This window comes from Punica granatum, chromosome 5 (assembly GCF_007655135.1).
Source record: "Punica granatum isolate Tunisia-2019 chromosome 5, ASM765513v2, whole genome shotgun sequence".
In the NCBI taxonomy this organism is placed as follows: Eukaryota; Viridiplantae; Streptophyta; class Magnoliopsida; order Myrtales; family Lythraceae; genus Punica; species Punica granatum.
In genome coordinates this window covers 18,844,407-18,916,495 of record NC_045131.1, presented here as the reverse complement: position 1 = coordinate 18,916,495, position 72,089 = coordinate 18,844,407, and positions in this window count along the sequence as shown.

Below are 72,089 nucleotides of genomic sequence, written 5' to 3'. Positions count from 1 at the left end.
TCCAAACGCGTATTCTAGAAGGCTCAAGAACAAAAATTTGGCTTAATTAGATATTAAGTTTACTATATTGCTATAATACAGTTTCTCTTAATCAGATATTATTTCCTTTATTAGCTTGAGTCAGCAATCTTAAGTTTCCTATTTCAGATTATTGCATTACTCTATTTTAGGAAAGTAATCTAGAGGATATCAGATATCAGTTTCCTATATTATTAGGTGTCAGTTTTCTATTCTAGAGTCAATGGAGGTGTATTCTCTCTATATAAATATGCACCTTATTTTAAGAGAAGAACACAGACTTTGATGAATTTTTGAATGAAATTGCTTAGAGCGTTTCTTATCTTTTCTGATCTAAACAGGTTCATTGTTTAGTGGCGAAAACCCCGATTCTTATCGTTCATCCTTGAGCGTGGCGAATCAACCCGACTTTTCTTACTCGTGGCGAGTCATCTTATCAAGTGAGTTTTGTTGGTTCTACCCTCCACCTTTCTTTCTTATCAATTTCTGGTTCGTGAGCCTATCATTTGGTATCAGAGCGAAGGTTCTATCCTTGTTGGCCGAGTGAAACACGTGTGATTGAGTGGATTTGCTAAATATGCGGAGATAATGGCTAAAGACCACCCAGAACGAGTTCCAAGAGGGTTTACCTTCGACCAAGACCTGCTCCCCATATTCCAACGAATAGAAGAGAGTGTAGCACGGCTTGAGCGAGCTATCCAAGCCCTCGAGAGTTTCGGTAGAATAAGAAGACACCAATGGGTACATAAGGATTATCCCCCAAAGAGAATTTCGACTTTCAACGGAAGCATGAGCGCTGAGGAATACTTGGCGTGGATTTCAGATGTGGACCGATTCTTCGACTACTACGGCATCCCCGATGATGGAAGTCGAGTTGTTAGAGTTGTTTATCGGTTAAGGGGCAAAGCGTCTACTTGGTGGGAGAAATTGGAAAATAATCGTCTTCAAGATGGAAGGAATTTGGTATGTACGTGGAGGCACATGAAACAACTCTTAAAGGTCAGATTCTTTCCTTTAAGATACAAAGAACGCCTCTATGAATTTGAAGACGGTTGCATGAAGTCTACCTATCCTCTTAAGCATGGAAAAACAAATGTTTTTCCTATGACGATTGTTGATGTTGAGGAAAAAGTACAACTTGAAGAAGCTTCTATGAAGGGTGACAAATTTAAAGAAGAAGAAGTGGAGTCCAAGAATGAAGCAGCTCAAGCGTCACAAGATAATAATGTTCCGGTCGAGAAGGATTTAGTGATTAACAAAATTCTTCGGGATGAACTAATTTCAAATTCTGAAGAGAAAGTTCAAGCAGAACTATTTTTAGACCCAGGCCAAGTGGAACTTCGAGAAGTAATTGCTATCAAAGATTCGTCGATGGTGTTTCATCCAATCGAGGCAAAATTCGCCAAAGCATATACGACTCCACCAGGAAAACAGCACCAGTTCAAGCAACGAGTTGGTTGGCGAGGAAGCAAAAAGAAGTCGATCTATGCAGAATTACTGGAGAGAGTTCGGATAGAAAAGTTGGTCATTAAATGGCAAGTTAAGAAGCGGCGAAATGCACAAATCAAGACCAGCAGAACATCGACGAAGACTCGAGGTCGAGTCTTTTTCCAACCGAGAGGGAATGATGTGCTTCAGATTGCAGCCCAACATGTATTAGAATTTTCGAGTCCAAACGCGTATTCTAGAAGGCTCAAGAACAAGAATTTGGCTTAATTAGATATTAAGTTTACTATATTGCTATAATATAGTTTCTCTTAATTAGATATTATTTCATTTATTAGCTTGAGTCAGCAATCTTAAGTTTCCTATTTCAGATTATTGCATTACTCTATTTTAGGAAAGTAATCTAGAGGATATCAGATATCAGTTTCCTATATTATTAGGTGTCAGTTTCCTATTCTAGAGTCAATGGAGGTGTATTCTTTCTATATAAATATGCACCTTATTGTAAGAGAAGAACACAGACTTTGATGAATTTTTGAATGAAATTGCTTAGAGCGTTTCTTATCTTTTCTTATCTAAACAAGTTCATTGTTTAGTGGCGAAAACCCCGATTCTCATCGTTCATCTTTGAGCGTGGCGAATCAACCCGACTTTTCTTACTCGTGGCGAGTCATCTTATCGAGTGAGTTTTGTTGGTTCTACCCTCCACCCTTCTTTCTTATCAATTTCTGGTTCGTGAGCCTATCAACGTGTTTACACTCAGCAAGATGCCACTCAAAACACTCGTGTTTTCACTCAAAATAGGCTTTTATCCTCTGATGTTCTCACACACTCTTGCCTTTTTCCTCCCTTAATTTCCTCTTCAAAGTTCTAGGGCAACTAATCAATCCGATCGCAAGGCGGAAAACGAGTTCAACCCGAGCAACTTATAATATTTGATCCAAAGAAAATGATATGACACAATCTGACCCAACGACGTAGTTTATGGATTGATAGAAGACATTGAGTACGGAAGAGCTACTATGACAGGTCAACTTAACGCCAAGACGATTAGAACACAAAGACAACAAATTGTGCAATAAATTCTTCGCCCACGAAGACAGCAAATGGTGCTACGAACAACACCCAATGATACCTCTTTTTTTCACTTTTTCTTTTTTTTTTTCTTTTTTTTTTCTTTTTTTTCTTCTTTTTTTTGACGATTTAAACAATTAAAATCAGATCAGACAAGATTAATGGAAAGGATAGAAATGAAAGCAATATCTAAAGATTCTAGAATGAAGAAAAAGAAAAGAAAGAGGATAGATGAAATCACGATTTGGAACTTAGGCTCTGATACCAAATGATGCGAACCCCACGAGACCTGCCGCAAGACCCGACAACAAAGACTGGAAATCGAACCCGAATCACCAATAGAGATTAAGAGGGATGGAATACTGACCCGATGGTTATAGAAAACCAAGAACCAATATTATAAAGGAATGGAATATTGACCCGATGGTTATAGAAAACCAAGAACCAATATTATAAATAGCCCAGAATTACAAGCATCCATGCTTACAATCACGGAAGGTTGTCGAAGAACAACATAGAGGAAAATTCTCACCAGTGTAGTCTGAAAGTACCTCTAATCAGCTATTCAGCCTCCTTTATATAAGCCTAGGAGAATCTGGAAACTAATAAACTTGGCAACTGGAATATCTTTAGTTTCCTAAAACCGGAATTAATAGAGGAAACTAAATAAAGGCCCCCCTATAATATTTGGCAGTCTTTTTATTCCTTATTCAGCATCTCTTGGCTTTCCTTATGCGTCTACTCTAATCTTAGATGGGAACATCTCAATGAACTCAATCCAACGTGCATGTCTGCTATTCAACTTACCTTGGCCTTTCAAGTGCTTCAGTGATTCATGGTCTGTGTGAATGATGAACTCCTTAGACCACAAGTAGTGTTGCCACGTTTCCAGTGCTCTCACCAACGCATATAACTCCTTGTCGTAGGTAGAGTAGTCCAAAGCGGCCCCTTTAAGCTTCTCACTGAAATAGGCAATGGGCCTCCGGTCTTGCATAAGTACAGCACCTACACCAATTCCAGAAGCATCACATTCGATTTCAAAAGGTTTAGAGAAATATGGTAAAAGTGGCAATTGAGCTGAACTTAGCTTTTCCTTTAATGTATTGAAAGCCTTCTCTTGCTCTTCTCCCCACTTGAACCCAACATCCTTCTTGATGATTTCTGTCAAAGAAGCAGCAATGGTACTGAAGTTCGGCACGAACCTTCGATAGAATCCCGCTAGGCCGTGGAAACTCCTCACTTCAGCGATAGTGGTATGTGTAAGCCAATCCTAGATTGCCCTTACCTTCTCTTCATCGACCTCCACACCCCTGGAACTAACAACGAAACTGTGAGGCTAGTGTCTACCAAACATGCATATATGCACATATACATATACATAGGCAAATGCATGGTTACATAACATACATGTATATAATATATATCATGATTTGTGGCTGGATTTTTAAATGTTTATAATATGCAACCACTTGTGGCTGGATCTTCATCTATAAAAAAAAAAACGAAAAGTGACATTTTTAGATAGAGATGAGTGTGGAATGGGCCAAGTGGCCTCCTTTTCAGCAGCCAATTTATTTCCACCGCCTTTGACCATCTTTGACCACTTTCTTTTTCTGCTTTTCTTCCTTATTTAAACCACACTTCTCCTTGCTCTATCCCTAGCTCAAGAAAAACGAAAATGAACCAGAAGAGAGAGAGAGAGAGAGAGAGAGAGGAGTTAGCTGAGTTAAGAAAAATCCTTGGAGAAGAAGACTAAGTTTGGAGTTTTGATTAGTAAGTTGATTATCTATGATTTAAACATCCACATTCACTATGTTGGATATAGGTGTGGCTCTTCTTGCATCCATTTCAGTTAGGATAGATTGAGAATTTTAGTTGTTGAGATTGGTAGCTTCTCCTAAATGATATAAGTTGAGTTGGATATATGTTTGGAGTTAGTCTTATGTTGTTTTGGGATGAGTTTTGTCACTTACATGGGTTGAAAAATTCGGTTGTGGGGCAGGGGGCAAAACCCTTGGTTAAATTGGTGGGTTTCTAAGGCACATAGCTATGCCCTTCTGAAAGTATATATACACATATATAGATGTAGACAAGTGTGTGTGCATAGGTATATATATGCATACATTTTATTCTGTGAGCTGACCATGGATTAGAGAAGGGAACTGAATTGAAAATTTATCATGCATTATAATGATATCATGTGATGGATTGATTGAATAAGCTCTTATTTAGTTGTATTTCGGAACCAAAGAAGTACTTAGAATTCCTTGCACTCTTCTTGAATTTGGCTGATCGAATTGGCCCTCCATATAATATAATTGCTACTTTAAGCAAATATGATTTGAGTTATGCATAGCATATCATTGAAATCGTTATGTCATTGCTTATATTTTAGTTATATCAATCAAATAATATGGGAGTTAAACTGATACATATGTGTACCCTTATTCAGCATGTTATCTAACCTTTGTACTTGAACTGAATAGGGGCTGGGGAGACGGAGACTATACCTCCGGAAGGCTCGACTCATTAAGTAGTCATTTCAGGGGTGTTAGTGAGTACTTTCTTCCATCGTAAAATGATAATAAATATATATATATATATATGTGTGTGTATGGTTATAGAAGTGATGGTGGTTGAATGATTGCGGAACATAGTTGATGTGTATGCTTAGTATGCTTGTGATGGTTGGACTATAGCCATGGGATCGCTGGACCCGACGGATTATAAAAGGGGCCTGATCGGCCGCCGAACTCGGCGAAATATAAATAGGGACTTGATCGGCCGCTGAGCCCGGCGGAATACAAATAGGGGCCTGATCGGCTGCTGGACCCGGCGGAATACAAATAAGGAACTGATCGGCCGCTGGACCCGGCGGAATATAAGTAGGGGCATGATCGGCCGCTGGACCGGCGGAATATAAATGAAGGTCAACTCTTACCGCCAGAGGTTAATGGGCGGCCCCCACTCATGAGACATGGATATTGGGAGTTGAGGATGATATGAATGAGGTGTGCGGGGTCACAGTACCGTCATAACTCTGTTGCGAGGAAATGCAACCCTATGGCTATATTATTATTGTTTGGATTTGGTTGCCATATAAGTTGTGTGAAAGGATGATCTTGGTATTGGATTCTATATCTGGTGGAATGCGGACATAAGTAGATACATGATTGATTGTGATGAATTGTGATGTTAACATATTAGTTTATTTTACGTTAGAATATCGTACTCACTGAGTTGCAGCTCACTCCTTGCATACATTTTTCCAGATGAGCTAGGAGCTAGATTAGCCGCACTGGAGGGCTTTGGATAACGGGGATCAGCGCAAAGGATTTTGGCAAGTAGGCCCACCCATAGTATAGTTAGTAAGTGTTCGTAAATGTTACAATCCTGTTACGACCTGAAACTTTTGTTAGTTGGTTTAGAGGTATGGTTGTAGCTGAACACACTATGGAGAGCATATATGTACATTAGAATCCGTTAGACTCATTATATATTCATGTAGAGCATGCCGAGTTAGTTTAAAGGTTGGATGTGTTGTAGAAGTATGCTATATATATATATGAAAGCTTTTCGTTCAGCCTGTGTTACAAGATGGTTGCAACTGAGTAATCTCTGAGAGTTTTATGCATATATCTGAATTAGTTAGGTGGTTATATGTTTATATAGAGCTTGCTGGGTTGGTTCAATGTGTTGGGAGTTAGGAAAACGGATTATACATATATGAGTTGCGTATATGATAATGGATGTTGAGGAAAAGAGGGGAAACTCTGCTATAAGTTTCGGATCGTGACATTTTTGGTATCAGAGCCTAGATTATAGGATTCTGTAGACTTAGTGTGCCTGATCCCTGTTCTTTTGATTAGTTGCGGCCCCAAGAAGGGATATATCTTATCGTTGTGTTTGTTAAATGCTTGGTTAACTTGTGTTCTATATAGGAAAATTTGCAATGGGACCCAAACGTGCAAGGCGGGGTCGACCTAGATACCGTACAGCCGAGAATTTAGCTGATCTGAGTACACCTGAGCCGATGACAGAGGAGCAAGTGTCTCAAGCTCCTCAAGAAGCTGCTGCAGCTCCTAGGGATCAAGATCCACCAATCCACCAAACATTAGCAGCCATGACTCGTCTAGTTGAGCAGCAAGCACAGCTAATTGAGCGACAAACGGCCTTCTTCCAGAGGCAAGCAGCACAGCCGAGTGCATCTACATCTCACATGGAGCAACAATTGACGCCGTATGAAAGGTTCAGGAAATATGGTCCACCTAGTTTTTCGGGAAGTGCTGATCCTATAGAAGCGGGGAATTGGATAGTTGGAATGGAAAGAATTTTTTCAATCATGGAGGTTTCAGACACCCAACGTGTGGCACTTGCAACATTTATGCTAGAAGGGGATGCTCAGTACTGGTGGGAGGCTACTCAGAGACGACTGGACCCGAACTCTTCACATGTTATCACTTGGGGTGAGTTTACGCAAGCATTTTATAACAAGTACTTTCCAGCCTCATTTCGGCGCACCAAGGAGCGGGAATTTCTTAATTTGAAGCAAGGAGAGCTCAGCGTAGCTGAATATGAAGTAAAATTTACCAAGTTGTCACGTTTTGCCCCTACATTGGTAAGTGATGAAACTTCCAAATGCAGTAGGCTCTTGGATGGATTGAACCTCAATATTAGGTCGCGCGTTTCCGTTCTGGAGATCCCATTATTTGCAGACTTGTATAATAAAGCCATTATCGCTGAGGAGGACTTACGAGAGGAAGTTCATCAGAGGGAGCAAAGTAGAACTCGGCCTAGTAGCTCACTTGTAGAGGATTCCTTCCGACCCCCAAAAAGTGGCGGGTTCATTCAAGGCTTCAATAGAAGGAAATCAACTTATCAGCAGCTTCCGCAATGGTCTCATGAAGGTAAGGGCATGAGGAGTTAGAGTGGTGGAAGTTATGGTGGAACTAATCTCCCGAGGCATCAAAATTGTCAGAATTGTGGTCGATTTCATTCCGGAGTTTGTCAAGTGCAGTCCGGGAGTTGCTTTCATTGTGGACGTCGTGATCACTTAAGAAACAATTGCCCACAATTAAGGAGTGAGGGGGTTACATGTTTTAGATGTGGCATGAAGGGACATGTACAGAGGAATTGTAGGCAGCCTATAGTAGCAGCGTCTAGTAGTGCTAGTGTGGGCAATAGGCCATCGGCGATAAGAGGCCGTGGGCAGATGAGTAGCAATAAGAGTGTTCAAGGGCCGAGGGGGTGGATCGATGGTGAGCTCAGCAGGCCAGGCCAATAGACCAATGACGCAGGGTAGAGTATTCACCTTAACGAAGCGGGATGCTGATGCCACTCCGACTGTAGTGACGGGTACGTTAAATCTCTTAAATAAACCTGCTCATGTACTTATAGACTCAGGGTCCACTCATTCATATATCTCATTGTCATATGCCATGCATTCTAATAGACCACGAGAGTTATTAGATAGTCGTATGTCCATAGCTACACCGACCGGGGAAAGTGTGGTAGTTGGGGAGGTGTATCGCAGTTGTAGGCTACAGTTAGGGGATAATGAAATGTTAGTTGATTTAATACCCTTAAGCATTTGGGATTTTGACGTTATCCTCGGGATGGATTGGCTTGCTTCTCATCATGCTTCGGTGGAGTGTTACAAGAAGGAGGTTATCTTTAGAATACCGAATGAGCCTGAATTTAAGCTTCATGGAGATCAGTTGGATGCTTCATTCAATGTTATATCATTTCTCGAGGTGACGAAACTTTTGAAAAGGGGGTGTGAAGGATATTTGGCACATGTGGTTGCTACTGAGGTCAACTCACCAAAACTTAGTGAAATTTCAGTAGTCTGCGAGTTTCCAGAGGTTTTTCCTGATGATTTACCTGGTCTTCCCCCTGATAGAGAGATTGAGTTTACTATTGAGCTAGAGCCTGATACTGCGCCAATTTCCCGTACACCGTATCGTATGGCCCCGTCAGAACTCAAGGAATTGAAAATTCAACTGCAAGAATTATTAGAAAAGGGATTTATCAGGCCTAGTGTATCTCCTTGGGGTGCTCCCGTTTTGTTTGTGAAGAAAAAGGATGGCTCACTCAGGTTGTGTATAGATTACCGACAGCTGAATCGGGTAACCGTGCGCAATAAATATCCTTTACCTAGGGTAGATGACTTGTTTGATCAGCTCCGAGGTGCTACCGTCTTCTCAAAGATCGATCTTAGATCGAGATACCACCAGCTGAAGATCAAGGACTCTGATGTGCCCAAGACTGCTTTTCGCACTCGGTATGGACATTATGAATTCCTTGTGATGCCTTTCGGGTTAACAAATGCTCCAGCAGCTTTTATGGATTTAATGAATAGAGTCTTCCAGCCATATCTTGATCAGTTTGTGGTGGTTTTCATCGATGATATATTGGTATACTCGAGGAACCGGAATGAGCATGAAGAACATTTTCGTGCAGTGTTGCGGATTTTGAGAGAGAAAACTTTATGCCAAGTTTAGCAAATGTGAGTTTTGGTTAGACCGAGTGGGATTCCTCGGGCATGTGATTTCAGGTGATGGTGTATCAGTGGATCCCACTAAGATTGAAGCTATTTTGAGTTGGAATCGCCCTACAAGTGTAACAGAGGTGAGGAGTTTCCTAGGATTAGCTGGTTATTATCGAAGATTTGTGGAAGGATTCTCCCTTATTGCTGCTCCCTTGACTCGGTTAACGCGGAAGAGTGTGAAGTTTGAATGGACAGATGAGTGTGAGCAAAGTTTCCATGAGTTGAAGAAGAGGTTGACTACTGCTCCAGTGCTCATTATTCCGTCCACGGATGAGGGATTTGTGATCTACAGTGATGCATCCCATCAAGGATTAGGCTGCGTATTAATGCAATGTGGCAGAGTGGTGGCTTATGCATCTAGGCAACTAAGGAACCATGAGAAGAATTATCCGAAGCATGATCTTGAATTGGCAGCTGTGGTATTCGCTCTCAAACTTTGGAGACATTACCTGTATGGAGCAAGATGTGAGATTTATACAGATCACAAGAGTTTAAAATATTTGTTTACTAAAAAAGAACTCAACTTGAGACAGAGGAGATGGATGGAACTAATCAATGATTATGATTGCACGATCAACTATCATCCAGGAAAGGCAAATGTGGTGGCAGATGCACTGAGTCGAAAATCATCAACAAGATTAGCAGGTATGTGGAGTGTTTACGACACACTTATTAATGAGTTGAGGTCATTAGAAGTTAAATTAGAGGCGACCAGTTTTGGAACATTGATGGCTATTTATGATGTGAAGCCAGTGCTAATTGATCGAATTCGAGAAGCGCAACAAGTAGATCCATTTTTGGTAGAGATGAAAAATAAGATAAAGGAAGGCAAAGTAAAGGAAGGTAAGAAGTTTGAATTTCTTTTGAAAGAGGATGACACACTTATGTTTGGGAGTCGAATTTGTGTACCTGACGAGGTTGAGTTGAAGAGAGAGATTCTTGCACAGGCTCATAGCTCACCATATGCAATGCACCCCGGAAGCACTAAGATGTATTATAATTTGAAGAGAAGTTATTGGTGGTATAACATGAAAAAGAAGATAGCTGAATATGTTGCTAAGTGTCTAGTATGTGAGCAGGTTAAGGCAGAACATCAGCACCCATCCGGGTTACTACAATCTCTTCCGGTACCTGAATGGAAATGGGAGAAGATCACCCTGGATTTTGTCTCGGGACTTTCACGAACACGAAGAGGGCATGATTCTATATGGGTGATAGTTGATAGGCTGACTAAATCCGCTCACTTCCTACCAGCTAAAACGACATTTGGTGCATATCAATTGGCACAATTGTTCATTAAGGAGATTGTGAGGTTGCACGGTGTGCCGGCATCCATAGTATCAGATAGAGGTTCCTATTTTACTTCCAAGTACTGGAATAGTTTTGTTACGGCTCTAGGCACGAAGTTGAATTTGACCACTGCTTTTCATTCCGAATCAGACAGGCAAAGCGAAAGGACCATTCAAACATTGGAGGATATGTTAAGAGCGTGTGTTATAGAATTTCAAGGCAGCTGGGATGACTATCTTCCTTTGATGGAATTTGCGTATAATAACAGCTATCAATCAAGTATTGGAATGGCACCATATGAGTCGCTTTATGGTCGGGCTTGTCGAACACCATTGTGTTGGAACGAAGTTGGAGAGAGGCAATTAACTGGACCGGAAATAGTCGACCTAACAGCTGAAAAGGTCAAGATTATCAGAGAGAGATTAAAGACCGCTCAAGGGTGACAAAATAATTATGCTGATAAACGAAGAAAGGACCTCGAGTTTCAGCAAGGGGATCGAGTTTTCTTAAAGGTATCATCGTGGAAGCTTAGTCCCAGATATATCGGGCCATACGAGGTTCTCGAGCGCATTGGGAAGGTGGCATACCGGTTGGCTCTACCTCCTGAACTATCCCGTATTCATAACGTGTTTCATGTGTCAATGTTGCGTAAGTATATACCGGACCCAACTCATGTTTGAGTTATCAACCGGTGGAGTTAAATGAGGAATTGACATATGAGGAAGAGCCAGTGGAAATCTTAGATAGGAAATAGCAGGTCCTTCGAACCAAGAGAATTCCATTAGTAAAGGTGTTGTGGAAGAGTCATTCGATTTAAGAAGCCACTTGGGAACCCGAGGATTTTATGAGAGTCAACTATCCATACCTTTTCCCGATATCAGGTAAATAATTTCGGGGACAAAATTTTTATTAGTGGGGGAGATTGTGAGGCTAGTGTATACCAAACATGCATATATGCACATAAACATATACATAGGCAAATGCATGGTTAAATAACATACATGTATATAATATATATCATGATTTGTGGCTGGATTTTTAAATGTTTATAATATGCCACCACTTGTGGCTGGATCTTCATCTATAAAAATAAAAAAACGAAAAGTGACATTTTTAGATAGAGATGAGTGTGGAATGGGCCAAGTGGCCTCCTTTTCAGCAGCCAATTTATTTCCACCGCCTTTGACCATCTTTGACCACTTTCTTTTTCTGCTTTTCTTCCTTATTTAAACCACACTTCTCCTTGCTCTATCCCTAGCTCAAGAAAAACGAAAATGAACCGAGAGAGAGAGAGAGAGAGAGAGAGAGAGAGAGAGAGAGAGAGAGGAGTTAGCTGAGTTAAGAAAAATCCTTGGAGAAGAAGACTAAGTTTGGAGTATTGATTAGTAAGTTGATTATCTATGATTTAAACATCCATATTCACTATGTTGTGTATAGTTGTGGCTCTTCTTGCATCCATTTCAATTAGGATAGATTGAGAATTTTAGTTGTTGAGATTGGTAGCTTCTCCTAAATGATATAAGTTGAGTTGGATATATGTTTGGAGTTAGTCTTATGTTGTTTTGGGATGAGTTTGGTCACTTACATGGGTTAAAAAATTCGGTTGTGGGGCAGGGGGCAAAACCCTTGGTTAAATTGGTGGGTTTCTAAGGCACATAGCTATGCCCTTCTGAAAGTATATATACACATATATAGATGTAGACAAGTGTGTGTGCATAGGTATATATATGCATACATTTTATTCTGTGAGCTGACCATGGATTAGAGAAGGGAACTGAATTGAAAATTTATCATGCATTATAATGATATCATGTGATGGATTGATTGAATAAGCTCTTATTTAGTTGTATTTCGGAACCAAAGAAGTACTTAGAATTCCTTGCACTCTTCTTGAATTTGGCTGATCGAATTGGCCCTCCATATATTATAATTGCTATTTTAAGCTGATATGATTTGAATTATGCATAGCATATCATTGAAATCGTTATGTCATTGTTTATATTTTAGTTATATCAATCAAATAATATGGGAGTTAAACTGATACATATGTGTACCCTTATTGAACATGTTATCTAACCTTTGTGCTTGAACTGAATAGGGGCTGGGGAGACGGAGACGATACCTCCGGAAGGCTCGACTCATTAAGTAGTCATTTCAGGGGTGTTAGTGAGTACTTTCTTCAATCGTAAAATGATAATAAAATATATATATATATATATATATGTATGGTTATAGAAGTGATGGTGGTTGAATGATTGCGGAACATAGCAGATGTGTATGCTTAGTATGCTTGTGATGGTTGGACTATAGCCATGGGATCGCTGGACCCGGCGGATTATAAAAGGGGCCTGATCGGCCGCCGAACCCGGCGGAATATAAATAGGGACTTTGATGCGATTCCCGCCAAGAATGACGAGACCCGACAACTAAAGGAACCCAAGATCGTTCGACGATCAGATTTGAGTGATAAACCCTCGACCCGTTGTTTACGACAAAAACAAGAACCTTGGTATAACTGACCTCAACCCGTTGTTTAATGCGAAACAAGAACCTCGGTATATAGGAAGACGCCACAAACGGTAATGGAAAGCCGTTTGATAAGTCGATGATGAACGCCACGGAAACTTCCGATAAGTTTGATTAGTTCTTCAAGAACCAAAGAGAATACTCTCACAATTTTCTGAATGTTCCTCCCATTAAAAATGGACTAAGATGAATATATATAGACATAAAGTAATCCTAATCTGGTCATATCTCCTCCTATAGATAAGGAAATTAAAACCAAGAATATCGATAGAGATATGACATAATCTATAAAGATATAAAATCTAAATACTCCTAGAATATCTCTATGAGATTTAAACTTCAAACAAATCTGATGTTATCTTCTGTTGATCATCAACTATTCTAGAAGCTTCCTCAAACACTTGCTGAATTTAGCCTTGTCCGGAATCTTCTATAACTTGAATCAAATTGATGGATTTTTGGTGATCACGTGATTCATGTCCAATGGGCCTCCACGAATTTGCTTGAGCCCGAACCTCTTGAATTAGGCCGTTGAGTTCATCTTTAAACTTCTTTGCTCGTGCTCGCGTAATCAGTCCAATTGGAACTTGAACTGGATCCCTTGAAGTCGTGCTACGATTTGCATCATTCCCCTCCTCTTGAAAAGGATTTGTCCTCAAATCATCACCTACATCAAAAGGAAGTAAATCAGAAACATTAAAAGTAGCACTTACATTGTACTCACCAGGTAAGTCTAGTTTATAAGCATTGTCATTGATGCGCTCCAGGACTTGAAAAGGTCCATCTCCTCTTGGAAGCAGTTTGGAACGTCTTTGCGCCGGAAATCTCTCTTTCCTCATATGCAACCAAACCCAATCTCCGGGTTCAAAAATCAGCTTATGACGGCCCTTGTTGGCGTGTTTTGTATACTGCTCCATTTTTCGCTCAATGTTGAGTCTTGTTTTCTCATGAATCTGCTTGACAAATTCAGCTTTCTTTTTGCCATCTAAATTAACATGCTCAGTCAAAGGTAAAGGAGATAAATCCAATGGAGTTAAAGGATTAAATCCATAAACAACTTCAAATTGTGAAAATTTAGTAGCGGAATGAACATATCTGTTATAAGCAAACTCAACATGTGGTAAACACTCTTCCCATGTTTTAATGTTTTTTTTTTATGATTGCCCTCAACAAAGTAGACAAAGTTCTATTTACTACTTCCGTTTGACCATCAGTTTGTGGGTGACAAGTAGTAGAAAATAACAGCTTAGTACCTAACTTACACCACAAAGTCTTCCAAAAATAGCTCAAGAACTTAGCATTTCTATCCGAAACAATTGTTCTAGGCATGCCATGTAACCTCACAATCTCCCTAAAGAACAAATCAGAAACATGCGAGGCATCATCCGTTTTGTGACATGGAATAAAGTGTGCCATCTTAGAAAATCTATCCACAACCACAAAAATTGAATCTCTCCCACGTTTAGTCCTAGGTAATCCTAACACAAAGTCCATTGAAATATCAATCCAAGGCTCACTAGGAATTGGTAAAGGAGTATACAAACCGTTAGGCTGCACTCTGGATTTAGCTTGCCTACACGTAATGCATCTACCACAAATTCTCTCAACATCTCTTTTCATATGTGGCCAATAGAAGTGTTCTTGCAAAATAGCTAAAGTCTTTGTAACTCCAAAATGTCCCATTAATCCCCCACCATGTGATTCCTGCACTAATAACTCTCTCAGGGAACAATTTGGCACGCATAACTTATTCTCTCGAAACAGAAACCCATCATGCCTAAAGAACTTACCACAAGGAATTTTCTCAAAAGCTCGATATTCCTCACAAAATTCATGGTCATTAGCATATAAATTTTTAATGTGCTCAAAACCAAGCAATTTTGCATCAAGTGTAGAGAGAAATGCATACCAGCGAGAAAGTGCATCGACGACTACATTCTCCTTACCTTGCTTATACCGAATGACGTATGGAAACGTCTCAATGAACTCCACCCATCGGGCATGTCTTTTGTTTAGTTTGTGTTGGCCCTTCAAGTGTTTCAAGGACTCATGATCGGTGTGTATCACGAACTCCTTAGGCCATAGGTAGTGCTGCCACGTCTCTAAAGCTCGAACCAATGCATACAACTCTTTATCATAAGTTGGATAGTTTAAGGCTGCCCCGCTTAGTTTTTTGCTGAAGTAAGCAATTGGTCGTCCTTCCTGCATGAGAACTGCACCTATACCAACACCTGAAGCATCACATTCAATCTCAAAAGTTTTAGAAAAGTTAGGTAAAGATAATAAAGGAGCGTTGGTCAGTTTCTCTTTGAATAGTTGAAACGCCTTCTCTTGTTCTTCTCCCCATCTAAATCCAACGTTTTTCTTGATCACTTCAGTAAGTGGTGCTGCTATGCTACTAAAGTCCTTCACGAACCGCCGGTAGAAACTAGCAAATCCTTGAAAACTACGAACATTACTTACACTTGTAGGGTTAGGCCACTCTTGGATTGCATGTACCTTCTCCTCATCAACCCGTATACCTTGTGCACTAACAACAAATCCTAAAAATACAAGCTTATCGGTGCAAAAAGTACACTTCTTCATATTAGCAAATAACTTTTCCTTCCTAAGCACATCTAAAACGGATTTCAAATATACCTTATGATCATCTAAGTTTTTGCTGTAAATGAGTATATCATCAAAGTAGACAACCACAAATCCACCTATAAATGCACGCAAAACATGATTCATAAGTCGCATAAAAGTGCTTGGAGCATTAGTCAAACCAAAAGGCATAACTAGCCATTCATACAAACCGTATTTTGTTTTAAAGGCAGTTTTCCATTCATCTCCTTCTTTCATTCTAATCTGATGATAACCACTTTTTAAATCAATTTTAGAAAATACACAAGAACCATGTAGCTCATCCAACATATCATCTAAGCGAGGAATAGGATGACGATACTTTACCGTTATGTTGTTGATTGCTCGGCAATCAACGCACATTCTCCACGTCCCATCCTTCTTAGGTACAAGTATAACCGGAACGGCGCATGGACTCATGCCTTCCCTCACGTACCCTTTCTCCAACAACTCACTTACCTGCCGTTGAAACTCCTTTGTCTCCTCAGGATTGCTCCTATAAGCTAGTCGGTTTGGAATTGTCGCACCGGGAACAAAATCAATTTGATATTCAATCCCTCGGATTGGAGGTAACCCATGTGGTGTTTCCTCGGGAAAGACATCCTCATACTCCTGCAAAAGAGAAACAACAGATCTAGGCAGAGCGATATCAAGTTCGTTAGTATTGAAAAATGCCTCTTTGTACAAAAGTACAATCATCGGCTGATTTAAAAACATTACTTGCCTAATTTCTCCCATTGTTGCATAAAAATTCTTTTGTTTTCTCTCTGATTTTCTCTCAATTGCCGAATTTTGATTTTCTTTTTCTCTCTCATTTTTCTCGGCCTCTCTCTGATTTTCACTCTTTTTCTTCTGTTCACTCTCTTTCTTTTGATCACTCTCTTTTTGCAATCTCACTTGATCCTCATATACTTGCTGCGGAGTCAATGGTACAAGAGTGATTGATCGTTGATTAAGTACAAAAGGAGTATTTGTTCGTAAAGCCATCATGCTTCACTCGTCTATCAAATTGCCATGGACGCCCTAGCAACAAGTGTCCTGCTTGCATCGGTACTACATCACACAACACTTCATCTTCGTATTTACCGATTCGAAATGCAACTAACACCTGCTTGTTCACCCTTATCTCACCACTATCATTCAACCATTGCAGCTTGTACGGCCTAGGGTGCTTCACCATGGGCAGTCTTAATTTTTCCACCATTGTTGCGCTTGCGACATTAGTACAACTACCACCATCAATAATCACACTACATACCTTGTCTTTGATGTAGCACCTAGTGTGAAAGATGTTCTCCCACTGCACTTCTTCAACTCCTTTTGTTTGCAAGCTTAATGCTCTCCTTGCCACCAATGTCAATGCATCTGGAGCTAAATATTCCTCTTCGGGAACGTCCTCCAATGGGGGCATGTCATCGGTGTCGGAATCTTCAGTGTCGGTCACAATGTCACCATTGTCTCGCATCACCATGACCCGCTTGTTTGGGCATTGACTTGCTATGTGTCCCCTGCCTTGGCATTTAAAACACTTAATGTCACGATTCCTAGAGGTAGAAATGTCGGTTTTACCTTGAGGAACATGGCTGGTTGCTTCTTGCTTTTGCTTGGTTTTCAACATCGACGTGGATTGCTTCTCATCTTTCTTCCACTGATTCGGTTTCCAAGTGGATGTGCTTGGACTTTGGCTTGCACGTGTATTGCCTCTCCTCTTGAACTGGTTCTCAATCTTGATGGCCATGTGCACCATATCCTCCAACTCCACATAATGTTGTAATTCAACGGCATTTTGAATTTCTCGGTTCAATCCAGCCAAAAATCTTGCCATAGTAGCCTCCCGATCCTCCTCTACGTTAGCTCTAATCATGGCCACTTCCATCTCCTTAAAATATTCCTCTACACTCCGGTTACCTTCCATCATGACTTTGTAACGTATTATACAGCTCCCGGTAGTAATAACTAGGAACAAATCGCTTCCTCATCACCCTTTTCATTTCCTCCCACGTATCTATAGGTGGCTCTCTATTTCTTCGCCTATTTATCATCAATTGATCCCACCAAACAATTGCATAATCCGAGAATTCAATTGCTGCCAATTTGACTTTCTTCAGCTCGGAATAACTATAACAATCAAATACAAACTCCACCTTTTTCTCCCACTCAAGGTATGCTTCGGGATCACTCTTTCCCTGGAACGATGGGATTTTCATCTTAATACTATCCAAGTTATTATCTTCCCGATTCCTATCTTCTCTAAACCGCCCTCCATGTCTCCTATTACTAACAACCGAATCTCGATCATCTTCATCAAAACCAGCCCCATAAATCTCTTCATCTTCAACCCTCACTTCCCTCGGTTGAACTCTTTCCCTCCTACGTGCATTAGGAGCGTTTCGTGGCTGCTCCACACGTTTATTCTCTATCAGATCTATCCGTTCATGAACCTGCTCAAACTCCAACCGCATCACACGCCTCATCTCACTCATCGTGGCCTCTATAAGTATTTTCGAATCAGCCAATTCCGTTGCACCTTCGGGAATACTCTTAGCACTGTTGTGAGACATGATTGCTGCAAAATAAAGTTAGAAAGAATGGACCTCACAATTCTCTCCCTTACGTGTTTACACTCAAGAATGTGAATCACTCTACACTCGTGTTTTCACTCAACAAAATATGTGGCTTTTAACCCTCTAATATTCTCACCGCTCTTGCCTTTTTCCACTCGACAATTCTCTTTCAGTTCCTTTGGAACTAAACAAACAACTCCAAATTTTCCAGCAACAAATCACCAAGAACTCATCAAAGAAAATTAATGATCAAAGGAAATTTTAGGAAGAAAAGAAGCAAGAGAAAAGGCAACTATTATGAAGGATTAAATAAACCAGAATGTTATATGAAATTATGGGATCAGAATCAATGCAGATTACAAAGAACGAGAAATAACAACTTTAGAATGGTCTGATGTAAAAAATTTGGATAAAATTGACAATGATGTCTTATTTCTTTTCTTTCGATCCTTCTTTTTTTTTCAGCTCTGTATTTTTTTGGCCGATTTTTTCTCTCTCTTTTTTTTTCAGCTCTATTTTTTTTTCAGCTGTGTGTTTTTTTTTTGGCCGAAATTTTTTTTTTTCAACTCTTTTTTTTTTCTGCTAACAATCCACAAAGAACAAACTCGACGAAGCGGAACTCAGCAAATTGAAACAAAAAAAGGGATAGGATAAACCCGATTTGGAGCCTGATGCTCTGATACCAAATGATGCGATTCCCGCCAAGAATGACGAGACCCGACAACTAAAGGAACCCAAGATCGTTCGACGATAAGATTTGAGTGATAAACCCTCGACCCGTTGTTTACGACAAAAACAAGAACCTTGGTATAACTGACCTCAACCCGTTGTTTAATGCGAAACAAGAACCTCGGTATATAGGAAGACGCCACAAACGGTAATGGAAAGCCGTTTGATAAGTCGATCATGAACGCCACAGAAACTTCCGATAAGTTCCAAACTACTTCCAAGAGGAGATGGACCTTTTCAAGTCCTGGAGCGCATCAATGACAATGCTTATAAACTAGATTTACCTGGTGAGTACAATGTAAGTGCTACTTTTAATGTTTCTGATTTGCTTCCTTTTGATGTAGGTGATGATTTGAGGACAAATCCTTTTCAAGAGGAGGGGAATGATGCAAATCGTAGCACGACTTCAAGGGATCCAGTTCAAGTTCCAATTGGACCGATTACGCGAGCACGAGCAAAGAAGTTTAATGATGAACTCAACGGCCTAATTCAAGAGGTTCGGGCTCAAGCAAATTCGTGGAGGCCCATTGGACATGAATCACGTGATCAACAAAAATCCATCAATTTGATTCAAGTTATAGAAGATTCCGGACAAGGCTAAATTCAGCAAGTGTTTGAGGAAGCTTCTAGAATAGTTGATGATCAACAGAAGATAACATCAGATTTGTTTGAAGTTTAAATCTCATAGAGATATTCTAGGTGTATTTAGATTTTATATCTTTATAGATTATGTCATATCTCTATCGATATTCTTGGTTTTAATTTCCTTATCTATAGACGGAGATATTTCCAGATTAGGATTACTTTATGTCTATATATATTCATCTTAGTCAATTTTTAATAAAAAGGAACATTCAGAAAATTGTGAGAGTATTCTCTTTGGTTCTTGAAGAACTAATCGAACTTATCGGAAGTTTCCGTGGCGTTCATCATCGACTTATCAAACGGCTTTCCACCACCGTTTGTGGCGTCTTCATCGACTTATCAAACGGCTTTCCATCACCGTTTGTGGCGTCTTCCTATAAACCGAGGTTCTTGTTTCGCATTAAACAACGGGTTGAGGTCAGTTATAACAAGGTTCTTGTTTTTGTCGTAAACAACGGGTCAAGGGTTCGTCAATCAAATCTGATCGTGGAACGATCTTGGGTTCCTTTAGTTGTCGGGTCTCGTCATTCTTGGGGAGAATCGCATCAGACTTGATCGGCCGCTGAACCCGGCGGAATATAAATAGGGACTTGATCGGCCGCTGAACCCGGCGGAATATAAATAGGGACTTGATCGGCCGCTAGACCCGGCGGAATACATATAGAGGCCAGATCGGCCGCTGGACCTGGCGGAATATAAGTAGGGGTATGATCGGCCGCTGGACCGGCGGAATATAAATGAAGGTCAACTCTTACCGCCAGAGGTTAGTGGGCGGCCCCCGCTCATGAGACATGGATATTGGGAGTTGAGGATGATATGAATGAGGTGTGCGGGGTCACGGTACCGTCATAACTCTGTTGCGAGGAAATGCAACCCTATGGCTATATTATTATTGTTTGGATTTGGTTGCCATATGAGTTGTGTGAAAGGATGATCTTGGTATTGGATTCTATATCTGGTGGAATACGGACATAAGTAGATACATGATTGATTGTGATGAATTGTGATGTTAACATATTAGTTCATTTTACGTTAGAATATCATACTCACTGAGTTGAGCTCACCCCTTGCATACATTTTTCTAGATGAGCTAGGAGCTAGACTAGCCGCACAGGAGGACTTTGGATAACGGGGATCAGTGCAAAGAATTTTGGCAAGTAGGCCCACCCATAGTATAGGTAGTAAGTGTTCGTAAATGTTACAATCCTGTTACGACCTGAAACTTTTGTTAGTTGGTTTAGTGGTATGGTTGTAGCTGAACACACTATGGAGAGCATATATGTACATTAGAATCCGTTAAACTCATTATATATTCATGTAGAGCATGCCGAGTTAGTTTAAAGGTTGGATGTGTTGTAGAAGTATGCTATATATATATATATATGAAAGCTTTTCGTTCAGCCTGTGTTACATGATGGTTGCAACTGAGTAATCTCTGAGAGTTTTATGCATATATCTGAATTAGTTAGGTGGTTATATGTTTATATAGAGCTTGCTGGGTTGGTTCAATGTGTTGGGAGTTAGGAAAACAGATTATACATATATGAGTTGCGTATATGATAATGGATGTTAAGGAAAAGAGGGGAAACTCTGCTATAAGTTTCGGGTCGTGACAGAAACCAAGAAAAGCAACTCTATCAAAGCAAAAGCTACACTTCTTGAGATTAGCATACAGCTTCTCACGTCTTAATGACTCAAGGACACTTCTCAAATGTTCAACATGGTCATCCAAACTCCTGCTATATATCAGAATGTCATCAAAATAGACAACCACAAATCTCTCAATGTAAGCACGCAAAACATGATTCATAAGACGCATAAAAGTGCTGGGTGCATTAGTTAAACCAAATGGCATTACCGTCCACTCATACAATCCATGCTTGGTTTTAAAAGCTGTTTTCCATTCATCACCTTCTTTCATTCGAATCTGGTGGTACCCACTCTTCAAATCAATCTTAGAAAATATAACGGAACTGTGCAATTCATCCAACATGTCATCTAATCGAGGAATGGGATGTTGATATTTTACCGTGATCTTGTTCACAGCTCTACAATCGACACACATTCTCCAAGTCCCGTCTTTCTTTGGAACGAGCAGAACAGGGACAGCACATGGGCTCATACTTTCTCGAACATGTCCTTTGGCCAATAGCTCCTCAACTTGCCTCTGAAGTTCTTTAGCCTCTTCCGGACTACTTCGATAGGCCGATCGGTTTGGAATAGGAGCTCCTGGAATAAGATCAATCTGATGCTCAATCCCTCTTATTGGTGGTAGTCCCTGCGGCATTTCTTCGGGAAAGACATCTTCGAATTCCTGCAAGAGAGAAATAGCAACACTAGGCAAAGTAGAGTCAAGGTCAGAAATAGAAAGATAGACCTCCTTGTACAAGAACAAGATCATCGGTCTATTAGCCTTATAAGCACCCTTAAGCTCTCTTTCTTTTGCATAAAAACTCAATTTCCTCACCTTTTTTCTGAACTCTCCATCTTTTCACTCTTGTTTTTCACATTCTCTCCACTTTCTTTTCTCTCAAGATCACTCTCTTTCTCTTTTTGCTTTTCAGCCACTTTTTCACTCTTCTCACTAAGAGACCTTTTAATTCGAATCTGATCCTCAAACACTTGAGTCGGTGTCAAGGGTGCAAGTGTTACTTTCTTCCCGTCCTTTACAAATGAATATCGGTTCCTATACCCATCATGTATCACTCTCCTGTCGAACTGCCATGGTCTCCCGAGCAACATATGGCTAGCACGAATGTTGAGTGACGATAATTTGAGGGCAAACACGTGAGCGAGTGGTTGTGAGGTCCTAACACCAATTTTCTTTTCATAGTGCAAACATGAGCTTCGCAGGAAAAGGCAATGAATCTACAACCGGGGATGGAAGTAATGCCTGCCAGCAAGATGTTGCTTTTACTTTGAAAGCCATGCAACAACAATTCGAGAGATTGGAAGTTTTTTTCGGAGATATTCGTGATAGAATGGACCGGCAAGATCAACGAATTGATCAAATGCAGAGGGAGCAGCCCAGGCAGCATGTGCGAGTTCCCAATGCAAGGAGACTAATCCGCCAGCTGGCGAATTCTCATGATGAAGAAGATGAAGATTATGAGGAAGATGATGAAATTGCATCCGTGGGAAGTGTGAGGAGAGCCAGAGGAGTTAGGAATGAGGGGCGAAGACATGGTAGGCGAGATCATGCAATTAGAGATGGAGTAGATAGGAATATTGGGAGTATTAAAATGACGATACCACCTTTTCAAGGGAGGAATGACCCTGACGCTTTTATCGAGTGGGAGAGGAAGGTGGAGCTTGTATTTGATTGCCATAATTACTCGGAAGAGAAAAAAGTGAAGCTTGCAGCGGTGGAATTCACTGATTATGCCATCGTTTGGTGGGACAAATTGGTTAAGGAAAGAAAAAGGAACCATGAAAGGCCTATTGAGACCTGGGAGGAGATGAAGACTGTCATGCGAAGGCGATTTGTTCCCTCGTATTACTATCGCGATTTGCATTTAAAATTACAAAGTCTAAGGCAAGGGACGAGGAGCGTGGAAGACTACCACAAGGAGATGGAAATAGCTTTGATTCGGGCAAACATTGAAGAAGATGAAGAGGCAACTATTGTCAGGTTTTTATGTGGTTTGAATCGAGAAATTGCTAATGTGGTGGAGTTGCAACATTATGTGGAGATAGAAGAGATGGTTAGCATGGCCATGAAAGTAGAATGGCAACTCAAGAGAGGGAGACCAGCCAAGCATGAGGGCGGTTCTTATTCAGGATCTTCAAATTGGAAGTCGAAATGGGGTGCCAGCTCAAGACCAGTAGAGAAACCCAAATGGAATGCTGAAAAGAGCATGAGCAAGAGTCAAGGGGACAACAAGGAGAGAGGTAACTCTACATCCCAACCTCAAAAGAATAGAGATATCAAATGTTTTCGGTGTTTGGGGTCTGGGCATATTGCTTCTCAATGTCCAAATAAAAGGGCAATGATCATGCTGGATAGTGGGGAAATTGAAACTGAAGAGGAGGAAAGTGATTTAATGCCAACAAAAGATGATTCTAGTACTGATTATGAATATGCTGCTGAGGGGAATGCCTTAGTAATCATGTGAGCACTGAATGTACAAATTAAGGAAGAAGAGAGAGATGACGTGCAAAGGGAAAATATATTCCACACTAGATGCCAAGTGAAGGATCGGGTATGTAGTTTGATCATTGACGGGGGTAGCTGTGTGAATGTGGCTAGTAAATTACTTGTTGACAAGTTGGGATTGCGTACATTGAAGCATCCTAGGCCATATAAGCTGCAATGGTTGAATGAAAGTGGAGAAGTGAAGGTGAACAAGCAAGTTCTGGTTTCCTTTACAATTGGGAGATACAAGGATAAAGTTCTTTGTGATGTAATGCCCATGCATGCTAGTCATATATTGCTTGGGAGGCCATGGCAGTTCGATAGACAGGCAATACATGATGGGTATAAGAATCGATACTCTTTTATCAATGATGGTAGAAAGGTGACACTTGTTCCATTGACATCTTATCAGGTGTATGAGGATCAGCTTCGAATCAAGAGATCAATTCGTGAGAAAAGTGATGTAGAAGCTGAGATTGAGAGAAAAAAGGAGAGTGAGCAAGTGAGAGAGGAAACTGGTAAGACTAGAGAGGAAGAAATTCGAGATAGTAAAAAGAAAGAGAGTTCAGTTATAGATGAGAGGAAAGAGTTAGTTGAGAGAAAAGAGAAAAAAATGAGTTTCTATGCAAAAGAAAGAGAGATCAAGAGTGCATTCAAAGCTAATCGCCCAATGATCTTGTTTGTTTACAAGGAGGCTTATTTTTCTGACCTTAATTATTCTTTGCCAAGTTGTGTTACCTCTCTTTTGCAGGAGTTTGGAGATGTCTTTCCCACGGAGTTACCCAATCGTTTGCCACCAATAAGGGGAATTGAGCATCAAATCGACTTTGTGCCAGGAGCCGCAATTCCGAACCGGCCAGCATATCGAACTAATCCGGAGGAGACAAAGGAACTTCAAAGGCAAGTGGACGAGCTTTTAGCTAAAGGGCATGTGCGTGAGAGCATGAGTCCTTGTGCGGTCCCGGTGTTGCTGGTGCCAAAGAAAGATGGTACTTGGCGAATGTGTGTTGATTGCCGCGCTGTAAACAAAATCACGGTAAAGTATTGACATCCCATTCCTCGATTAGATGACATGATGGATGAATTGCATGGTTCCACGTTATTTACAAAAATAGATTTGAAAAGTGGATATCATCAGATTAGGATGAAAGAGGGTGATGAGTGGAAAACGGCTTTCAAAACAAAACATGGCTTGTATGAGTGGTTAGTTATGCCATTCGGATTAACTAATGCGCCTAGTACTTTCATGAGGCTCATGAATCATGTTTTGCGTGCTTTCATTGGAAAATTCGTGGTTGTATATTTTGATGATATCTTGGTGTATAGTAAGAGCTTGAAGGATCATATTCATCATTTGCGATGCGTGCTTCAGGCATTGAGACATGAAAAATTATATGCTAACTTGAAGAAATGTACATTTTGCATGGATCAAGTTGTGTTTTTGGGATTTGTTGTTAGTTCCAAGGGTATTCAGGTTGATGAGGAAAAGGTGAAAGCAATTAAGGATTGGCCGATGCCGAAATCCGTAACCGAGGTAAGAAGTTTTCACGGTCTAGCCAGTTTTTATAGGCGATTTGTGCGGGATTTTAGTACTTTGGCTGCTCCATTGACGGAAGTGGTCAAGAAAGATATAGGTTTCAAATGGGGAGTAGAGCAAGAGCAAGCATTTAATTTGATTAAGGAAAGGCTTTGTTCTGCACCCTTATTGGTTTTACCTGATTTTTCGAAAACTTTCGAGATTGAATGTGATGCTTCCGGGATTGGTATAGGTGTCGTTTTGATGCAGGAAAAACGACCGATTGCCTACTTTAGTGAGAAGCTAAATGGAGCTGCTTTGAATTATTCTACATATGACAAGGAACTCTATGCTTTGGTCCGCACTTTAGAGATATGGCAGCACTACTTGTGGTCGAAGGAATTTGTCATACACACGGACCACGAATCATTGAAGCATTTGAAAGGGCAAAACAAGCTGAATCGGAGACATGCCAAATGGGTCGAATTCATAGAGATGTTTCCCTACGTGATTCAGTACAAACAAGGAAAGGAAAACGTGGTAGCTGATGCATTATCACGGAGGTATGTACTAATCTCTACTCTAAATGCTAAATTTCTTGGGTTTGAACATCTTAAGGAGTTGTACATGTAAGATTCTGACTTTGGTGCTATATATAGTGCATGTGAAAAGGCTGCATTTGGTAAGTTCTATAAGCATGACGAATTCTTATTTAGGGAGAATAAGCTCTGCATTCCTAATTCTTCTATGCGTGAATTACTTGTGCTTGAGTCGCATGGGGGAGGTCTTATGGGTTATTTCGGGGTGGTTAAGACTTTGGATATTTTGAGAGAACATTTCTTTTGGCCGCATATGAAGAGAGATGTGGAGAGAAGTTGCTCTAAATGTATTACTTGTAAGAAGGCGAAATCAACAGTCAAACCCCATGGAATGTAGATGCCTTTACCTGTTCCTAATGAGCCTTGGACTGATATATCCATGGATTTCATCCTAGGATTGCCTAGGTCTAATAAAGGACGAGATTCCATTTTCGTAGTTGTTGGTCGATTTTCTAAGATGGCTCATTTTATTCCATGTTGCAAAACTGATGATGCCACACATATTGATGATTTATTCTTTAGGGAGGTAGTGCGATTGCATGGGATACCTAAGACCATAGTTAGTGATCGGGATGCTAAGTTCTTGAGTCATTTTTGGTGCGTCATGTGGGGAAAGTTAGGAACTAAATTGTTATTTTCAACTACTTGTCATCCCCAAACGGATGGGCAAACCGAGGTGGTTAATAGGACATTGTCCACTCTTCTTCGTACAGTCATAAAAAGGAATTTGAAATCTTGGGAAGATTGCATACCGTTTATTGAGTTTGCTTATAATCGTACAGTACACTCTTCTACTAACTTCTCACCATTTCAAATTGTGTATGGTTTTAATCCATTAACACCTTTGAATCTAATCCCTTTGCCTATAAGTGAGATTTCTAGTCTTGACGGGAAGAGAAAAGGCAGATATGGTGAAAAAGATTCATGAAGACGCGAGGCAACATATCTTGAAGAAAAATAAACAATATGCTGAACGTGCCAACAAGGGACGGAAGAAAGTGATTTTTGAACTAGGAGATTGGGTGTGAGTTCATATGAGGAAGGAAAGATTTCCAAACCAACGGAAATCCAAATTGAGTCCACGAGGAATTGGACCATTCCAAGTCGTAGCCAAGATAAATGATAATGCCTACAAAATAGATTTACCAGGTGAGTATAATGTTAGCCCAACTTTTAATGTTTCTGATCTTTCTCCGATTGATGTAGGTTTCTATTCGAGGACGAATCCTTTTGAAGAGCGGGAGAATGATGAGGTTCATGGGCATGACAATGAGGCTGATGCACATGAGCTTGGAAGTCGGACTCCTGAAGAGGGAGCTGAAGCACAAGATCTTGGAGGCTTGCATGTTCCGAGTGGGCCAATCACACGGGCGAAGGCCAAACAAATCCAACAAGCTATGGAGAGCTTGCTGATGGGCTTTTTGGGCCAAGAGGAGTCCAATTCAATTGGGTCTCCAAAGGCCTTTATTCACTTGACTTGCCATGAGATGCTGAAGATGGAATAAAAGACTGCCAACTATTCTAGATAACCTTTATTTAGTTTCCTCTGTTATTTCTGGCTTTAGGAAACTAAGGATATTCCAGTTGCCTAGTTTGTTAGTTTCCAGTTTCTCCTAAGCTTATATAAAGGAGGCTGAGTAGCTGATCAGGGCAGATTATTCTGGTATTTTAGTGAGATTTTCTCCTTTGTTCTTCATTGAACTCCTTCGAACGAGCAAGTGTGACAGCTTGTGATTGTTCGGTACACTTTGATATTATTGGTTCTTGTTTCTTCATAAACAACGGGTCGATAATCCTTGTCTTGATATTGTTGGTTCTTGTTTTTCTATAAACAACGGGTCAATAATCCTCTTTATCTAAATCTGTGTTTGGCGATCTGGGAATCGATTCAAGTTGGTCGTCGGGTTTCACAATCCTTCGTGAGGTCCGCATCATGATCAAACAAGATTAATGGAAAGGATAGAAATGAAAGCTATATCTAAAGATTCTAGAATGAAGAAAAAGAAAAGAACAAGGATAGATGAAACCTCGATTTGGATCTTAGGCTCTGATACCAAATGATGCGAACCCCACGAGACCTGCCGCAAGACCCGACAACAAAGACTGGAAATCGAACCCGAATCGCCAATAGAGATTAAGAGGGATGGAATACTGACCCGATGGTTATAGAAAACCAAGAACCAATATTATAAAGGAATGAAATATTGACCCGATGGTTATAGAAAACCAACAATCAATATTATAAATAGCCGAGAATTACAAGTATCCATGCTTACAATCACGGAAGGTTGCCGAAGAACAACATACAGGAAAATTCTCACCAGTGTTGATGCGAACCCCGTCGAACCCGTCGCGGAACCCAGCAACAATAATGTGAAATCAAATCCCAGATAGTCCAAGATAGAGATTTTGAAAGGTGGAATATCGACCCCGTAGCTATATAGAGCTAGAAACCAATATTATAAGAAGCTTAAGAACTACAAGTAATCGACTTGCAACCCTTGAAGCATAAGTTCAACAAGAACAATTTGGAGAATATCTCTCACACAAGATAGAAAATGGCAGAAAAGTTCTCTAAAAAATAACCTAGGGAGGAGCTTATAATGCTCTTGTAATCTGAAGACAACTAAGGAAAGCAAGCATATTCTAGAAGGCATATTCCAACCAGATTTGGTTTCCATCTTCTAGAAGGCATATTCCAACCTAATAGAAGACATATTCCAACCAGATTTTGTGGCCATCTTCTAGAAGGCATATCCAACCAGATTTGAGGTAGTTGTGGTTATCCTTTAATGCCCCGATGTGTACTGATGAGGTCCAGCACTCTTGATGACCAAAATCAGCCCCGAGTCGACTTGTTCGTCTCTCGAACTGCGTGCCTCTTCCCGAATATTCGTCCATAAGTTCTGCAAGGCTTGCTCCAATTTCTTGGCACGTGCTCTGGTGACCGGTTCGGTAGAAATATGCAACTTGTCCTCATGCTCGGAGTCCGGCTCAACCCTATCATTCCCCCTTCTTCCAAAGGATTCGTCCTCGAATCTGCGCCCACATCAAAGGGAGAAAGATCAGAAACATTAAATGTAGAACTCACTTGATACTCTCCCGGCAAATCGAGCTTGTATGCATTGTCATTAATCTTTTCTAAGACTTGGAATGGTCCATCTCCTCGCAGATTTAGCTTTGATTTCCTTTGGCTTGGAAACCTCTCCTTCCTGAAATGAACCCAAACCCAATCTCCCGGTTCGAAAGTGACATGCTTTCTTCCCTTGTTGGCTCGAGTGGCAGCTTGCTCGTTCTTGTGCAAGATGTGGTTCCTTGCCTCTTCATGGATCTTCTTTAAAAATTTTGCCTTACGCTTTCCATCAAGGCTAACAATCTCACCAATAGGCAATGGAGTTAAATCCAATGGGGTTAGTGGATTAAAGCCATAAACAACCTCAAAAGGAGAAAACTTAGTAGAAGAATGCATGGCCCGATTATATGCAAACTCAATGAATGGAATGCAATCTTCCCAACTTTTCAAGTTCCTTTTAATAGCAGCTCGCAGCAAAGTACCTAAGGTTTGATTTACAACCTCTGTTTGCCCATTAGTTTGTGGGTGGCAAGTGGTAGAAAACAATACTTTGTTCCCAATTTTCCCCACAAAACTCGCCAAAAGTGACTTAGGAACTTAACATCACGATCACTTACAATGGTTCTGGGAATGCCATACAAACGCACTACTTCCCTAAAGAAAAGGTTCGCCACATGAGTAGCGTCATCCGTCTTCTTACAAGGAATAAAATGAGCCATCTTTGAAAAACGATCCACTACTACAAAGATAGAATCCTTACCATTCTTAGTCCTAGGCAAACCCAAAACAAAATCCATAGATACATCAGTCCATGGATGACTAGGAACGGGCAAGGGCATGTAAAGTCCATGAGGTTGAATCTTAGACTTAGCTTTCTTACATGTGGCACACCTAAGACAAATCCTTCAACGTCTCACTTCATATGTGGCCAAAAGAAATGCTCTCTCAAAACATCTAAGGTCTTAGCCACACCAAAATGCCCCATTAAACCTCCCCCATGGGCTTGCCTAACAAGCAACTCTCGCATGGAATTTTGTGGAATACATAACTTGTTCTCACGAAACAAATACCCCTCATGCTTATAAAACTTGTCAAATGCCCCTTTGTCACATTCAGAAAAGACATCCTTAAAGACATGATCATGCAAGTATAACTCTTTGATATATTCAAATCCCAAAAGCTTGACATCAGGAGTTGAGATAAGGGTATACCTGCGAGATAAGGCATCAGTCACTACATTTTCCTTACCTTTCTTGTATTGGATCACATAGGGAAACATCTCGATGAACTCGATCCAACGTGTGTGCCTTCGGTTCAGCTTGCTTTGACCCTTTAAATGCTTCAAGGACTCATGGTCGGTGTGAATGATGAACTCCTTGGACCACAAGTAATGCTGCCATGTCTCCAAAGCCCTCACCAAAGCATAGAGCTCCTTGTCGTATGTGGAGTAGTTCAACGCAGCCCCGTTGAGCTTCTCACTGAAGTAAGCAATAGGCCTCTTCTCTTGCATAAGGACGACACCTATACCAATACCGGAAGCATCACATTCGATTTCAAAAGGTTTAGAAAAGTCCGGTAAAATCAGTAAAGGAGCAGAACTTAGCTTTTCTTTCAAGGTATTGAATGCCTTCTCTTGCTCCTTGCCCCATCTAAAGCCAACTTCCTTCTTGATGATCTCGGTCAAAGGAGCAGCTATGGTGCTAAAATTGCGCACAAATCTTCGATAGAACCCAGCAAGGCCATGGAAGCTTCGGACCTCAGCAATGGTAGTGGGTGTAGGCCATTCCCGGATTGCTTTCACCTTCTCTTCATCCACTTCCACACCCTTGGAACTTACGACAAAACCAAGAAAAACAACACTTTCCAAGAAAAATTCACACTTCTTAAGGTTAGCATACAACTTCTCATGCCTCAGTACTTCAAGAACACACCTCAAATGATCCATATGATCATGCTCAGTTTTGCTATAAATCAGAATATCATCAAAGTAAACAACAACAAATTTTCCAATGTAAGCACGCAAGACATGATTCATAAGGCGCATAAATGTGCTGGGTGCATTAGTCAATCCAAATGGCATCACTAGCCACTCATACAATCCACTCTTGGTTTTAAATACTGTTTTCCACTCATCTCCTTCTTTCATGCGAATTTGATGGTATCCACTCTTCAAATCAATCTTAGAAAATATAGTGGAACCATGCAATTCATCAAGCATATCATCTAATCGAGGAATAGGATAGCGATACTTTACCGTTATCTTATTCACAGCTCGACAATCCACACACATTCTCCATGTGCCATCTTTCTTGGGAACAAGCAACACGGGCACAGAGCATGGACTCATGCTCTCTCGAACATAGCCCTTGGTCAGCAGCTCATCAACTTGCTTTTGGAGTTCTTTTGCTTCTTCGGGACTACACCGATATGCTAGCCGGTTTGGAATGGGTGCTCCCGGGATGAAATCAATTTGATGTTCGATCCCACGGATTGGTGGCAATCCCGGTGGCATCTCCTTAGGAAACACATCATCATACTCCTGCAAAAGAGAAATCACAGCACTAGGCAAAGATGAGTTAAAATTAGTAGATAAGTAGGCCTCTTTGTACAAGAACAATATCATTGGCCTTTCATCCTTACTAACACTCTCTAACTCTCTTTCTTTTGTGAAGAAACTCATTTTCTTCCCCTCTTTTCTTTTCATGGCTGAACTCTCACATTTTTCTTTCTTTTCACTCTCTTTCTCACTTTTCTCTGGAATTTCTTTCCTCTCACTTTTACTCTCGTTTTCTTTTGGTTCAGCCACTCTCTTACTTTCTTTTGAACTCTCAGCACTGGACTTCTTGATTTGGAGTTGCTCTTCGAACACTTGATGTGGTGGCAACGGGGCAAGTGTCATGTTTCGACCATCCTTGATGAAGCTATACCGATTCTTGTACCCGTCATGTGTAGTCCTTCGATCAAATTGCCATGGCCTTCCGAGTAACAAATGGCTGGCTATCATAGGAACTACATCACACAAAACTTCATCATGGTACTTCCCAATAGAAAATGAGATCAACACTTGTTTTGTCACCTTCAATTCACCACTCTCATTCAGCCACTGAAGCCTATATGGCCTCGAATGCTTTTGAGTGCTAAAACCAAGCTTCTCCACCATCAGCTTGCTTGCCACATTCACAGTGCTTCCTCCATCAATAATCAGTCCACATACTCGATCCTTCACGTGGCATCGAGTGTAGAAAATGTTCTCTCTTTGTAGCTCATCACCATCTTTTTTGGCTTGCACATGTAGATCTCTCAAAACAACAAGAGTTTGACCCGATACAGCATGCTCCACATCATCGGCATCTTCAAGTGATGGTATAGAGTCAGTGTCACTCTCATGCTCATCCGCACTTTCAATCTCCCCGTTATCTAACATAATCATGGCTCTCTTGTTCGGGCATTGAGAAGCATAATGACCAGAACTCTAACAACGAAAGCACTTTACATGTGAAATCCCACATTTTTATAGGCATTCACATGCATATGGTGCACACATGTGTGTGTGTGTACACTTATGTATGAAAGAAGTCCATGGGCTAGCGTTAGTGGATTAAGGTCATTAAGCCCACAAGGCCTCCAATATTCTCCCTCAGCCAATACTTTATTTTAAATTAATTTTTAATTATTTCCTTCTTGAAACTTCTTCCGCCACCTTTAACTCCTTTTTGCTTCATCTTGGGTTTTAATTTTCGGGGGCTGTGTTCTTCGACTGAAGAAGAAACAGAGCAAAAACAGAGAGAGAGAGCGAACTGAAGAGGAAGAAGAAGAGGACGAAGAGGAAGAGAAGAATATCTTCGAGAATCTTCTGCTTTGATTTCCTTTTTACTATAACTCGATTTCAATGGAGGTTTGTGAATTTTTTTGCCTTGCTTTCTTCCTGGAGTTCTGATTTGGGGATCTCGTATGTGTACAGATAACTAAAAGAGGTCTCATACATTAGAAGGTGAGTGAAGCTGGAGATTTTGTCAGTTTTGTGTTCTAATCTTGGCTGTAAAATCTGATCTTGTTCTTATTCTTCAATTTTTAAGCTTTCCCGGACCTAGATTGATCGTGCTAGTTCCAATTTTAATTTTGTCCATGCTTTTGCATCAGATACGGACTGATTACCATAAAAATAAAAATAAAAATAAAAATAAAGATTGGACTGATACCGGGAAGTACGAGCAAGCCTTTCGAGGATGGCCGGAGTCTAGGATTTCTAAGAAGCTTATGTTTGCATTACATTTTTTTTTGTAACTGGACTGGACCAATTAAATTTCGATGAATTATTGGGATTTTTCTGTTTATTTATCTGTCCTTGGGGATCTGATTCGTTGGTCACATATTTGTTCATATTTCTTTTCATGGCTTATGCCTAAGATTGAAGTTTCATGAAGCTGGAGATGTGATAGGTTTTATTCCACTAGGCTTGTCTAATTGCTATGGGGTGTATTGTTTGATTGATTGAGTTATATGTTTTGATGTGTTATTATAGCCATAGGGTTGCATTTCCTCGCAACAGAGTTATGACGGTACCGTGACCCCGCACACCTCATTCATATCATCCTCAACTCCCAATATCCATGTCTCATGAGCGGGGGCCGCCCATTAACCTCTGGCGGTAAGAGTTGATCTTCATTTATATTCCGTCGGGTCCAGCGGCCGATCAGGCCCCTATTTGTATTCCGTCGGGTCCAGCGACCGATCAGGCCCCTATTTGTATTCAGCCGGGTCCAGCGGCCGATCAAGTCCCTATTTCTATTCCGCCGGGTTCGGCGGCCGATCAGGCCCCTTTTATAATCCGCCGGGTCCAGCGATTCCATGGCTATAGTCCAACCATCACAAGCATACTAAGCATACACATCAACTATGTTCCGCAATCATTCAGCCACCATCACTTTTATAACCATACATATATATATATATATTTATTATCATTTTACGATGGAAGAAAGTACTCACAAACACCCCTGAAATGACCACTTAATGAATTGAGCCTTCCGGAAGTATAGTCTCAGTCTCCCCAACCCCTATCCAGTTCAAGCACAAAGGTTAGATAATATACTAGATAAGGGTGAAAATATGCATCAATTCACCTCTCGTGCTATTTCCTGAATGTAGCTATAATATAAGATGTTTATAATTTACAAATGCTTCTTCCCTATCTCTTTTGATTTCTACCTAACTCTTTAAATAGAGAACAATGCAAAATGCTATACACATGTATCTCTCAAATTATATCAACTTAGGATTCATCACAATATATATCAAATGGATGACCAATTTGATCAGCCAAATTCAAGAAGAGTGCAAGGAATTCTAAGTACTTCTTTGGTTCCGAAATACAAATAAATAAGAGCTTATTCAATCAATCCATCACATGATATCATTATAATGCATGATAAATTTTCAATTCAGTTCCCTTCTCTAGTCCATGGTTAGCTCACAGAGTAAAATGTATGCATATATATACCTATGCACACACACTTGTCTACATCTATATATGTGTATATATACTTTCAGAAGGGCATAGTTATGTGCCTTAGAAACCCACCAATTTAACCAAGGGTTTTGCCCCCTGCCCCACAACCGAATTTTTCAACCCATATAAGTGACCAAACTCATCCCAAAACAACATAAGACTAACTTCAAACATATATCCAACTCAACTCATATCATTTAGGAGAAGCTACCAATCTCAACAACTAAAATTCTCAATCTAACCTAACTGAAATGGATGCAAGAAGAGCCACAACTATATACAACATAGTGAATATGGATGTTTAAATCATAGATAATCAACTTACTAATCAATACTCCAAACTTAGTCTTCTTCTCCAAGGATTTTTCTCAACTCAGCTAACTCCTCTCTCTCTCTCTCTCTCTCTCTCTCTTCTGGTTCATTTTCGTTTTTCTTAGGCTAGGGATAGAGCAAGGAGAAGTGTGGTCTAAATAAGGAAGAAAAGCAGAAAAAGAAAGTGGTCAAAGATGGTCAAAGGCGGTGGAAATAAATTGGCTGCTGAAAAGGAGGCCACTTGGCCCATTCCACACTCATCTCTATCTGATTTCTCACCCTTTTCGTTTTTATTATTATTATTATTATTTATTTCATATAGATAATGATCCAACCACAAGTTGTGGTATATTAAATACATTTAAAGATCCAGCAAAAAAAAATCAGGGTATATTATATACATGTATGTTATGTAACCATACATGTGCATATGATATGTATATGAGCATATATGCATGTTTGGTGGGCACTAGCCTCACAATCTCCCCCACTAATGAAAATTTCGTCCCCGAAATTATTTACCTGATATTGGGAAAAGGTATGGATAGTTGACTCTCATAGAATCCTCGGGTTCCCAAGTGGCTTCTTCTATCGAATGACTCTTCCACAACACCTTTACTAATGGAATTCTCTTGGTTCGAAGGACCTGCTCTTTCCTATCTAAAATCTCCACTGGCTCTCCCTCATATGTCAAGTCCTCATTTAACTCCACCGGTTGATAACTCAAAACATGAGATGGGTCCGGTATATACTTACGCAACATTGACACATGAAACACGTTATGAATACGGGATAGTTCAGGAGGTAGAGCCAACCGGTATGCCACCTTCCCAATGCGCTCGAGAACCTCGTATGGCCCGATATATCTGGGACTAAGCTTCCCTTTCTTGCCAAATCTCATAATACCCTTCCACGATGATACCTTTAAGAAAACTCGATCCCCTTGCTGAAACTCGAGGTCCTTTCTTCGTTTATCAGCATAATTCTTTTGTCGCCCTTGAGCGGTCTTTAATCTCTCTCTGATAATCTTGACCTTTTCAGCTGCTAGGTCGACTAGTTCCGGTCCAATTAATTGCCTCTCTCCAATTTCGTTCCAACACAATGGTGTTCGACAAGCCCGACCATAAAGCGACTCATATGGTGCCATTCCAATACTAGATTGATAGTTGTTATTATACGCGAATTCCATCAAAGGAAGGTAGTCATCCCAGCTGCCTTGAAATTCTATAACACACGCTCTTAACATATCCTCCAATGTTTGAATGGTCCTTTCGCTTTGCCCGTCTAATTCAGGATGAAAAGCAGTGGTCAAATTAAACTTCGTGCCTAGAGCCGTAACAAAACTATTCCAGTACTTGGAAGTAAAATAGGAACCTCTGTCTGATACTATGGATGCCGGCACACCGTGCAACCTCACAATCTCCTTAATGAACAATTGTGCCAACTGATCTGCACCAAATGTCGTTTTAGCTGGTAGGAAGTGAGCGGATTTAGTCAGTCTATCAACTATCACCCATATAGAATCATGCCCCCTTCGGGTTCGTGGAAGTCCAGAGACAAAATCCATGGTGATCTTTTCCCATTTCCATTCAGGTACCGGAAGAGGTTGTAATAACCCTGATGGGTGTTGATGCTCTGCTTTAACCTGTTGACATACTAGACACTTGGCAACAAATTTAGCTATCTCCTTTTTCATGTTATACCACCAATAGCTTCTCTTCAAATTATAATACATCTTAGTGCTTCCGGGGTGCATTGCATAAGGTGAGCTATGAGCCTGTGCAAGAATCTCTCTCTTCAACTCAGCATCATTAGGTACACAAATTCGACTCCTAAACATAAGTGTGTCATCCTCTTTCAAAAGAAATTCAAACTTCTTGCCTTCCTTTACTCTGCCTTCCTTAATCTTGTTTTTCATCTCTACTAAAAATGGATCTATTTGTTGCGCTTCTCGAATTCGATCAACTAGCACTGGTTTCATATCATAAATAGCCATCAATGCTCCTAAACCGGTCATCTCTAGTTTAACTTCCAGTGATCTAAACTCATTGATAAGGGTGTCATGAATACTCCACATACCTGCTAATCTTGCTGAGGATTTCCTACTCAGTGCATCCGCCACGACATTTGCCTTCCCTGGATGATAGTTGATCGTGCAATCATAATCTTTAATTAATTCCATCCATCTCCTTTTTCTTAAGTTGAGTTCTTTCTGAGTGAACAAATATTTCAAACTCTTGTGGTCTGTATAAATCTCACATCTTGCTCCATACAGGTAATGTCTCCAAAGTTTGAGAGCGAATACCACAGCTGCCAATTCAAGATCATGTGTCGGGTAATTCTTCTCATGATTCCTTAGTTGTCGAGATGCATAAGCCACCACTCTGCCATTTTGCATTAATACGCAGCCTAAGCCTTGATGGGATGCATCACTATATATCACAAACCCCTCATCAGTGGACGGAATAACAAGCACTGGGGCAGTGGTCAATCTCTTCTTCAACTCCTGGAAACTTTGCTCACACTCATCTGTCCATTCAAACTTCACACTTTTCCGCGTTAACCGAGTCAGGGGAGTAGCAATAAGGGAGAATCCTTCCATAAATCTTCGATAATAACCAGCTAATCCTAGGAAACTCCTCACCTCTGTTACACTTGTAGGACGATTCCAATTCAAGATAGCTTCAATCTTCGTCGGATCCACTGATACGCCATCACCTGAAATCACATGCCCGAGGAATCCCACTCGGTCTAACCAAAACTCACATTTGCTAAACTTGGCATAAAGTTTTCTTTCTCTCAAAATCTGCAACACTACACGAAGATGTTCTTCATGCTCATTCCGGTTCCTCGAGTATACCAATATATCATCAATGAAAACCACCACAAACTGATCAAGATATAGCTGGAAGACTCTATTCATTAAATCCATAAAAGCTGCTGGGGCATTTGTTAACCCGAAAGGCATCACAAGGAATTCATAATGTCCATACCGAGTGCGAAAAGCAGTCTTGGGCACATCAGAGTCCTTGATCTTCAGCTGGTGGTATCCCGATCTAAGATCGATCTTCGAGAAGACGGTAGCACCTCGGAGCTGATCAAACAAGTCGTCTATCCTAGGTAAAGGATATTTATTGCGCACCGTTACCCGATTCAGCTGTCGGTAATCTATACACAATCTAAGTGAGCCATCCTTCTTCTTCACAAACAAAACGGGAGCACCCCAAGGAGATACACTAGGCCTGATAAATCCCTTTTCTAATTATTCTTGCAGCTGAATTTTCAATTCCTTGAGTTCTGACGGGGCCATACGATACGGTGCACGGGAAATCGGCGCAGTACCGGGCTCTAGCTCGATAGTAAACTCAATCTCTCTATCAGGGGGAAGACCAGGTAAATCATCAGGAAAAACCTCTGGAAACTCGCAGACTACTGAAATTTCACTAAGTTTTGGTGAGTTGACCTCGGTAGCAACCACATGTGCCAAATATCCTTCACACCCCCTTTTCAAAAGTTTCGTCGCCTCGAGAAATGATATAACATTGAATGGAGTACCCAACTGATCTCCATGAAGCTTAAATTCAGGCTCATTTGGTATTCTAAAGATAACCTCCTTCTTGTAACACTCCACCGAAGCATGATGAGAAGCAAGCCAATCCATCCCGAGGATAACATCAAAATCCCAAATGTTTAAGGGTATTAAATCTACTAGCATCTCCTTATCCCCTAAGTGTAGCCTACAACTGCGATACACCTCCCCAACTACCACACTTTCCCCGGTCGGTGTAGCTATGGACATACGACTATCTAATAACTCTCGTGGTCTATTAGAATGCATGGCATATGACAATGAGATATATGAATGAGTGGACCCGTACCCGTCACTACAGTCGGAGTGGCATCAGCATCGCACTTCGTTAAGGTGAATACTCTACCCTTCGTCATTGGTCTATTGGCCTGGCCTGCTGAGCTCACCATCGATCCACCCCCTCGGCCTTGAACACTCTTATTGCTACTCATCTGCCCACGGCCTCTTATCGCCGTTGGCCTATTGCCCACACTAGCACTACTAGACGCTGCTACTATAGGCTGCCTACAATTCCTCTGTACATGGGATACGATTCCCGCCAAGAATGACGAGACCCGACAACTAAAAGAAACCAAGATCGTTCCACGATCAAATTTGATTGACGAAACCTCGACCCGTTGTTTACTACAAAAACAAGAACCTTGGTATAACTGACCTCAATCCGTTGTTTAATGCGAAACAAGAACCTCGGTATATAGGAAGACGCCACAAACGGTAATGGAAAGCCACTTGATAAGTCGATGAAGACGCCACAAACGGTGGTGGAAAGCCGTTTGATAAGTCGATGATGAACGCCACAGAAACTTCCGATAAGTTCGATTAGTTCTTCAAGAACCAAAGAGAATACTCTCACAATTTTCTGAATGTTCCTTTCATTAAAAATTGACTAAGATGAATATATATAGACATAAAGTAATCATAATCTGGTCATATCTCCTCCTGATGAGGATCATGGGCATGAGAATGAGGTTGATACACACGAGCTTGGAAGTCGGGCTCGTGAAGAGGGAGCCGAAGCACAAGATCTTGGAGGCTTGCATGTTCCGAGTGGGCCAATCACACGGGCGAAGGCCAAACAAATCCAACAAGCTATGGAGAGCTTGCTGATGGGCTTTTTGGGCCAAGAGGAGTCTAATTCAATTGGGTCTCCAAAGGCCTTTATTCACTTGACTTGCCATGAGATGCTGAAGATGAAATGAAAGACTGCCAACTATTCTAGATAGCTTTTATTTAGTTTCCTCTGTTATTTCTGGTTTTAGGAAACTAAGGATATTTTAGTTGCCTAGTTTGTCAGTTTCCAATTTCTCCTAAGCTTATATAAAGGAGGCTGAGTAGCTGATCAGAGGTAGATTATTCTGGTATTTTGGTGAGATTTTCTCCTTTGTTCTTCATTGAACTCCGTCGAACGAGCAAGTGTGACAGCTTGTGATTGTTCGGTACACTTTGATATTATTGGTTCTTGTTTCTTCATAAACAACGGGTCGATAATCCTTGTCTTGATATTGTTGGTTCTTGTTTTCTATAAACAACGGGTCAATAATTCTCTTTATCTAAATCTGTGTTTGGCGATCTGGGAATCGATTCAAGTTGGTCGTCGGGTTTCACAATCCTTCGTGAGGTCCGCATCACCTCCTATAGATAAGGAAATTAAAACCAAGAATATCGATAGAGATATGACATAATCTATAAAGATATAAAATCTAAATACCCCTAGAATATATCTATGAGATTTAAACTTTAAACAAATCTGATGTTATCTTCTGTTGATCATCATCTATTCTAGAAGCTTCCTCTAACACTTGCTGAATTTAGCCTTATCCGGAATCTTCTATAACTTGAATCAAATTGATGGATTTTTGTTGATCACGTGATTCATGTCCAATGGGCCTCCACGAATTTGCTTGAGCCCGAACCTCTTGAATTAGGCCGTTGAGTTCATCTTTAAACTTCTTTGCTCGTGCTCGCGTAATCGGTCCAATTGGAACTTGAACTGGATCCCTTGAAGTCGTGCTACGATTTGCATCATTCCCCTCCTCTTGAAAAGGATTTGTCCTCAAATCATCACCTACATCAAAAGGAAGCAAATCAGAAACATTAAAAGTAGCACTTACATTATACTCACCAGGTAAGTCTAGTTTATAACCATTGTCATTGATGCGCTCCAGGACTTGAAAAGGTCCATCTCCTCTTGAAAGCAGTTTGGAACGTCTTTGCGCCGAAAATCTCTCTTTCCTCATATCAACCAAACCCAATCTCCGGGTTCAAAAATCAGCTTATGACGGCCCTTGTTGGCGTGTTTTGTATACTGCTTAGTTTTTCGCTCAATGTTGAGTCTTGTTTTCTCATGAATCTGCTTGACAAATTCAGCTTTCTTTTTGCCATCTAAATTAACATGCTCAGTCAAAGGTAAAAGGAGATAAATCCAATGGAGTTAAAGGATTAAATCCATAAACAACTTCAAATGGTGAAAATTTAGTAGTGGAATGAACAGATCTGTTATAAGCAAACTCAACATGTGGTAAACACTCTTCCCATGTTTTAATGTTTTTTTTATGATTGCCCTCAACAAAGTAGACAAAGTTCTATTTACTACTTCCGTTTGACCATCAGTTTGTGGGTGACAAGTAGTAGAAAATAATAGCTTAGTACCTAACTTACACCACAAAGTCTTCCAAAAATAGCTCAAGAACTTAGCATCTCTATCCGAAACAATTGTTCTAGGCATGCCATGTAACCTCACAATCTCCCTAAAGAACAAATCAGGAACATGCGAGGCATCATCCGTTTTGTGACATGGAATAAAGTGTGCCATCTTAGAAAATCTATCCACAACCACAAAAATTGAATCTCTCCCACGTTTAGTCCTAGGTAATCCTAACACAAAGTCCATTGAAATATCAATCCAAGGCTCACTAGGAATTGGTAAAGGAGTATACAAACCGTTAGGCTGCACTCTGGATTTAGCTTGCCTACACGTAATGCATCTACCACAAATTCTCTCAACATCTCTTTTCATATGTGGCCAATAGAAGTGTTCTTGCAAAATAGCTAAAGTCTTTGCTACTCCAAAATGTCCCATTAATCCCCCACCATGTGATTCCTGCACTAATAACTCTCTCAAGGAACAATTTGGCATGCATAACTTATTCTCTCGAAACAGAAAGTCATCATGCCTAAAGAACTTACCACAAGGAATTTTCTCACAAGCTCGATATTCCTCACAGAATTCATGGTCATCAGCATATAAATTTTTAATGTGCTCAAAACCAAGCAATTTTGCATCAAGTGTAGAGAGTAATGCATACCTGCGAGAAAGTGCATCGGCGACCACATTCCCCTTACCTTGCTTATACCGAATGACGTATGGAAACGTCTCAATGAACTCCACCCATCGGGCATGTCTTTTGTTTAGTTTGTGTTGGCCCTTCAAGTGTTTCAAGGACTCATGATCGGTGTGTATCACGAACTCCTTAGGCCATAGGTAGTGCTGCCACGTCTCTAAAGCTCGAACCAATGCATACAACTCTTTATCATAAGTTGGATAGTTTAAGGCTGCCCCGCTTAGTTTTTCACTGAAGTAAGCAATTGGTCGTCCATCCTGCATGAGAACTGCACCTATATCAACACCTGATGCATCACATTCAATCTCAAAAGTTTTAGAAAAGTTAGGTAAAGATAATAAAGGAGCGTTGGTCAGCTTCTCTTTGATTAGCTGAAACGCCTTCTCTTGTTATTCTCCCCATCTAAATCCAACGTTTTTCTTGATCACTTCAGTAAGTGGTGCTGCTATGCTACTAAAGTCCTTCACGAACCGCCGATAGAAACTAGCAAGTCCATGAAAACTACGAACATTACTTACACTTGTGGGACTAGGCCACTCTTGGATTGCACGTACCTTCTCCTCATCAACCTGTATACCTTGTGCACTAACAACAAATCCCAAAAAAACAAGCTTATCGGTGCAAAAAGTACACTTCTTCATATTAGCAAATAACTTTTCCTTCCTAAGCACATCTAAGACAGATTTCAAATGTACCTTATGATCATCTAAGTTTTTGCTGTAAACGAGTATATCATCAAAGTAGACAACCACAAATCTACCTATAAATGCACACAAAACATGATTCATAAGTCTCATAAAAGTGCTTGGAGCATTAGTCAAACCAAAAGGCATAACTAACCATTCGTACAAACCGTATTTTGTTTTAAAGGCAGTTTTCCATTCATCTCCTTCTTTCATTCTAATCTGATGATAACCACTCTTTAAATCAATTTCAAAAAATACACAAGAACCATGTAACTCATCTAACATATCATCTAAGCGAGGAATAGGATGACGATACTTCACCGTTATGTTGTTGATTGCTCGGCAATCAACGCACATTCTCCACGTCTCATCCTTCTTAGGTACAAGTATTATTGGAACAGCGCATGGGCTCAAGCTCTCCCTCACGTACCCTTTCTCTAACAACTCCTTTACCTGCCGTTGAAGCTTCTTTGTCTCCTCAGGATTGCTCCTATAGGCTGGTCGGTTTGGAATTGTCGCACCGGGAACAAAATCAATTTGATGTTCAATCCCTCGGATTGGAGGTAAGCCATGTGGTGTTTCCTCGGGAAAGACATCCTCATACTCCTGCAAAAGAGAAATAGCAGAACTAGGAAGAGAGATATCAAGTTCGTTAGTATTGAAAAATGCCTTTTTGTACAAAAGTACAATCATCGGCTGATTTAAAAACATTGCTTGCCTAATTTCTCCCATGTTTGCATAAAAATTCTTTTGTTTTCTCTCTGAATTTCTCTCAATGGCCGAATTTTGATTTTCTTTTTCTCTCTCATTTTTCTCGGCCTCTCTCTGATTTTCACTCTTTTTCTTCTGTTCACTCTCTTTCTTTTGATCACTCTCCTTTTGCAATCTCACTTGATTCTCATATACTTGCTGCGGAGTCAATGGTACAAGAGTGATTGATCGTTGATTAAGTACAAAGGAGTATTTGTTCGTAAAGCCATCATGCTTCACACGCCTATCAAATTGCCATGGACGTCCAAGCAACAAATGTCCCGCTTACATCGGTACTACATCACACAACACTTCATCTTCGTATTTACCGATTCGAAATGCAACTAATACCTGCTTGTCCACCCTTATCTCACCACTATCATTTAACCATTGCAATTTGTATGGCTTGGGGTGCTTCAGCATGGGTAGTCCCAATTTTTCCAGCATTGTTGTGCTTGCGACATTAGTACAGCTACCACCATCAATAATCACATTACATACCTTATCTTTGATGTAACACCGAGTGTGAAAGATGTTCTCCCGCTGCACTTCTTCAACTCCTTTTATTTGCATGCTCAATGCTCTCCTTGCCACCAATGTTAATGCATCTGGAGCTAAATATTCTTCCTCGGGAACGTCCTGCAATGGGGGCATGTCATCGGGATCACTCTTTCTTTGGAACGATGGGAATTTCATCTCTAAACCGCCCTCCATGTCTCCTATTACTAACAACCGAATCTCGATTATCTTCATCAAAACCAGCCCCATAATTCTCTTCATCTTCAACCCTCACTTCCCTCGGTTGAACTATTCCCTTCCTACATGCATTAAGAGCGTTTTGTGGTTGCTCCACACGTTTATTCTCCATCAGATCTATCCGTTCATGAAACTGCTCAAACTCCAACCTCATCACACGCCTCATCTCACTCATCATGGCCTCTATAAGTATTTTGGAATCAGCCAATTCCGTAGCACCTTCGGGAATACTCTTAGCACTGTTGTGAGACATGATTGCTGCAAAATAAAGTTAGAAAAAAAATGGACCTCACAATTCTCTCCCTTACGTGTTTACACTCAAGAATGTGAATCACTCTACACTCGTGTTTTCACTCAAAGAAACGTGGCTTTTAACCCTCTAAGGTTCTCACCACTCCTGCCTTTTTCCACTCAATAATTCTCGTTCAGATCTCTTTAAACTAAACGAACAATTCTCCAAAAGTTCCAGCAACAATTCACCAAGAACTCATCAAGGAAAATTAATGATCAAAGGAAATTTCAGGAAGAAAAGAAGCAAGAGAAAATGCAACTACTATGAAGGATTAAATAACCAGAATGTTATATGAAATTATGGGATCAGAATCAATGCAGATTACAAAGAACGAGAAATAACAACTTTAGAATGGTCTGATGTAAAAAATTTGGATCAAATTGACAATGATGTCTTAATTCTTTTCTTTTGATCCTTTTTTTTTCAGCTCTGTATTTTTTTTGGCCGATTTTTTTCTTCTTTTTTTTCAGATCTATTTTTTTTTTCAGCTGTGTTTTTTTTTGGCCGAAATTTTTTTTTCAGCTCTTTTTTTTTCTGCTAACAATCCGCAAAGAACAAAACTCGATGAAGCGAAACTCAGCAAATTGAAACAAAAAAAAAATGGATAGGATAAACCCGATTTGGAGCCTGATGCTCTGATACCAAATGATGCGATTCCCGCCAAGAATGACAAGACCCGACAACTAAAAGAACTCAAGATCGTTCCACGATCAGATTTGATTGACGAACCCTCGACCCGTTGTTTACTACAAAAACAAGAACCTTGGTATAACTGACCTCAACCCGTTGTTTAATGCGAAACAAGAACCTCGGTATATAAGAAGACGCTACAAACGGTAATGGAAAGCCGCTTGATAAGTCGATGAAGACGCCACAAACGGTGGTGGAAAGCCGTTTGATAAGTCGATGATGAACGCCACGGAAACTTCCGTTAAGTTCGATTAGTTCTTCAAGAACCAAAGAGAATACTCTCACAATTTTCTGAATGTTCCTTTCATTAAAAATTGACTAAGATGAATATATATAGACATAAAGTAATCCTAATGTGGTCATATCTCCTCCTATAGATAAGGAAATTAAAACCAAGAATATCGATAGAGATATGACATAATCTATAAAGATATAAAATCTAAATACCCCTAGAATATATCTATGAGATTTAAACTTCAAACAAATCTGATGTTATTTTCTGTTGATCATCAACTATTCTAGAAGCTTCCTCAAACACTTGCTGAATTTAGCCTTGTCCGGAATCTTCTATAACTTGAATCAAATTGATGGATTTTTGTTGATCACGTGATTCATGTCCAATGGGCCTCCACGAATTTGCTTGTGCCCGAACCTCTTGAATTAGGCCGTTGAGTTCATCTTTAAACTTCTTTGCTCGTGCTCGCGTAATCGGTCCAATTGGAACTTGAACTGGATCCCTTGAAGTCGTGCTACGATTTGCATCAACATGTCCCTTCATGCCACATCTAAAACATGTAACCCCCTCACTCCTTAATTGTGGGCAATTGTTTCTTAAGTGATCACGACGTCCACAATGAAAGCAACTCCCGGACTGCACTTGACAAACTCCGGAATGAAATCGACCACAATTCTGACAATTTTGATGCCTCGGGAGATTAGTTCCACCATAACTTCTACCACTTTGACTCCTCATGCCCTTACCTTCATGAGACCATTGCGGAAGTTGCTGATAAGTTGATTTCCCTCTATTGAAGCCTTGAATGAACCCGCCTCTTTTTGGGGGTCGGAAGGAACCCTCTACAAGTGAGTTACTAGGCCGAGTTCTACTTTGCTCCCTCTGATGAACTTCCTCTCGTAAGTCCTCCTCAGCGATAATGGCTTTATTATACAGGTCTGCAAATAATGGGATCTCCAAAACGGAAACGCACGACCTAATATTGAGGTTCAATCCATCCAAGAACCTACTGCATTTGGAAGCTTCATCACTTACCAATGTCGGGGCAAAACGCGACAACTTGGTGAATTTTACTTCATATTCAACTACGCTGAGGTCCCCTTGCTTCAAATTCAAAAATTCCCGCTCCTTGGCGCGCCGAAACGAGGCTGGAAAGTACTTGTTATAAAATGCTTGCGTAAACTCAGCCCAAGTGATAACGTGCGAGGAGTTCGGGTCCAGTCGTCTTTGAGTAGCCTCCCACCAGTACTGAGCATCCCCTTCTAGCATAAATGTTGCAAGTGCCACACGTTGGTTGTCTGAAACCTCCATGATTGCAAAAATTCTTTCCATTCCAGCTATCCAATTCTCCGCTTCTATAGGATCAGCACTTCCCGAAAAACTAGATGGACCATATTTCCTAAACCTTTCATACGGCGTCAATTGTTGCTCCATGTGAGATGTAGATGCACTCGGCTATGCTGCTTGCCTCTGGAAGAAGGCCGTTTGTTGCTCAATTAGCTGCGCTTGCTGCTCAACTAGACGAGTCATGGCTGCTAACGTCTGGTGGATTGGTGGATCTTGATCCCTAGGAGCTGCAGCAGTTTCTTGAGGAGCTTGAGACACTTGCTCCTCTGTCATCGGCTCAGGTGTACTCATATCAGCCAAATTCTCGGCTGTACGGTATCTAGGTCGACCCCGCCTTGCACGTTTGGGTCCCATTGCAAATTTTCCTAAACAGAACACAAGTTAACCAAGCATTTAACAAACACAACGATAAGATATATCCCATCTTGGGGCCGCAACTAATCGAAAGAACGGGGATCAGGCGCACTACGTCTACAGAATCCTATAACCTAGGCTCTGATACCAAAAATGTCACGACCCGAAACTTATAGCAGAGTTTGCCCTCTATTCCTTAATATCCATTATCATATACGCAACTCATATATGTATAATCCGTTTTCCTAACTCCCAACACATTGAACCAACCCAGCAAGCTCTATATAAACACATAACCACCTAACTAATTCAGATATATGCATAAAACTCTCAAAGATTACTCAGTTGCAACCATCTTGTAACACAGACTGAACGAAAAGCTTTCATATAGCATACTTCTACATCACATCCAACCTTTAAACTAACTCGGCATGCTCTACATGAATATATAATGAGTCTAACGGATTCTAATGTACATATATGCTCTCCATAGTGTGTTCAGCTACAACCATACCACTAAACCAACTAACAAAAGTTTTAGGTCGTAACAAGATTGTAACATTTACGAATACTTACTACCTATACTATGGGTGGGCCTACTTGCCAAAATCCTTTGCGCTGATCCCCGTTATCCAAAGCCCTCCTGTGCGGCTAGTCTAGCTCCTAGCTCATCTGGAAAAATGTATGCAGGGGGTGAGCTGCAACTCAGTGAGTACTATATTCCAAGGTAAAATGAGCTAATATGTTACATCACAATTCACGACAATCAATCATACATATATATATATATACATATTTCACCGTGATATAGCATCCAATACCAAGATCATCCTTTCACACAACTCATAGGGCAACCAAATCCAAACAACACTAATATAGCCATACGGTTGCATTTCCTCGCAACAGAGTTATGACGGTACCGTGACCCCGCACACCTCATTCATATCATCCCCAACTCCCAATATCCATGTCTCATGAGCGGGGGCCGTCCATTAACCTCTGGCGGTAAGAGTTGACCTTCATTTATATTCCGCCGGTCCAGCAGCCGATCATGCCCCTACTTATATTCCGCCGGGTCCAGCGGCCGATCAGGCCCCTATTTGTATTCCGCCGGGTCCAGCGGCCGATCAAGCCCCTATTTATATTCCGCCGGGTTCGGCGGCCGATCAGGCCCCTTTTATAATCCGCCGGGTCCAGCGATCCCATGGCTATAGTCCAACCATCACAAGCATACTAAGCATACACGTCAAGTATGTTCCGCAATCATTCAGCCACCATCACTTCTATAACCATACATATATATATATATATATTTATTATCATTTTACGATGGAAGAAAGTACTCACAAACACCCCTGAAATGACCACTTAATGAATCGAGCCTTCCGGAGGTATAGTCTCAGTCTCCCCAACCCCTATCCAGTTCAAGCACAAATGTTAGATAATAAACTAGATAAGGGTGAAAATATGCATCAATTCACCTCTCGTGCTATTTCCTGAATGTAGCTATAATATAAGATGTTTATAATTTACAAATGCTTTTTCCCTATCTCTTTTGATTTCTACCTAACTCTTTAAATAGAGAACAATGCAAAATGCTATACACATGTATCTCTCAAATTATATCAACTTAGGATTCATCACAATATATATCAAATGGATGACCAATTTGATCAGCCAAATTCAAGAAGAGTGCAAGGAATTCTAAGTACTTCTTTGGTTCCGAAATACAAATAAATAAGAGCTTATTCAATTAATCCATCACATGATATCATTATAATGCATGATAAATTTTCAATTCAGTTCCCTTCTCTAGTCCATGGTCAGCTCACAGAGTAAAATGTATGCATATATATACCTATGCACACACACTTGTCTACATCTATATATGTGTATATATACTTTCAGAAGGGCATAGCTATGTGCCTTAGAAACCCACCAATTTAACCAAGGGTTTTGCCCCCTGCCCCACAACCGAATTTTTCAACCCATATAAGTGACCAAACTCATCCCAAAACAACATAAGACTAACTCCAAACATATATCCAACTCAACTTATATCATTTAGGAGAAGCTACCAATCTCAACAACTAAAATTCTCAATCTAACCTAACTGAAATGGATGCAAGAAGAGCCACAGCTATATACAACATAGTGAATATGGATGTTTAAATCATAGATAATCAACTTACTAATCAATACTCCAAACTTAGTCTTCTTCTCCAAGGATTTTTCTCAACTCAGCTAACTCCTCTCTCTCTCTCTCTCTCTCTCTCTCTCTCTCTCTCTCTCTCTCTTCTGGTTCATTTTCGTTTTTCTTGGGCTAGGGATAGAGCAAGGAGAAGTGTGGTTTAAATAAGGAAGAAAAGCAGAAAAAGAAAGTGGTCAAAGATGGTCAAAGGCGGTGGAAATAAATTGGCTGCTGAAAAGGAGGCCACTTGGCCCATTCCACACTCATCTCTATCTGATTTCTCACCCTTTTCGTTTTTATTATTATTATTTTTTTCTTTCATATAGATAATGATCCAGCCACAAGTTGTGGTATATTAAATTCATTTAAAGATCCAGCAAAAAAAAATAAGGGTATATTATATACATGTATGTTATGTAACCATGCATGTGCATATGGATATGTATATGAGCATATATGCATGTTTGGTGGACACTAGCCTCACAACCAGTTCAAGCAACGAGTTGGTTGGCGAGGAAGCAAAAAGAAGTCGATCTATGCAGAATTACTGGAGAGAGTTCGGATAGAAAAGTTGGTCATTAAATGGCAAGTTAAGGAGCGGCGAAACGCACAAATCAAGACCAGCAGAACATCGACGAAGACTCGAGGTCGAGTCTTTTTCCAACTGAGAGGGAATGATGTGCTTCAGATTGCAGCCCAACATGTATTCGAATTTTCGAGTCCAAAAGCGTATTCTAGAAGACTCAAGAACAAGAATTTGGCTTAATTAGATATTAAGTTTCCTATATTACTATGATATAGTTTCCCTTAATTACATATTAAGTTTCCTATAGCTATGATATAGTTTCCCTTAATTAGATATTATTTCCTATATAGCTTGAGTCAGTAATCTTAAGTTTCCTATTTTAGATTGTTTCCTTATTATATTTTAGGAAAGTAATCTGAAGAATATTAGATGCTAGTTTCCTATTCTATAGTCAAGAGGGGTGTCTTCCCTCTATATAAATATGCACCTATTGTAAGAGGCGAAGAGAGACGAATTTGATGAATTTTTGAATGAAATTGCTTAGAGCGTTTCTTATCTTTTCTTATCTAAATAAGTTCATTGTTTAGTGACGAAAACCCCGATTCTTATCGTTCATCCTTGAGCGTGGCGAATCAAAACGACTTTTCTTACTCATGGTGAGTCATCTTATCTAGTGAGTTTAGTTGGTTCTACCCTCCACCCTTCTTTCTTACCCAGTTCTGGTTCGTGAGCCTATCATTTGGTATCAGAGCGAAGGTATTCCTTGTTGGCCGAGTGAAACACGTGTGATTGAGTGGATTTGCTAAATATGCGGAGATAATGGCTAAAAGCAACCCTAAACGAGTTCCAAGAGGGTTTACTTTCGACCAAGACTTGCCTCTCACTTTCCAGCAGACGCGAGAAGAGTTCATTGCACGGCTCAAGCGAGTGACCCAAGTCCTCGAGAGTTCCGGTAGAATAAGAAGACACCAATGGGTGCAGAAGGATCATCCCCCAAAGAGAATTCCGACTTTCAACGGAAGCATGAGCGCTGAGGAATACTTGGCGTGGATTTCGGATGTGGACCGATTCTTCGACTACTACAGCATCCCCGATGATGGAAGTCGAGTTGTTAGAGTTGTTTTTCGGTTAAGGGGCAAAGCGTCTACTTGGTGGGAGAAATTGGAAAATAATCGTCTTCAAGATGGAAGGAATTTGGTATGCACGTGGAGGCGCATGAAACAACTCTTAAAGGTCAGATTCTTTCCTTTAGGATACAAAGAACGCCTCTATGAATCTAAAGACGGTTGCATGAAGTCTACCTATCCTCTTAAGCATGGAAAAACAAATGTTTTTCCTACGACGATTGTTGATGTTGAGGAAAAAGTACAACTTGAAGAAGCTTCTATGAAGGGTGACAAATTTAAAGAAGAAGAAGTGGAGTCCAAGAATGAAGCAGCTCAAGAAGAATTAGGGGTGTGCACGGATACCGAGTATACCCGGAACCAGTCGGAACCTACTCGTTAGGGTAGGGTCCGGGTACCTCGTATTGAAAATAGGGTAGGGTCCGGGTATCAAAATCAAGAACTGGTGAAATCCGGTTCCAGTTCCGGTTCCACTTACAGGATACCCAGAACCGGAACCGGAACCGGATGATGATTATTAATTAAAAAAAAAGAGTAAAGTTAGTGCTCAGGAGTCGGGAGGAAGACAGGAACTCTGTTACTCACTCTGTAACCTAAATCAAATCGCCTCTCGGTCTCGTCTCAGCTCCTCTCCGTCGCTCGCCTCTCGTCTTCGACCGTCCTCTCCGTCGCTCTCCTCTCGTCTCCGACCGTCCTCAGACCATCAGGCACATGATCGAGGATGACTGCGCCGACAACGGTATCCCCCTCCCTAACGTCACCAGCAAGATCCTCGCCAAGGTCGTCGAGTACTGCAAGAAGCACGTTGAGGCCGCCGCCGAGAGCAAGTCCGAGGACCGCCCCTCCCCCGCCACCGCCGCCGAGGACGAACTCAAGGCGTGGGATGCTGATTTCGTCAAGGTCGATCAGGCCACGCTCTTCGATCTGATTCTGGTCGGTCAGTTGCTGCTCTCCTAGAACCCTAATTGCTGAAATTTCAATTGATTGTTTGTGATGTCGACGTTTCTCATAACTTCGATAATTGCATAGGCCGGTAAATTTATGATGAACATATGTTTTTTGGTGGATGAGTTATGAGTGTTGTTCTTGCGTGTTCTTTGTGCTGCTTGATTTTGCTTTTCTTGCCGTTGACATTTTTTTTTCATCTTCCGGCCTGCAATTAAGCTTCTAGATTAGTTTGATGAGGTGCCCTTTTCATCGTAGTTATAAAAAAAAATTTGGTGGAGCTGAGGAGTAATTATTAACTGTTGAATTCTTTCGAGTCTTTTCAGTTGTTGCCTACTTAAATTTTAAGGTTGCTGTTTGTGACGTGCGTGACTTCTCATGATATTTGAGCTTGTTCCGGTTTGACAATGCTTGTCTATTTCACCAAAATAACAAGGTTTTATTAAGCTGATGAATTAGAGTAGTTTGAACATGTCCTTGTACGAAAGTCGTTGCTGGATTTTGATGGTGGCTTGCTGCTAAGAAACAGCATATTGTACATGTTATTTCCTGCTTTAAGAATTAGCCTGTCAGGCTAGTCATGAAATGCAAGAGATTGTAGCTGGAGATCACGTCAATGTGGTCGTGATCCCATATACTTGTGATGTTAGATAGGATCTAGCTGATTGAAGCAATATGGTTGTATGAGCTGATTGAAACTCTTTGTAGGAGTCTGTTGATTTGTTCAGCTCCACTGTGCATATGGTCATGAATTGTGGTCGAAAAATTTACAGGTTCCAACAGGGTACCCGGAACCTGTATTATACCACAGGTTCCGGGTAGGTTCCGGTTCCAGGATTCAACTGGGTAGGGTCCGGTTCCAAAATCTTGGAACCGGTCCCTTATAGGGTAGGGTCCGGGTATCGCGAAAAAAACAGGGTACTCGGAACCGATCACCCCTATGCAGAATTACTGGAGAGAGTTCGGATAGAAAAGTTGGTCATTAAATGGCAAGTTAAGGAGCGGCGAAATGCACAAATCAAGACCGGCAGAACATCGACGAAGACTCGAGGTCGAGTCTTTTTCCAACCGAGAGGGAATGATGTGCTTCAGATTGCAGCCCAACATGTATTCGAATTTTCGAGTCCAAAAGCGTATTCTAGAAGACTCAAGAACAAGAATTTGGCTTCATTAGATATTAAGTTTCCTATATTACTATGATATAGTTTCCCTTAATTACATATTAAGTTTCCTATAGCTATGATATAGTTTCCCTTAATTAGATATTATTTCCTATATAGCTTGAGTCAGTAATCTTAAGTTTCCTATTTTAGATTGTTTCCTTATTATATTTTAGGAAAGTAATATGAAGAATATTAGATGCTAGTTTCCTATTCTAAAGTCAAGAGGGGTGTCTTCTCTCTATATAAATATGCACCTATTGTAAGAGGCGAAGAGAGATGAATTTGATGAATTTTTGAATGAAATTGCTTAGAGCGTTTCTTATCTTTTCTTATCTAAACAAGCTCATTGTTTAGTGACGAAAACCCCGATTCTTATCGTTCATCCTTGAGCGTGGCGAATCAAAACGACTTTTCGTACTCGTGGCGAGTCATCTTATCGAGTGAGTTTAGTTAGTTCTACCCTCCACCCTTCTTTCTTACCCAGTTCTGGTTCGTGAGCCTATCACTTTCAGACTACGCTGGTGAGAATTTTCCTCTAAGTTGTTCTTCGGCAACCTTCCTTGATTGTAAGCTTGGATGCTTGTAATTTTCGGCTATTTATAATATTGGTTCTTGGTTTTCTATAACCATCGGATCAGTATTCCATCCTTCTTAATCTCTATTGGCGATTCGGGTTCGATTTCCAGTATTTGTTGTCGGGTCTTGCGGCAGGTCTCGTGGGGTTCGCATCATTTGGTATTAGAGTCTAAGCTCCAAATCGAGGTTTCTTTTTCTTCATTCTAGAATCTTTAGATATAGCTTTCATTTCTATCCTTTCCATTAATCTTGTCTGATCTGTTCTTAGCTATCTAAATCGTCAAAAAAAAGAATGAAAGAAAAAGTGCGAAAAAAAAGGAAAAAGAAAAAAAAGAGAAGAAAGAAAAAAGTGCAAAAAAAATGAGGTATCATTGGTTGTTCGTAGCCCCATTTGCTGTCTTCATGGGCGAAGAATTTATTGCACAACTTGTTGTCTTTGTGTTCTAATCGTCTTGGCGTTAAGTTGACCTGTCATAATAGCTCTTCCGTACTCAGTATCTTCTATCAATTCATAAACTACGTCGTTGGGTTAGATTGTGTCATATCATTTTCTTTGGATCAAAATATAGTTTTTTTTTTGGAATCTAATATTATAAGTTGTTCGAGTTGAACTCGTTTTCCGCTTTGCGATCGGATTGATTAGTTGCCCTAGAACTTTGAAGAGGAAATTAAGAGAGGAAAAAGGCAAGAGTGTGTGAGAACATCAAAGGATAAAAGCCTATTTTGAGTGAAAACACGAGTGTCTTGAGTGGCATCTTGCTGAGTGTAAACACGTGAGAGAGCGCGTGAGGATCCTATAATTGCATATTTTATCATGTCACAGGAAAATAGTAGGGACGACAAAGGGCCTGATCTGAACATGACGTTACGAGCCATGCAACAATAGTTTGAGCGCATGAACATGGTTTTCGGTGAATTCCGAGAAAGGTTGTGATGCGAACCCCGTCGAACCCGTCGCAGAACCCAGCAACAATAATATGGAATCAAATTCGAACCGTCCAAGATAGAGATTTCGAAGGGAGGAATATTGACCCCGTAGCTATGTAGAGCTAGAAACCAATATTATACGAAGCTTAAGAACCATAAGTAATCGACTTGCAACCCTTGAAGCAAAAGTTCAACAAGAACAATTTGGAGAATATCTCTCACACAAGATAAACAATGGCAGAAAGTTATCAAAAAAAAAAACCTAAGGAAGAGCTTATAAAACAACTAAGGAAAGCACAAGAGCATATTCCAATCAGATTTGGTGGCCATCTTCTAGAAGCCATATCCCAACCCGATTCCAACCAGATTTGGTGGCCATCTTCTAGAAGCCATATCCCAACCCGATTCCAACCAGATTTGGTGGCCATCTTTTAGAAGGCATATCCCAACCGGATTTGAGGTAGTTGTGATCATCATTTAATGCCCCGATGTGTACTGATGAGGTCCAGCACTCTTGATGACGAAAATCAGCCCCAAGTCGACTTGTTCGTCCTTCGAACTGCGTGCCTCTTCCCGAATACGCGTCCATAAATTCTGCAAGGCTTGCTCCAATTTCTTGGCACGTGCTCTGGTGACCGGTCCGGTAGAAATATGCAACTTGTCCTCATGCTCGGAGTCCGGCTCAACCCTATCATTCCCCCCTTCTTCAAAAGGATTCGTCCTCGAATCTACGCCCACATCAAAGAGAGAAAGATCAGAAACATTAAATGTAGAACTCACTTGATACTCTCCCGGCAAATCGAGCTTGTATGCATTGTCATTAATCTTTTCTAAGACTTGAAATGGTCCATCTCCTCGCGGATTCAGCTTTGATTTCCTTTGGGTTGGAAATCTCTCCTTCCTAAAATGAACCCAAACCCAATCTCCCGGTTCGAAAGTGACATGCTTTCTTCTCTTGTTGGCTCGAGTGGCAGCTTGCTCGTTCTTGTGTAAGATGTGGTTCCTCGCTTCTTCATGGATCTTCTTCACCAATTCTGCCTTATGTTTTCCATCAAGGCTAACAATCTCACCAATAGGCAATGGAGTTAAATCCAATGGGATTAGTGGATTAAAGCCATAAACAACCTCAAAGGGAGAAAACTTAGTAGAAGAATGCATGGCCCGATTATATGCAAACTCAATGAATGGAATGTAGTCTTCCCAACTTTTCAAGTTCTTTTTAATAACGGCTTGCAGCAAAGTACCTAAGGTTCGATTTACAACCTCTGTTTGCCCATTAGTTTGTGGGTGGCAAGTGGTAGAAAACAATAACTTTGTTCCCAATTTACCCCACAAAACACGCCAAAAGTGACTTAGGAACTTAACATCACGATCACTTACAATGGTTCTGGGAATGCCATGCAAACGCACTACTTCCCTAAAGAAAAGGTCCGCCACATGAGTAGCATCATCCGTCTTCTTACAAGGAATAAAATGAGCCATCTTTGAAAAACGATCCACTACTACAAAGATAGAATCCTTACCATTCTTAGTCCTAGGCAAACCCAAAACAAAATCCATTGATACATCAGTCCATGGATGACTAGGAACGGGCAAAGGCATGTAAAGTCCATGAGGTTGAATCTTAGACTTAGTTTTCTTACATGTGACACACCTAAGACAGATCCTTTCAACGTCTCGCTTCATATGTGGCCAAAAGAAATGCTCTCTCAAAACATCTAAGGTCTTAGCCAAACCAAAATGCCCCATTAAACCTCCCCCATGGGCTTCCCTAACAAGCAACTCTCGCATGGAACTTTGAGGAATACATAGCTTGTTCTCACGAAGCAAATACCCCTCATGCTTATAAAACTTGGCAAATGTCCCTCTTTTACATTCAGAAAAGACTTCCTTAAAATCACGACCATGCAAGTATAACTCTTTGATATATTCAAATCCCAAAAGCTTGGCATCAAGAGTTGAGATAAGAGTATACCTGCAGGATAAGGCATCAGCCACTACATTTTCCTTACCTTTCTTGTATTGGATTACATAGGGAAACATCTCGATGAACTCGATCCAACGTGTGTGCCTTCGATTCAGCTTGCTTTGACCCTTTAAATGCTTCAAGGACTCATGGTCAGTGTGAATGATGAACTCCTTGGACCACAAGTAATGCTGCCATGTCTCCAAAGCCCTCACCAAAGCATAGAGCTCCCTGTCGTATGTGGAGTAGTTCAACGCAGCCCCGTTGAGTTTCTCACTGAAGTAAGCAATAGGCCTCTTCTCTTGCATAAGGATGGCTCCTATACCAATACCAGAAGCATCACATTCGATTTCAAAAGGTTTAGAAAAGTCCGGTAAAATCAGTAAATGAGCAGAACTTAGCTTTTCTTTCAAGGTATTGAATGCCTTCTCTTGCTCCTTGCCCCATCTAAAGCCAACTTCCTTCTTGATGATCGCCGTCAAAGGAGCAGCTATGGTGCTAAAATTGCGCACAAATCTTCGATAGAATCCAGCAAGGCCATGGAAGCTTCGGACCTCAGCAATGGTAGTGGGTGTAGGCCGTTCCCGGATTGCTCTCACCTTCTCTTCATCCACTTCCACACCCCTGGAACTTACAACAAAACCAAGAAAAACAACACTTTCCAAGAAAAATTCACACTGCTTAAGGTTAGCATACAACTTCTCATGCCTCAGCACCTCAAGAACACACCTCAAATGATCCATATGATCATTCTTAGTCTTGCTATAAATCAGAATATCATCAAAGTAAACAACAACAAATTGTCCAATGTAAGCACGCAAAACATGATTCATAAAGTGCATAAATGTGCTGGGTGCATTAGTCAATCCAAATGGCATCACTAACCACTCATACAATCCACTCCTGGTTTTAAATGCTGTTTTCCATTCATCTCCTTCTTTCATGCGAATTTGATGGTACTCACTCTTCAAATCAATCTTAGAAAATATAGTGGAACCTTGCAATTCATCAAGCATATCATCCAATCGAGGAATAGGATAGCGATACTTTACCGTTATCTTATTCACAGCTCGACAATCCACACACATCCTCCATGTGCCATCTTTCTTGGGAACAAGCAACACGGGCGCAGAGCATGGACTCATGCTTTCTCGAACATAGCCCTTGGTCAGCAGCTCATCAACTTGCTTTTGGAGTTCCTTTGCTTCTTCAGGACTACACCGATATGTTGGCCGGTTTGGAATGGGCGTTCCCGGAATGAAATCAATATGATGTTATGATGCGATTCCCACCAAGAATGACGAGACCCGACAACTAAAGGAACCCAAGATCGTTCCACGATCAGATTTGATTGACGAACCCTCGACCCGTTGTTTACGACAAAAACAAGAACCTTGGTATAACTGACCACAACCCGTTGTTTAATGCGAAACAAGAACCTCGGTATATAGGAAGACGCCACAAACGGTAATGGAAAGCCGCTTGATAAGTCGATGAGGACGCCATAAACGGTGGTGGAAAGCCGTTTGATAAGTCGATGATGAACGCCACGGAAACTTCCGATAAGTTCGATTAGTTCTTCAAGAACCAAAGAGAATACTCTCACAATTTTCTGAATGTTCCTTTCATTAAAAATTGACTAAGATGAATATATATAGACATAAAGTAATCCTAATCTGGTCATATCTCCTCCTATAGATAAGGAAATTACAACCAAGAATATCGATAGAGATATGACATAATCTATAAAGATATAAAATCTAAATACCCCTAGAATATCTCTATGAGATTTAAACTTCAAACAAATCTGATGTTATCTTCTGTTGATCATCAACTATTCTAGAAGCTTCCTCAAACACTTACTGAATTTAGCATTGTCCGGAATCTTCTATAACTTGAATCAAATTGATGGATTTTTGTTGATCACGTGATTCATGTCCAATGGGCCTCCACGAATTTGCTTGAGCCCGAACCTCTTGAATTAGGCCGTTGAGTTCATCTTTAAACTTCTTTGCTCGTGCTCGCGTAATCGGTCCAATTGGAACTTGAACTGGATCCCTTGAAGTCGTGCTACGATTTGCATCATTCCCCTCATCTTGAAAAGGATTTGTCCTCAAATCATCACCTACATCAAAAGGAAGCAAACCAGAAACATTAAAAGTAGCACTTACATTGTACTCACCAGGTAAGTCTAGTTTATAAGCATTGTCATTGATGCGCTCCAGGACTTGAAAATGTCCATCTCCTCTTGGAAGCAGTTTGGAACGTCTTTGCGCCGGAAATCTCTCTTTCCTCATATGCAACCAAACCCAATCTCCGGGTTCAAAAATCAGCTTATGACGGCCCTTGTTGGCATGTTTTGTATACTGCTCCGTTTTTCGCTCAATGTTGAGTCTTGTTTTCTCATGAATCTGCTTGACAAATTCAGCTTTCTTTTTGCCATCTAAATTAACATACTCAGTCAAAGGTAAAAGGAGATAAATCCAATGGAGTTAAAGGATTAAATCCATAAACAACTTCAAATGGTGAAAATTTAGTAGCGGAATGAACAGATCTGTTATAAGCAAACTCAACATGTGGAAAACACTCTTCCCATGTTTTAATGTTTTTTTTTTATGATTGCCCTCAACAAAGTAGACAAAGTTCTATTTACTACTTCCGTTTGACCATCAGTTTGTGGGTGACAAGTAATAGAAAATAACAGCTTAGTACCTAACTTACACCACAAAGTCTTCCAAAAATAGCTCAAGAACTTAGCATCTCTATCCGAAACAATTGTTCTAGGCATGCCATGTAACCTCACAATCTCCCTAAAGAACAAATCAGCAACATGCGAGGCATCATCCGTTTTGTGACATAGAATAAAGTGTGCTATCTTAGAAAATCGATCAACAACCACAAAAATTGAATCTCTCCCACGTTTAGTCCTAGGTAATCCTAACACAAAGTCCATTGAAATATCAATCCAAGGCTCACTAGGAATTGGTAAAGGAGTATACAAACCGTTAGGCTGCACTCTGGATTTAGCTTGCCTACACGTAATGCATCTACCACAAATTCTCTCAACATCTCTTTTCATATGTGGCCAATAGAAGGGTTCTTGCAAAATCGCTAAAGTCTTTGCTACTCCAAAATGTCCCATTAATCCCCCACCATGAGATTCCTGCACTAATAACTCTCTCAAGGAACAGTTTGGCACGCATAACTTATTCTCTCGAAACAGAAAGTCATCATGCCTAAAGAACTTACCACAAGGAATTTTCTCACAAGCTCGATATTCCTCACAAAATTCATGGTCATCAGCATATAAATTTTTAATGTGCTCAAAACCAAGCAATTTTGCATCAAGTGTAGAGAGTAATGCATACCTGCGAGAAAGTGCATCGGCGACCACATTCTCCTTACCTTGCTTATACCGAATGACGTATGGAAACGTCTCAATGAACTCCACCCATCGGGCAAGTCTTTTGTTTAGTTTGTGCTGGCCCTTCAAGTGTTTCAAGGACTCATGATCGGTGTGTATCACGAACTCCTTAGGCCATAGGTAGTGCTGCCACGTCTCTAAAGCTCGAACCAATGCATACAACTCTTTATCATAAGTTGGATAGTTCAAGGCTGCCCCGCTTAGTTTTTCGCTGAAGTAAGCAATTGGTCGTCCTTCCTGCATGAGAACTGCACCTATACCAACACTTGAAGCATCACATGCAATCTCAAAAGTTTAAGAAAAGTTAGGTAAAGATAATAAAGGAGCGTTGGTCAGCTTCTCTTTGATTAGCTGAAACGCCTTCTCTTGTTCTTCTCCCCATCTAAATCCAACGTTTTTCTTGATCACTTCAGTAAATGGTGCTGCTATGCTACTAAAGTCCTTCACGAACCGCCGGTAGAAACTAGCAAGTCCATGAAAACTACGAACATTACTTACACTTGTGGGACTAGGCCACTCTTGGATTGCACGTACCTTCTCCTCATCAACCAGTATACCTTGTGCACTAACAACAAATCCCAAAAAAACAAGCTTATCGGTGCAAAAAGTACACTTCTTCATATTAGCAAATAACTTTTCCTTCCTAAGCACATCTAAGACAGATTTCAAATGTACCTTATGATCATCTAAGTTTTTGCTGTAAACGAGTATATCATCAAAGTGGACAACCACAAATCTACCTATAAATGCACGCAAAACATGATTCATAAGTCTCATAAAAGTGCTTGGAGCATTAGTCAAACCAAAAGGCATAACTAACCATTCGTACAAACCGTATTTTGTTTTAAAGGCAGTTTTCCATTCATCTCCTTCTTTCATTCTAATCTGATGATAACCACTCTTTAAATCAATTTTAAAAAATACACAAGAACCATGTAACTCATCTAACATATCATCTAAGCGAGGAATAGGATGACGATACTTTACCGTAATGTTGTTGATTGCTCGGCAATCAACGCACATTCTCCACGTCCCATCCTTCTTAGGTACAAGTATTACTGAAACAGCGCATGGGCTCAAGCTCTCCCTCACGTACCCTTTCTCTAACAACTCCTTTACCTGCCGTTGAAGCTCCTTTGTCTCCTCAGGATTGCTTCTATAGGCTGGTAGGTTTGGAATTGTCGCACCGGGAACAAAATCAATTTGATGTTCAATCCCTCGGATTGGAGGTAAGCCATGTGGTGTTTCCTCGGGAAAGATATCCTCATACTCCTGCAAAAGAGAAATAGCAGAACTAGGAAGAGAGATATCAAGTTCGTTAGTATTGAAAAATGCCTCTTTGTACAAAAGTACAATCATCGGCTGATTTAAAAACATTGCTTGCCTAATTTCTCCCATGTTTGCATAAAAATTCTTTTGTTTTCTCTCTGAATTTCTCTCAATGGCCGAATTTTGATTTTCTTTTTCTCTCTCATTTTTCTCGGCCTCTCTCTGATTTTCACTCTTTTTCTTCTGTTCACTCTCTTTCTTTTGATCACTCTCCTTTTGCAATCTCACTTGATTCTCATATACTTGCTGCGGAGTCAATGGTACAAGAGTGATTGATCGTTGATTAAGTACAAAGGAGTATTTGTTCGTAAAGCCATCATGCTTCACACGCCTATCAAATTGCCATGGACGTCCAAGCAACAAATGTCCCGCTTGCATCGGTACTACATCACACAACACTTCATCTTCGTATTTACCGATTCGAAATGCAACTAATACCTGCTTGTCCACCCTTATCTCACCACTATCATTTAACCATTGCAATTTGTATGGCTTGGGGTGCTTCAGCATGGGTAGTCCCAATTTTTCCACCATTGTTGTGCTTGCGACATTAGTACATCTACCACCATCAATAATCACATTATATACCTTGTCTTTGATGTAACACCGAGTGTGAAAGATGTTCTCTCGCTGCACTTCTTCAACTTCTTTTATTTGCATGCTCAATGCTCTCCTTGCCACCAATGTTAATGCATTTGGACCTAAATATTCTTTCTCGGGAACGTCCTCCAATGGGGGCATGTCATCGGGATCACTCTTTCTTTGGAACGATGGGAATTTCATCTTAATACTGCCCAAGTTATTGTCTTCCCGATTCCTATCTTCTCTAAACCGCCCTCCATGTCTCCTATTACTAACAACCGAATCTCGATTATCTTCATCAAAACCAGCCCCATAATTCTCTTCATCTTCAACCCTTGATGCAAATCGTAGCACGACTTCAAGGGATCCAGTTCAAGTTCCAATTGGACCGATTACGCGAGCACGAGCAAAGAAGTTTAAAGATGAACTCAACGGCCTAATTCAAGAGGTTCGGGCTCAAGCAAATTTGTGGAGGCCCATTGGACATGAATCACGTGATCAACAAAAATCCATCAATTTGATTCAAGTTATAGAAGATTCCGGACAATGCTAAATTCAGCAAGTGTTTGAGAAAGCTTCTGGAATAGTTGATGATCAACAGAAGATAACATCCGATTTGTTTGAAGTTTAAATCTCATAGAGATATTCTAGGGGTATTTAGATTTTATATCTTTATAGATTATGTCATATCTCTATCGATATTCTTGGTTGTTATTTCCTTATCTATAGGAGGAGATATGACCAGATTAGGATTACTTTATGTCTATATATATTCATCTTAGTCAATTTTTAATGAAAGGAACATTCAGAAAATTGTGAGAGTATTCTCTTTGGTTCTTGAAGAACTAATCGAACTTATCGGAAATTTCCGTGGCGTTCATTATCGACTTACCAAACGGTTTTCCACCACCGTTTGTGGCGTCTTCATCGACTTATCAAGCGGCTTTCCATTACCGTTTGTGGCGTCTTCCTATATACCGAGGTTCTTGTTTCGCATTAAACAACGGGTTGAGGTCAGTTATACCAAGGTTCTTGTTTTTGTAGTAAACAACGGGTCGAGGGTTCGTCAATCAAATCTGATCGTGGAACGATCTTGGGTTCCTTTAGTTGTCGGGTCTCGTCATTCTTGGTGGGAATCGCATCATTTGGTATCAGAACATCAGGCTCCAAATCGGGTTTATCCTATCCATTTTTTTTTTGTTTCAATTTGCTGAGTTTCGCTTCATCGAGTTTTGTTCTTTGCGGATTTGTTAGAAAAAAAAAAGAGCTGAAAAAAAAGAAGAAAAAAATCGGCCAAAAAAAATACAGAGCTGAAAAAAAAAGGATCAAAAGAAAAGAATTAAGACATCATTGTCAATTTGATCCAAATTTTTTACATCAGACCATTCTAAAGTTGTTATTTCTCGTTCTTTGTAATCTGCATTGATTCTGATCCCATAATTTCATATAACATTCTAGTTTATTTAATCCTTCATAGTAGTTGCCTTTTCTCTTGCTTCTTTTCTTCCTGAAATTTCCTTTGATCATTAATTTTCCTTGATGAGTTCTTGGTGAATTGTTGCTGGAAAATTTGGAGTTGTTTGTTTAGTTCCAAAGGAACTGAAAGAGAATTGTCGAGTGGAAAAAGGCAAGAGCGGTGAGAATATTGGAGGGTTAAAAGCCACATATTTTTTTGAGTGAAAACACGAGTGTAGAGTGATTCACATTCTTGAGTGTAAACACGTAAGGGAGAGAATTGTGAGGTCCATTCTTTCTAACTTTATTTTGCAGCAATCATGTCTCACAACAGTGCTAAGAGTATTCCCGAAGGTGCAACGGAATTGGCTGATTCGAAAATACTTATAGAGGCCATGATGAGTGAGATGAGGCGTGTGATGCGGTTGGAGTTTGAGCAGGTTCATGAACGGATAGATCTGATAGAGAATAAACGTGAGGAGCAGCCACGAAACGCTCCTAATGCACGTAGGAGGGAAAGAGTTCAACTGAGGGAAGTGAGGGTTGAAGATGAAGAGATTTATGGGGCTGGTTTTGATGAAGATGATCGAGATTCGGTTGTTAGTAATAGGAGACATGGAGGGCGGTTTAGAGAAGATAGGGATCGGGAAGATAATAACTTGGGTAGTATTAAGATGAAAATCCCATCGTTCCAAGGAAAGAGTGATCCCGAAGCATACCTTGAGTGAGAGAAAAAGGTGGAGTTTGTATTTGATTGTTATAGTTATTCCGAGCTGAAGAAAGTCAAATTGGCAGCAATTGAATTCTCGGATTATGCAATTGTTTGGTGGGATCAATTGATGATAAATAGGCGAAGAAATAGAGAGCCACCTATAGATACGTGGGAGGAAATGAAAAGGGTGATGAGGAAGCGATTTGTTCCTAGTTATTACTATCGGGAGCTGTATAATAAGTTACAAAGTCTTAGGCAAGGTAACCGGAGTGTAGAGGAATATTTTAAGGAGATGGAAGTGACCATGATTAGAGCTAACGTAGAGGAGGATCGGGAGGCTACTATGGAAAGATTTTTGGCTGGATTGAACCGAGAAATTCAAAATGCCGTGGAATTACAACATTATGTGGAGTTGGAGGATATGGTGCACATGGCCATCAAGATTGAGAACCAGTTCAAGAGGAGAGGCAATACATGTGCAAGCCAAAGTCCAAGCACATCCACTTGGAAACCGAATCAGTGGAAGAAAGATGAGAAGCAATCCACGTCGATGTTGAAAACCGAGCAAAAGCAAGAAGCAACCAGCCATGTTCCTCAAGGTAAAACCGACATTTCTACCTCCAGGAATCGTGACATTAAGTGTTTTAAATGCCAAGGCAGGGGACACATAGCAAGTCAATGACCAAACAAGCGGGTCATGGTGATGTGAGACAATGGTGACATTGTGACCGACACTGAAGATTCCGACACCGATGACATGCCCCCATTAGAGGACGTTCCCGAGGAGGAATATTTAGCTCCAGATGCATTGACATTGGTGGCAAGGAGAGCATTAAGCTTGCAAACAAAAGGAGTTGAAGAAGTGCAGCGGGAGAACATCTTTCACACTAGGTGCTACATCAAAGACAAGGTATGTAGTGTGATTATTGATGGTGGTAGTTGTACTAATGTCGCAAGCGCAACAATGGTGAAAAAATTAAGACTGCCCATGGTGAAGCACCCTAGGCCGTACAAGCTGCAATGGTTGAATGATAGTGGTGAGATAAGGGTGAACGAGCAGGTGTTAGTTGCATTTCGAATCGGTAAATACGAAGATGAAGTGTTGTGTGATGTAGTACCGATGCAAGCAGGACACTTGTTGCTAGGTCGTCCATGGCAATTTGATAGACGAGTGAAGCATGATGGCTTTACGAACAAATACTCTTTTGTACTTAATCAACGATCAATCACTCTTGTACCATTGACTCCGCAGCAAGTATATGAGGATCAAGTGAGATTGCAAAAAGAGAGTGATCAAAAGAAAGAGAGTGAACAGAAGAAAAAGAGTGAAGATCAGAGAGAGGCCGAGAAAAATGAGAGAGAAAAAGAAAATCAAAATTCGGCCATTGAGAGAAAATCAGAGAGAAAACAAAAGAATTTTTATGCAAACATGGGAGAAATTAGGCAAGCAATGTTTTTAAATCAGCCGATGATTGTACTTTTGTACAGAGAGGCATTTTTCAATACTAACGAACTTGATATCTCTCTTCCTAGTTCTGTTGTTTCTCTTTTGTAGGAGTATGAGGATGTCTTTCCCGAGGAAACACCACATGGCTTACCTCCAATCCGAGGGATTGAACATCAAATTGATTTTGTTCCCGGTGCGACAATTCCAAACCGACCAGCCTATAGGAGCAATCCTGAGGAGACAAAGGAGCTTCAACGGCAGGTAAAGGAGTTGCTAGAGAAAGGGTACGTGAGGGAGAGCTTGAGCCCATGCGCTGTTCCAGTAATACTTGTACCTAAGAAGGATGGGACGTGGAGAATGTGCGTTGATTGCCGAGCAATCAACAACATAACGGTAAAGTATCGTCATCCTATTCCTCGCTTAGATGATATGTTAGATGAGTTACATGGTTCTTGTGTATTTTCTAAAATTGATTTAAAGAGTGGTTATCATCAGATTAGAATGAAAGAAGGAGATGAATGGAAAACTGCCGTTAAAACAAAATACGGTTTGTACGAATGGTTAGTTATGCCTTTTGGTTTGACTAATGCTCCAAGCACTTTTATGAGACTTATGAATCATGTTTTGCGTGCATTTAGAGGTAGATTTGTGGTTGTCTACTTTGATGATATACTCGTTTACAGCAAAAACTTGGATGATCATAAGGTACATTTGAAATCTGTCTTAGATGTGCTTAGGAGGGAAAAGTTATTTGCTAATATGAAAAAGTGTACTTTTTGCACCGATAAGCTTGTTTTTTTGGGATTTGTTGCTAGTGCACAAGGTATACAGGTTGATGAGGAGAAAGTACGTGCAATCCAAGAGTGGCCTAGTCCCACAAGTGTAAGTAATGTTCGTAGTTTTCATGAACTTGCTAGTTTCTACCGGCGGTTCGTGAAGGACTTTAGTAGCATAGCAGCACCACTTACTGAAGTGATCAAGAAAAACATTGGATTTAGATGGGGAGAAGAACAAGAGAAGGCGTTTCAGCTAATCAAAGAGAACCTGACCAACGCTCCTTTATTATCTTTACCTAACTTTTCTAAAACTTTTGAGATTGAATGTGATGCTTCAGGTGTTGGTATAGGTGCAGTTCTCATGCAGGAAGGACGACCAATTGCTTACTTCAGCGAAAAACTAAGTGGGGCAGCCTTGAACTATCCAACTTATGATAAAGAGTTGTATGCATTGGTTCGAGCTTTAGAGACGTGGCAGCACTACCTATGGCCTAAGGAGTTCGTGATACACACCGATCATGAGTCCTTGAAACACTTGAAGGGCCAACACAAACTAAACAAAAGACATGCCCGATGGGTGGAGTTCATTGAGACGTTTCCATACGTCATTTGGTATAAGCAAGGTAAGGAGAATGTGGTCGCCGATGCACTTTCTCGCAGGTATGCATTACTTTTTACACTTGATGCAAAATTGCTTGGTTTTGAGCACATTAAAATTTTATATGCTGATGACCATGAATTTTGTGAGGAATATCGAGCTTGTGAGAAAATTCCTTGTGGTAAGTTCTTTAGGCATGAAGACTTTCTGTTTCGAGAGAATAAGTTATGCGTGCCAAATTGTTCCTAGAGAGAGTTATTAGTGTAGGAATCACATGGTGGGGGATTAATGGGACATTTTGGAGTAGCAAAGACTATAGCTATTTTGTAAGAACACTTCTTTTGGCCACATATGAAAAGAAATGTTGAGAGAATTTGTGGTAGATGCATTACGTGTAGGCAAGCTAAATCCAGAGTGCAGCCTAACGGTTTGTATACTCCTTTACCAATTCCTAGTGAGCCTTGGATTGATATTTCAATGGACTTTGTGTTAGGATTACCTAGGACTAAACGTGGGAGAGATTCAATTTTTGTGGTTGTGGATAGATTTTCTAAGATGGCACACTTTATTCCATGTCACAAAACGGATGATGCCTCGCATGTTGCTGATTTGTTCTTTAGGGAGATTGTGAGGTTACATGGCATGCCTAGAACAATTGTTTCGGATAGAGATGCTAAGTTCTTGAGCTATTTTTGGAAGACTTTGTGGTGTAAGTTAGGTACTAAGCTGTTATTTTCTATTACTTGTCACCCACAAACTGATGGTCAAACGGAAGTAGTAAATAGAACTTTGTTTACTTTGTTGAGGGCAATCATAAAAAAAAACATTAAAACATGGGAAGAGTGTTTACCACATGTTGAGTTTGCTTATAACAGATCTGTTCATTCCACTACTAAATTTTCACCATTTGAAGTTGTTTATGGATTTAATCCTTTAACTCCATTGGATTTATCTCCTTTACCTTTGACTGAGCATGTTAATTTAGATGGCAAAAAGAAAGCTGAATTTGTCAAGCAGATTCATGAGAAAACAAGACTCAACATTGAGCGAAAAACGGAGCAGTATACAAAACACGCCAACAAGGGCCGTCACAAGCTGATTTTTTAACCCGGAGATTGGGTTTGGTTGCATATGAGGAAAGAGAAATTTCCGGCGCACAGACGTTCCAAACTGCTTCCAAGAGGAGATGGACCTTTTCAAGTCCTGGAGCGCATCAATGACAATGCTTATAAACTAGATTTACCTGGTGAGTACAATGTAAGTGCTACTTTTAATGTTTCTGATTTGCTTCCTTTTGATGTAGGTGATGATTTGAGGACAAATCCTTTTCAAGAGGAGGGGAATGATGCAAATCGTAGCACGACTTCAAAGGATCCAGTTCAAGTTCCAATTGGACCGATTACGCGAGCACGAGCAAAGAAGTTTAAAGATGAACTCAACGGCCTAATTCAAGAGGTTCGGGCTCAAGCAAATTCGTGGAGGCCCATTGGACATGAATCACGTGATCAACAAAAATCCATCAATTTGATTCAAGTTATAGAAGATTCCGGACAATGCTAAATTCAGCAAGTGTTTGAGGAAGCTTCTAGAATAGTTGATGATCAACAGAAGATAACATCAGATTTGTTTGAAGTTTAAATCTCATAGAGATATTCTAGGGGTATTTAGATTTTATATCTTTATAGATTATGTCATATCTCTATCGATATTCTTGGTTTTAATTTCCTTATCTATAGGAGGAGATATGACCAGATTAGGATTACTTTATGTCTATATATATTCATCTTAGTCAATTTTTAATGAAAGGAACATTCAGAAAATTGTGAGAGTATTCTCTTTGGCTCTTGAAGAACTAATCGAACTTATCGGAAATTTCCGTGGCGTTCATCATCGACTTATCAAACGGTTTTCCACCACCGTTTGTGGCGTCTTCATCGACTTATCAAGCGGCTTTCCATTACCGTTTGTGGCGTCTTCCTATATACCGAGGTTCTTGTTTCGCATTAAACAACGGGTTGAGGTCAGTTATACCAAGGTTCTTGTTTTTGTAGTAAACAACGGGTCGAGGGTTCGTCAATCAAATCTGATCGTGGAACGATCTTGGGTTCCTTTAGTTGTCGGGTCTCGTCATTCTTGGTGGGAATCACATCAACCCTCACTTCCCTCGGTTGAACTATTTCCTTCCTACATGCATTAAGAGCGTTTTGTGGCTGCTCCACACGTTTATTCTCCATTAGATCTATCTGTTCATGAAACTGCTCAAACTCCAACCTCATCACACACCTCATCTCACTCATCATGGCCTCTATAAGTATTTTGGAATCAGCCAATTCCGTAGCACCTTCGGGAATACTCTTAGCACTGTTGTGAGACATGATTGCTGCAAAATAAAGTTAGAAAAAAAAATGGACCTCACAATGCTCTCCCTTACGTGTTTACACTCAATAATGTGAATCACTCTACACTCGTGTTTTCACTCAAAGAAACGTGGCTTTTAACCCTCTAAGGTTCTCACCACTCCTGCCTTTTTCCACTCAATAATTCTCGTTCAGATCTCTTTAAACTAAACGAACAATTCTCCAAAATTTCCAGCAACAATTCACCAAGAACTCATCAAGGAAAATTAATGATCAAAGGAAATTTCAGGAAGAAAAGAAGCAAGAGAAAAGGCAACTACTATGAAGGATTAAATAAACCAGAATGTTATATGAAATTATGGGATCGGAATCAATGCAGATTACAAAGAACGAGAAATAACAACTTTAGATTGGTCTGATGTAAAAAATTTGGATCAAATTGACAATGATGTCTTAATTCTTTTCTTTTGATCCTTTTTTTTTCAGCTCTGTATTTTTTTTGGCCGATTTGTTTCTTCTTTTTTTTCAGCTCTATTTTTTTTTCAGCTGTGTTTTTTTTTTGGCCGACATTTTTTTTTTCAGCTTTTTTTTTTCTGCTAACAATCCGCAAAGAAAAAAACTCGATGAAGGGAAACTCAGCAAATTGAAACAAAAAAAATGGATAGGATAAACCCGATTTGGAGCCTGATGCTTTGATACCAAATGATGCGATTCCCGCCAAGAATGACGAGACCCGACAACTAAAAGAACTCAAGATCGTTCCACGATCAGATTTGATTGACGAACCCTCGACCCGTTGTTTACTACAAAAACAAGAACCTTGGTATAAATGACCTCAACCCGTTGTTTAATGCGAAACAAGAATCTCGGTATATAGGAAGACACCACAAACGGTAATGGAAAGCCGCTTGATAAGTCGATGATGAACGCCACGGAAAGACATCCTCATACTCCTGCAAAAGAGAAACAACAGAACTAGGAAGAGAGATATCAAGTTCGTTAGTATTGAAAAATGCCTCTTTGTACAAAAGTACAATCATCGGCTGATTTAAAAACATTGCTTGCCTAATTTCTCCCATGTTTGCATAAAAATTCTTTTGTTTTCTCTCTGATTTTCTCTCAATGGCCGAATTTTGATTTTCTTTTTCTCTCTCATTTTTCTCGGCCTCTCTCTAATTTTCACTCTTTTTCTTCTGTTCACTCTCTTTCTTTTGATCACTCTCTTTTTGCAATCTCACTTGATCCTCATATACTTGCTGCGGAGTCAATGGTACAAGAGTGATTGATCGTTGATTAAGTACAAAGGAGTATTTGTTCGTAAAGCCATCATGCTTCACTCGGCTATCAAATTGCCATGGATGCCCTAGCAACAAGTGTTCTGCTTGCATCGGTACTACATCACACAACACTTCATCTTCGTATTTACCGATTCGAAATGCAACTAACACCTGCTTGTTCACCCTTATCTCACCACTATCATTCAACCATTGCAGCTTGTACGGCCTAGGGTGCTTCACCATGGGCAATCTTAATTTTTCCACCATTGTTGCGCTTGCGACATTAGTACACACTACATACCTTGTCTTTGATGTAGCACCTAGTGTGAAAGATGTTCTCCCGCTGCACTTCTTCAACTCCTTTTGTTTGCAAGCTTAATGCTCTCCTTGCCACCAATGTCAATGCATCTGGAGCTAAATATTCGTCCTCGGGAACGTCCTCCAATGGGGGCATGTCATTGGTGTCGGAATCTTCAGTGTCGGTCACAATGTCACCATTGTCTCGCATCACCATGACCCGCTTGTTTGGGCATTGACTTGCTATGTGTCCCCTGCCTTGGCATTTAAAACACTTAATGTCACGATTCCTGGAGGTAGAAATGTCGGTTTTGCCTTGAGGAACATGGCTGGTTGCTTCTTGCTTTTGCTCGGTTTTCAACATGGACGTGGATTGCTTCTCATCTTTCTTCCACTGATTCGGTTTCCAAGTGGATGTGCTTGGACTTTGGCTTGCACGTGTATTGCCTCTCCTCTTGAACTGGTTCTCAATCTTGATGGCCATGTGCACCATATCCTCCAACTCCACATAATGTTGTAATTCCACGGCATTTTGAATTTCTCGGTTCAATCCAGCCAAAAATCTTGCCATAGTAGCCTCCCGATCCTCCTCTACGTTAGCTCTAATCATGGCCACTTCCATCTCCTTAAAATATTCTTCTACACTCCGGTTACCTTGCCTAAGACTTTGTAACTTATTATACAGCTCCCGGTAGTAATAACTAGGAACAAATCGCTTCCTCATCACCCTTTTCATTTCCTCCCACGTATCTATAGGTGGCTCTCTATTTCTTCGCCTATTTATCATCAATTGATCCCACCAAACAATTGCATACAAACTCCACCTTTTTCTCCTACTCAAGGTATGCTTCGGGATCACTCTTTCCTTGGAACGATGGGATTTTCATCTTAATACTACCCAAGTTATTATCTTCCCGATTCCTATCTTCTCTAAACCGCCCTCCATGTCTCCTATTACTAACAACCGAATCTCGATCATCTTCATCAAAACCAGCCCCATAAATCTCTTCATCTTCAACCCTCACTTCCCTCGGTTGAACTCTTTCCCTCCTACGTGCATTAGGAGCGTTTCGTGGCTGCTCCACATGTTTATTCTCTATCAGATCTATCCGTTCATGAACCTGCTCAAACTCCAACCGCATCACACGCCTCATCTCACTCATCATGGCCTCTATAAGTATTTTCTAATCAGCCAATTCCGTTGCACCTTCGGGAATACTCTTAGTACTGTTGTGAGACATGATTGCTGCAAAATAAAGTTAGAAAGAATGGACCTCACAATTCTCTTCCTTACGTGTTTACACTCAAGAATGTGAATCACTCTACACTCGTGTTTTCACTCAACAAAATATGTGGCTTTTAACCCTCTAATACTCTCACCACTCTTGCCTTTTTCCACTCGACAATTCTCTTTCAGTTCCTTTGGAACTAAACAAACAACTCCAAATTTTCCAACAACAATTCACCAAGAACTCATCAAGGAAAATTAATGATCAAAGGAAATTTTAGGAAGAAAAGAAGCAAGAGAAAAGGCAACTACAATGAAGGATTAAATAAACCAGAATGTTATATGAAATTATGGGATCAGAATCAATACAGATTACAAAGAACGAGAAATAACAACTTTAGAATGGTCTGAGGTAAAAAATTTGAATCAAATTAACAATGATGTCTTAATTCTTTTCTTTTGATCCTTTTTTTTTCAGCTCTGTATTTTTTTTGGCCGATTTTTTTCTTCTTTTTTTTCAGCTCTATTTTTTTTCAGC